At 49.3% G+C, this 51,241-nt stretch overlaps 3 protein-coding genes across 3 annotated transcripts in view; 2 read left to right on the top strand and 1 right to left on the bottom strand.

The window, feature by feature from the left end:
* Positions 1-10,319: 10,319 nt before the first annotated feature.
* LOC311327910 (NACHT, LRR and PYD domains-containing protein 3-like) lies at positions 10,320-15,752 on the top strand (the record flags this gene model as incomplete). Its single annotated transcript, XM_084461018.1, has 6 exons — positions 10,320-10,593; positions 11,498-13,307; positions 13,416-13,583; positions 13,919-14,092; positions 14,300-14,346; positions 15,214-15,752. The coding sequence occupies 6 exons, from the start codon at positions 10,320-10,322 to the stop codon at positions 15,750-15,752; spliced, it is 3,012 nt and encodes a 1,003-aa protein (XP_084317144.1).
* Positions 15,753-23,858: 8,106 nt separating this feature from the next.
* Positions 23,859-36,524, top strand: LOC311327909 (polycomb protein suz12-B-like; the record flags this gene model as incomplete). The annotated part of the gene is made up of 15 exons (XM_084461017.1): positions 23,859-24,024; positions 24,797-24,843; positions 24,960-25,024; positions 26,531-26,599; positions 26,689-26,738; positions 26,869-26,954; positions 27,499-27,757; positions 28,236-28,338; positions 28,791-28,896; positions 29,940-30,215; positions 30,462-30,605; positions 31,966-32,123; positions 33,177-33,372; positions 34,582-34,661; positions 36,065-36,524. The coding sequence occupies 15 exons, from the start codon at positions 23,859-23,861 to the stop codon at positions 36,522-36,524; spliced, it is 2,265 nt and encodes a 754-aa protein (XP_084317143.1).
* Positions 36,525-38,924: 2,400 nt separating this feature from the next.
* Positions 38,925-51,241, bottom strand: part of crlf3 (cytokine receptor-like factor 3) — a gene marked incomplete at its 5' end in the record, with an annotated part of 12,661 nt that continues 344 nt past the window's right edge. The window contains 5 exons of the mRNA XM_084461016.1: positions 38,925-42,480; positions 42,999-43,111; positions 43,261-43,399; positions 44,273-44,495; positions 50,867-51,044. Of these exons, the coding sequence (XP_084317142.1) occupies positions 42,212-42,480; positions 42,999-43,111; positions 43,261-43,399; positions 44,273-44,495; positions 50,867-51,044 (922 nt within the window). The 3' untranslated portion in view covers positions 38,925-42,211. The remainder of the gene's footprint in view (positions 42,481-42,998; positions 43,112-43,260; positions 43,400-44,272; positions 44,496-50,866; positions 51,045-51,241) is intronic.

Here is a 51,241-nt window from a genome sequence, read left to right as displayed (position 1 = left end):
AGAGAGAGAGAGAGAGTGTGTGTGTGTGTGAGAGAGAGTGAAAAGACGACACGCAGAACAGACGTAGGATCGGTCAGCGGACGCATCTTGATTTGAGACTGTGTTTCTTCCCCCTGACCAGAGGACGCCCTGCGTCTGCACCACGGCCCGGCGGGGAACGCCTACATGGAGCAGAGCTTCCACGGCCTCAACCCCATCCTCCACATCCCCGTCAGCCTGGGCCAGGTGGAGGAGGCCGAGGCCAACGCCGCCCTCACCGGCGCCCCGCTGCGCCGCTGGCTGGACCGTCTCCTGGCGGGGGCGTGGTCGGCGGCGGACGTGTGCGCCGGCGGCCCCAGCGCCTGCCCCGTGATGCAGCGGTGCGCCGAGACGGCCTGGAGCGCGCTCAGTCCCGACCACAAGTCCGAGCTGGGCCAGCCGCAGGCCAACGGGCGCATCAGGTAGCGCCGCCCCCGGTGGCGTGGAGGACGAACGGCGGCGACGAGGCGGACGTTTTGAACGTTGGGGTTGGGGTTTCTCGTCGTATTTATTTATTTAACGGCTTGGCGTGCGCAGAGAGGGAGACGGAGGAAGGAGGAGGGGGGAACGGGAGGAAGGAGAAGAACCTCTCTAGCTCCTTCATCCTCCTCTGAGTCTCCTGTCCTCGTGTGTGTGTGTGTGTGTGTGTGTGTGTTGGGTGTCTGAGGTAACTCCTGAGAAGAGTTTGCGTGAGATGCCCTCCATACCTCTTTTTATGTGTGTGTGTGTGTGTGTGTGTGTGTGTCTTTCTGTGCCATGTCTGGTTTAGTATTTCTGTGTGTGTGAGTGTGTGTGTGTGTGTGTGTGTGTGTGTTGTGTGTGAGAGAGAGAGAGAGTGCAAAGTTGGCTATTTATTCAAAAGTTGATATAAATGAGATAGATGGTTTTAGTCAGTGACTAATATTGAAATGCTGTTTTTGCGCAGCGGGCAGTGAGTGAATCTGCTGCCTTTATTTCCAAAGGCCCTTCCTTGTTCCCTCCCTCCTGCTTCCTTGTTCCCTCTCTCCTGCTTCCTTGTTCCCTCCCTCCTGCTTCCTTGTTCCCTCCCTCCTGCTTCCTTGTTCCCTCCCTCCTGGTTCCTTGTTCCCTCTCTCCTGCTTCCTTGTTCCCTCTCTCCTGCTTCCTTGTTCCCTCCCTCCTGCTTCCTTGTTCCCTCCCTCCTGGTTCCTTGTTCCCTCTCTCCTGCTTCCTTGTTCCCTCTCTCCTGCTTCCTTGTTCCCTCTCTCCTGCTTCCTTGTTCCCTCCCTCCTGGTTCCTTGTTCCCTCTCTCCTGCTTCCTTGTTCCCTCTCTCCTGCTTCCTTGTTCCCTCTCTCCTGCTTCCTTGTTCCCTCTCTCCTGCTTCCTTGTTCCCTCCCTCCTGCTTCCTTGTTCCCTCCCTCCTGCTTCCTTGTTCCCTTCCTCCTGCTTCCTTGTTCCCTTCCTCCTGGTTCCTTGTTCCCTCTCTCCTGCTTCCTTGTTCCCTCCCTCCTGCTTCCTTGTTCCCTCCCTCCTGCTTCCTTGTTCCCTTCCTCCTGCTTCCTTGTTCCCTCCCTCCTGGTTCCCTGGTTCCCTCCCTCCTGCTTCCTTGTTCCCTTCCTCCTGGTTCCCTGGTTCCCTCCCTCCTGCTTCCTTGTTCCCTCTCTCCTGCTTCCTTGTTCCCTCCCTCCTGCTTCCTTGTTCCCTCCCTCCTGCTTCCTTGTTCCCTCCCTCCTGGTTCCCTGGTTCCCTCCCTCCTGCTTCCTTGTTCCCTCCCTCCTGCTTCCTTGTTCCCTCCCTCCTGCTTCCTCATCCTGGTTCCCTGGTTCCACCCTCATCCTGGTACCCTGGTTCCACCCTCATCCTGGTTCCGTGCCGTCTGTCTCTGCTGAGCGCTGATCTCAGGTCAGGATCCACCGTCACGCACAGCCAGGGTCCTGACCTCTGACCTTATGATGTCACACTGATCGGACCAACAGGAAGCTGGAGATGTGTGTTATTGTGTGACTAGAACGCTTACAGACACTCTGAACTGTGTTTTGACCTACAGCGCTTGTGTCTGGATGGTGGAAGGGAACGGTACTACAAGTGACTCTGTGGAAAAATAGGACCAAAACAAATTTTTCTGTCATCAGAGAACCTGTTGAGATGCTGGATTGTCTTTGCCTCTTATGTAACAGAAGATGAACAGATTTACATATTTGGATGAACTTCACAGATATTGGGAATCTACATGGTTACTTTCTCGCCTGAAAATAAAATTAAAACATAATAAAGTGGGCAAAATTTTAAGCTTTAAGCTTTAAAATCCCTGCTCTCAATACTTGGCAGGTGAGAGAAGGATTCTGTGAAGCATGAAGGGGCTAGTATAACCTATTAGTATGCATAATACATCAACACTACATAGTTTGTAAGGGCAGCTGTAGTACGTACTAAAAGTAAAAAGTAGAATTATGTGATTCGGAACGCAACCTAGGCGTACTTAGATTTGATTGAAGTGAAGTCAAGGAAGGAAGGAAGGAGAGAAGGTGCATTTTATTCTATTGGAACGAGGCCTTTGTTCTTGCAACTGCCCAAACGAAAATCCCCAAACACACTGAAACCTCAGCTCCATGCTTTCCTCCATAGATACACACTTGGATTTTATTTGTCGTGCTCCCAAAATTAAATGTATTTAATAAGATATTCCACAGAGGTCTTTACATAAAGATATTTTAGTATGAATGATACGATGTAAATATGTTTTTTGTAACGTAACAGTTTTTAAGCGATGTACAGTTTTTAAGATTAAGCTGTGGAAATGTGTTAAAATTAATAGGGAAGGGGTTAATGCAACACTGATCTGTCAGTTATACAAATCGTGACTATTTTAAAAGAGCCTTTGATGACGTTCGATGACGTTGTGACAATGTTGTCAGGACGTAGTGAGAGGTATGACATGCTCTTTTTCTTCTTTTTGTTGCCTTGGCAAGATTGTTGGAACAAGGTTCTCCTCTCTGCTGGAATGTTTCTGCAGAATAACTGTTGCACAAGTGATTGTCAACCTCTGCTGCTTTCTCCTCTCTGTCTCTGTCTCTCTCTTTCTCTCTGTCTCTCTGTCTCTCTCTCTGTCTCTCTCTCTCTCTCTCTCTCTGTCTCTCTCTCTCTCTGTCTCTCTCTCTCTGTCTCTCTCTCCTCTCTGTCTCTTTCTTCTCTCTGTCCCTCTCTCCTCTGTCTCTCTCTCTCTCTCTGTCTCTCTCTCTCTCTCTCTGTCTGTCTCTGTCTGTCTCTCTCTCTCTCTCTGTCTCTCTCTCTCTCTCTCTCTCTCTCTCTCTGAGGAGGTGAGCTGTGCCTTAGCTATCTTCTCTGAACCCTCTCTCAAACATCCAACCCCTTTTATTTCCACAAACCAAAAAATAAATAAGTAAAGTCTTGCTATTGTTGTAAATGCCTTCTGGGGTTTTGACTACATTTTTGGAATAAATAGAAATACAAAATGTCTGTTCAGTGTGTTCTTAATTCATTCAATCTATTTTATTTATATTATTATTACACTGGTGGGTGTTGAACGTAAATACAAAAAATATGTTTTTATTTGTGAGATTGGGATCGTCTCTTTTGGTGATTATGCATGTTTTAGAATCCGCACCCGTTAAGAACTTAAGACACATGGGGTGAGCGTGACACAAGTCCTTTGTGGAAAGTAAACATCATGGATCGGCTAAGATGACGAACTACAATTTAGATGAAACTCCTAGAACAGATTCACCAAAGACAAGAGCATCACAGGAGTGACCGATGATCCGTTTGGAGAACGGCCAGCGCTTCTAACGCGCTTTGATCTGCGTCTCATCTCACCCCTTCTTTCATCCGCAGACAGACAGACACTGTTGACGTGGATCTGCAGAGAGGTGGTTAGTTCTTACATGATATTGACATGTACACACACACGCACACACACACACGCATGCCCACACACACATACTGTACACACCGACACACACACACACACACCGAAATGAGTGGTGTTATTCCCCAGACTGGCAGGTGTGTTTGAAGAGCTCTCCCTCAGAGCTGCGCCCGGCGGCCATGTTTGATCTGAGGAGCCTCAGTGAACCTGCTCACATCAGAGGGCATCAGATTAACCCTTCACCTGCCACCGACGCAAGATACACCCTGACCAGGTGTCACAAGCACACACACACACACACACACACACACACACACAGAAAGAGAAGCGTCCTCACAGTCAATAGTCACAGTATATGTACAGTATGCCTGTGTGTGTGTGTGTGTGTGTGTGTGTGTGTGTGTGTGTGTGTGTGTGTGTGTGTGTGCTGAGTTTCATTCATTGAGTAGAAGGACTCCATGAAATCATCCATGGAGGAGGCTGTTCCCGGGTCTCTCCCCGACGTCCGTCTCTGACCGCTCCTCATGTCACGGTCAGGAGCCAAGATGGCCGCCAGCTGTGCTAACCTTTTCCTCGAGAGGACCCTTCATTTGAGCTTGTGCTGTTTTTTCGACTGTGGTGTTTCTATTGTGGTGCTTCTATTGTGGTGTTTCTATTGTGGTATTTCTATTGTGGTGCTTCTATTGTGGCGTTTCTATTGTGGTGTGAGTATGGATTGTTTGGCGTAGCACTAAGGTACCCGCTGACATGTGAGCAGGCTGTGGTATTGATTAGTGATCCTATTAGCTTGAGCCAGCTGGGATGAAAGATCTCTATCTCAATAAAGGAATGGAGGGATGGTGGTAAAAGATAAAGAGAGAGAGAGGGAGAGAGAGGGAGAGAGAGTGAGAGAGAGAGGGGAGAGAATGAGAGCAAGAGGGGGTAGTGAGGAGAGAAAGAGAGAATTGGACAACAGGGTAATACTAGAGGCTAATACTAGAGAGACTAATACTAGAGAGCCTAATACTAGAGAGGCTAATACTAGAGAGGCTAATACTAGAGAGGCTAATACTAGAGGGGCTAATACTAGAGGCTAATACTAGAGAGGCTAATACTAGAGAGGCTAATACTAGAGAGGCTAATACTAGAGAGGCTAATACTAGAGGGGCTAATACTAGAGAGGCTCATACTAGAGAGGCTCATACTAGAGAGACTAATACTAGAGAGGCTAATACTAGAGAGGCTAATACTAGAGAGGCTAATACTAGAGAGGCTAATACTAGAGAGGCTAATACTAGAGGCTAATACTAGAGAGGCTAATACTAGAGAGGCTAATACTAGAGGGGCTAATACTAGAGAGGCTAATACTAGATGGGCTAATACTAGATGGGCTAATACTAGAGGGGCTAATACTAGAGGGGCTAATACTAGAGAGGCTAATACTAGATGGGCTAATACTAGATGGGCTAATACTAGAGGGGCTAATACTAGAGAGGCTAATACTAGAGAGACTAATACTAGAGAGGCTAATACTAGAGGGGCTAATACTAGAGAGGCTAATACTAGAGGGGCTAATACTAGAGAGGATCATACTAGAGAGGATCATACTAGAGAGGTTAATACTAGAGGGACTATTACGAAACCCTAACCCACTAAATCACCCTCCGAACAAAACGGCCTCTCACTCCCTGGGAAGTACTTGGCTGATCAGTGCTGTGTGTGTGTGTGTGTGTGTGTGTGTGTGTGTGTGTGTGTGTGTGTGTGTGTGCGCGCGTGCGTGCGTGCGTGCGTGCGTGCGTGCGTGGGGGGATGCGTGCGTGTGTGCGTGCGTGCGTGGGGGGATGCGTGCGTGTGTGTGTGTGTGTGTGTGTGGGTGGGTGGGTGTGTGTGTTTGTGTGTGTGTGTGTGTGTGTGCGTGTGTGTGGGTGGGTGTGTGTCTGTGTGCGTGTGTGTGTGTGTGTGTGTGTGTGTGTGTGTCTGTGTGCGTGTGTGTGTGTGTGTGTGTGTCTGTGTGCGTGTGTGTGTGTGCGTGTGTGTGTGTGGGTGGGTGTGTGCTCGATCCACCATGCCAAGCTGACGTCATGGTGCACTAGACCAGGGAGAGCTCGTCCAGATGTTCTGTCCCTGGGGTCCAGAGGTTCTGTCCCTGGTGTCCAGATGTTCTGTCCCTGGGGTCCAGATGTTCTGTCCCTGCTCGTCCAGATGTTCTGTCCCTGGTGTCCAGATGTTCTGTCCCTGGGGTCCAGATGTTCGGTCCCTGGGGTCCAGATGTTCTGTCCCTGGGGTCCAGATGTTCGGTCCCTGGGGTCCAGATGTTCGGTCCCTGGTGTCCAGATGTTCTGTCCCTGGCGTCCAGATGTTCTGTCCCTGCTCGTCCAGATGTTCTGTCCCTGGCGTCCAGATGTGCTGTCCCTGGCGTCGCGCCCACATGACCAGCCTGCGCGGGCGTCATGGAGACCACAGGATCAATAGTCGGAGGAATCAATAAGTACGATGAAAGCAAGCCAGCGGATCGGCAGCGCATTCACTGTCACACACGCGTACGCACGGACGGACGGACACACACACACACACACACACACACACACACAGACACAGCAAAATGTACATGTGTGTTTATGCGGGAGAAAGAGTGACATGGTTGTGTGTGTTTGTGCAAGAGAGAGAAAGAGAAAAAGATCTCTCTCTTCCAGGTAGAGAAACACGATGTTGTGTTCGGAGAAGAGAGACCCAGAACCACCGAGTCACGCTGGGTAACTGCTTGAGAGAGCGAGTCACAGATAAAGACGTCCTAACTTTCGACCTCCATACAACTTCATACTTGTTGATCTATTCATGATCCCATTGATTATTGCTGATGACAGTATTTCTCCCAACCCAGAACGGATTCCTACTGGTCGATGTAATTGTTGTGTTTAGTTCATGTACTTTACTCACAGTCCATTGATTACTTTGTTGTCTGTTTTTTTTTTACACCTATTACTTACTTGATTATTGTTATTTTGAATTTGTTTCATTAATTCTTTAATTAATGAAACATTAATGATTGTTCAAGTATTTTACAGCCAATAAAGCAACGTAAAAAAGATTTTCAATTAAAAATTGAGAGCGTGATGGAGAGAAAGAGAGACAGGGAGAGAGAGAGATAGTATGTATTTGAGTATACATCCTAGTCTGTGGTCATGTTATGTTAAAAGAGATGGATCATTTCCAGTTATGCTGCTGACTCTTCTATGCAGCCAGCATTGCCTATCAGCACCGTGAGGAAAGGAACGCTGCTGCCCTCTAGTGTTTATACAGATAACTGCATTTTAAAGTGCATTAAAAGAGCCAGTTGTTGTCAATGTGTAGCACTGTAGATATTGACAGATAGCCAAGACCACAGTCTAGATTTGTAGGAGCAGTTTATAACAAGTAGTTCTAGATAATAAATGATAATGTTGTTAATGATTAAACATGAAATATTGTAAATGCCATCCAGGCATTATCTGCCATCTTATCTGCTCACACTTGTATTTTAAAGTCCAACGCAGACAAAACAATGTGGTCACTAGTAGGGGAGAGCGGGGCGCGTTGTAGCATTTTATGCCTTAAGCTTATTTATTTAAAAATGATTTCGGTTTTATGATGAATTTTGCTATGCATGTATACCTATATCTGTTGGCTACAAAAGGACATCAAAACGAGGTTTCCAGCACTTACCAGTTTCTTACAGTTTTGCCAAAAGTGGCGGATGTGAAAAGGGTCCAACGCGCCTCATGGGTGAGCCGCGTTGGACCACGTAGTGGGGCGCATTGGACCAATATTGTACATTGCCTTAAAACCCATGCAAATAAAATTATCTTCTTACAACTATATGTTATGTGCTACATACATGTTTTTTTCACTACCTGCATGTATTATTTATACTGTTAGGTATTTATTATGTATAGGCCTAATAATGTCATGTTCTATACGATATTTGCTCATATATTTAGTATTTATTTGATCATAAGCCTATGTATATTCTCACAACAACAAGCCCCTCTCCTGAGTGACACAGAGGGGGTCAGAGTCTTTGGAACTCTGCAGGATCTTGACACACACACACTTGGTGGCTGATTCTGAAATGAAAAATGAGAATTACAGGGTCAAGTCACACACACACACACACACACATACACACACACACACACACACACACACACACACACACACACACACACAACCACAGACAATAATAAAGAAAACGACAGAGTTTGGCTAATGTGGAACACAGACGTTTTGAAATAGCACGCAAACTTGCGTTAGAGAGTTGAGAGAGTTGTGGACCAACTTGAAAGTAGGCTACAATTTTACCAGAGCGTAACATTCTAGTACAACAGAAGGCCAGTAAAATGGATTCAGCCAAAGCTGTTGCCTTTACAAATTTTGACTAAGTTTGTTCTACTTTTATTTCTTAAACGCATTACAAATTAGTTTACTGAACTTAGTTATTTGAGTTTCCGCAAACATTCTTCTCACAAAATAAGTTCATTAACTTAATTTTCCTAAAGCAATGGATTTTCTCACCTTTTTTAAGTAAAGGCATGCAACACATCTTACAGGGGCCCAGTTTTAAATGGAGCTGCCTTTAACTATACTAATAAAAAAAATTTTTTTTAACCAGATCCACATATAAGCTACATACAAAAAGTATTTGAATGTCATGTCTTTGCAGTTTTGAGGAAACTGAAGTTATGACCGAGCTTTGGAGGCTGAGTTTATCAGACATTGTCTTTCTTAAAGGTACCCAACGAAACGTGAATCAAAACAATCCGTTATTTTTTTTTATTTTTGAAATTCCTCGATTATATGGTTCCTTGTAGTCTAATAAACATGTTGAATCACTTGAATGTCTTTCCTACTTTTAATATCTTCGCAAAATGATATTTAGCTAATGTTTTGAAGACAACAAAAATGTGTGAAACGTCACTATTATGTGCTCCGCGTATTGACGCAATGACATAGTACGCGATTTTCGGGGACCACCTTCTCAAATTTGCTCTAGAGCGCAAACTAGTGGTCAAAAACTACATTGGGTACCTTTAATATCCTGACAGAGACGGAGAGGGTCAGTTAGCCATGGAGAAGGAAATGAGCTCCTCCTCCTCCAGTACGCACCTGTGTGAAAGAGGAGAGTGCACAGGTGAAATCATAATTCATAAGTAACGCTGCACCCTACACGTCGCCATTTTGAGAATGACGGACCAGAACTTGACACCCATAGCAGAGACAGGAGCGTAAAGTAAGTATTTTGTATTTAAAATGATTGAAGCTAGCAGAGAACTATTACCCATAATAAAGACGTGGAACATGTTTGTCAGAAGGAGAGAGAGGGATGTGGATGGAATTCAAAATAGTGTTCAATACAGAAGGAACAATTGTGTGAGTAAATAGATGTTTTGACTGCTGTCAAACATTTTGGTGATATTGTTTATTAAGAACATAGAAGTGTTGCCGTGTCCCTTCCTGTAAACCATGACCAGAGAAAGAAGCAGTACTTATCAATCAGGTCAGGTGACTTTTTATCTCAGCTCCCGCTACTGCTAGTGCTACTGTACATGCAGGGAGGGGGAGAACTTTGCAACTTTGAGACACACTCCTAACCCTCTCAACGAGGCGACCGAGCAAGCTCCTGGAGTATGTTTGTCTACCGGCTAAGAACATTTATAAAGCAATACATTACATTAAATTACATTTCAGAGTAAGAGAGGCTAAAAAAGTTATACATCTCATATGGTGTCAGGATTACTGGACTTTGACCAGTTTTATTGTGTCGCCTGTAACTAGTATTACTCAGAGCCACTCCTTACTGGGGAAGGAGCGCAAAAACATCTAGAAGTTTCTTCTTCAGCAGAAAAGATCACACTGTATCTGCTGCTTGACAGATGGGTTCAAGCTCCTTATTGGCATAAGGCTTCCTGCCTTGAAAATGGCCAGGTTAGCTCAGCGCAAGTGAATCCCAGGGAAGCCAAGGGGTTCAGGAGGAGGGGTTGTGAGGCAACGAGGTCACTAAGGTCAAGGAGGATGAGGATGCTAAGGAGTCCAGAGTCCAGAGGTCATTATGAGTCTCTGTACTATGTTTTATTCAGAAACCAGATTAATATTAAAAGAGAACAGTTATATTGAAAGCAGTTATGTTAAAGAAAATTCTCCAAAATAAAGTGGGAGGAATAGGTAAACTTCACAAGTCTCTGTACCGTGTTTTGGTTAGTTGTATAAATAATACAATCTGCTTTAAAACACAATATGCTTAAAGAAGAAGTCTACTTTATTAATCTCCTTGGGGGAACTCACCTCTGCATTTGATCCGTCCTTCCACTAGGAGCAGTCTAGACTGTTCTAGAATCTAGAATTACTAACTATACCTAAACAAGACTGGGTGCCAAACAAGTCTTGACCATTCTCTTTTATGAAAATCTACAGTATCTGTTCTGCTTTCTCTAGTGATCTACAATGGCCACATGTGACAAAAGACAGCTGTTGGCCATTCTGGATGAGCTGGTAGCTGAGGAGCTGAAGAGATTTAAGTGGAACCTGAATCAGGATATGCTGGATGGTTTCTCTCCCATCCCAAACAGCCAGCTGGAGAACGCTGACAGACAGGACACCGTCGATATGATGGTGGCCATCTACGGATTAGAAGGTGCTCTGAAGATCACGGTGAAGATTCTGGTGCTGATAAACCGAAATGATCTTACTGAACAGCTGAAGAGGAAGTGTCAAACAGGTTATTACACAATCATAATTACACAATCATAATTACAATGTATGTCTCAAGGCAAATGGACAACAGTCCAACATTATGTTTATCCAAACTGATGTCTTAAAATGTGTTCACAAGCAGTTGGGGACATCAATTTTAGCATCTTTGCATGTCAACAGTCAAATATCACGTATTCTATTTCGTGTTTCTTATTATTCCCTTGAACCCAGATGGATTACATTGAACAGGTGGCTGGTTCTCTTTGTCTCACTTTGCCCAGGTCCAATGTCTGGTCTTGATCCCCAACTGCACTCATGCCAACCCTCAGAAGCAGGACTACCAGGTTTACCAACCACACACAGCCCACAGCCAGGGGCCACACCAACCACACACAGCCCACAGCCAGGGGCCACACCAACCACACACAGCCCACAGCCAGGGGCCACACCAGTGGTGGTCCCCCCCGCCACCAGCCAACCCCAGTCCCTGTCCTCACAGGAGTGGACACCCAGCACAGCCACAGGTAATCCTCATCACTCAAACCATCACTCACCACTCCACAGAACATGAGTTTTACACGCTGACGTCCTCGACCCAGCATGGTAAATAATCTGAATAATCTGAGTAGAGGGTTGAGGGAGAGATTCAGTAGAATGTGAGTACTTCTGACAATAATAATTATATATGTTTATGTATACATAAAAAATACTATGAAAGTTTTAACTTTGTCTTCAGGGTAGAGGCTGAACAAGATTGTTTTAAATCAATAAATAATTTGTTTTTACAGTATTAAATAGTTATATAAAAGAGGATAAGATAACAAACTGCTGATTTCCTTTCATAATGTCAAGAACATGATTTGATTCTAATTTGATTCCCTTAAACTTGATTGAACAATTGAGTTCTCATGAATTGTTCTGTCCATCAGATGTATGTGCAGCATACAAACGCAAACATCGATTACGACTCAGATCAAAGTACCAGAAGGTATTTGATGGGATGACGAAGCATGGCAAGAAAACCCTTCTGAACAAGATCTACACAGAGCTCTACATCACAGAGGCTGGGAGTGGAGATGTGAATAATGAACATGAGGTGAGACAGATTGAGACAGCAGCCAGTAAACCAACAAGACCAGATTCACAAATCACATGCAATGACATCTTTAGACCTGCACCTGGAGAAGATATCAGAACTGTGCTGACAAAAGGAATTGCAGGCATTGGAAAAACCGTCTCTGTGGAGAAGTTCATTCTCGACTGGGCTGAAGGAAAGGCTAATGAACACATCGACTTCATTTTCCCACTCCCATTTCGGCAACTGAATTTGTTGGACCAGGAGAAGCACAATTTGATCGATGTAGTTCATAAATGCTGCAAAGAAATTGAGAAGGAATTTCTTTGTCAAATTTTCACAAGCGTGCCAAAACCTGACAAGAGAGAATTCACAGTTCTGTTCATCTTGGATGGTCTTGATGAGTTCCGGATGACCCTGAACTACAAGAAGTATGAGAGCTGTGAAGATGTCACAGAGCCAACCTCAATAGATGTGCTGCTTACAAACCTCATCACCAGGAACCTGCTTCCCAATGCCCTCCTCTGGATAACCTCCCGACCTGGAGCTGCCAATCAAATCCCTGAGGATCTTCTTGATTTGGTGACAGAAGTACGAGGGTTCAATGATGAACAGAAGGAGGAGTACTTCAGGAAGAGATGCAAGAATGAGGATCAAGCCAGCAAAATCATCAAACACATCAGGGCATCAAGAAGTCTCTTCATCATGTGCCATGTTCCAATATTCTGTTGGATTATTGCATCAGTTCTTGAAACGATTAGTGGAGAAAAGATGCCCAAAACTCTCACTCAAATCTACACCCACTTCCTGGTTGTCCAACTGAAACAGAAGAATGTGAAGTATCATGGTAAACAAGAGACAGATCCACACTGGGATGAAGAGAACGTTAAGATGATTAAATCGCTGGGAAAACTGGCCTTTCAACAGCTGGAAAAAGGCAACCTGATTTTCTACGAGGAAGACCTGAGAAAGTGTGGTATTGATATCAGTGGAGCCGCTATCCGTTCAGGAGTGTGCACTGAGATGTTCTCAGAGGATGAAGGGGTGTGTCAGGACAAGGTGTACTGCTTTGTCCACCTGACCATCCAGGAGCTTTTTGCTGCTCTGCATGTGTTTCTGTCATTCAACAATGACAAGAAGAATCGAATGGCAACACAGCCCTCCATCTGGGAAAAAACAGCTAGCCTCTTCATAGCTCAACCTGCCATCACGTTCTACAAGCATGCCATAGACAAGGCCTTAGAGAGTCAGAACGGACACCTGGATCTTTTCCTTCGCTTCCTCCTGGGCCTCTCGCTGGAGTCCAATCAGACTAGAATACAAGGTCTACTGAAAAAGAAAAGAAGCAGCTCAAATATCCATGAGGAAACAGTGGAGTACATCAAGGAGAAGATCAGGGACAATCCATCTCCAGAGAGATGCATCAATCTGTTCCACTGTCTGAATGAGCTGAAAGACCATTCTCTAGTGAAGGAGATCCAACATTGCCTGAGGCCCGGACAACTCTTCAGCGAAGACCTCTCACCTGCACAATGGTCAGCTCTGGTCTTTGTGTTGATGACCTCAAATGAGAAGTTAGATGTGTTTGACCTGAAGAAATACTCCAGATCGGAGGAAGGGCTTCTGAGGCTGCTGCCAGTACTTAAAGCCTCAGTAATTGCTCTGTAAGTAGCATATTTTTGTGTGTAGCAAATATTTGCCGTTTCTGCAATTTCAAAGATTCCATTCTGCCAGAAGCTGATGGTGTCTTTTTTTCTCCTGATGTAATTTAGGCTGAATCACTGTTATCTGTCAGAACAATGCTGTGAAGCGCTGGCCTCAGCTCTCATCTCCTCAGATCTGAGAGAGCTGGACCTGAGTGACAATGACCTGCAGGATTCAGGAGTCAAGCTGCTTTCTGCTGCACTGGGGAATCCACAATGTAAACTGGAGACACTGAGGTCTGTATTATAGATCAACAAGTGACAACAAATAGTTCCAATCACACATCACACACTGCATTTGCATGCTTCAGGGACAATATGAAATGGGTCGGGGACCTCAGTAGCTTGTGGAAGATCCATACGCAGCCAACAGAAGAGTATTGCAGGATTCTGGCACGTTTCGGGGGCGCTAACCACACGTTCAGCTGTGTTGCTCATTCCACAAATTAGCATCAGTGTGACTTGCAGATAGTGTGATGTTTGATGAAAGCTAAATAATAAATCTGCCATGTCATTCTTCGTTTTCACCACCTGATGGTAGTAGTGTGTCAATATTGATCATGTTTCTACAGGCTGTCGGGCTGCATGGTCACAGAGGAAGGCTGTGTCTCTCTAGCCTCAGCTATGAGGTCGAACCCCTCCCACCTGAGAGAGCTGGATCTGAGCTACAATCACCCAGGAGACTCGGGAGTGAAGCTGCTCTCTGCTGGACTGGACGATCCACACTGGAGACTGGAGAAGCTCAAGTAAGGAGACTTTTAAAAATCATGTGGAAATAATTTGCCCTCTAACAATGTCTTCACTTTTGGGGGGGGGGGGGATTAGTGCAAGTTGGCGTTCAGGGTGATCACGGCTCTGGGGAAGAAAGTGTCTTTCAGTTGATAGTTGATGTGATAGAAACTTGTGACGTCTAATTGCATCATCCTCATCATTCATCTGCTTTTTCCCTACAGTGTCGATCATGGTGGAGAGTTCAGGATCAAACCTGGACCTAGAAAATGTGAGTATTGACTGCTAGTCTATTATTCATGTCTTAACTGAAGATGACCAACACTTAAAATACACTACCATTCTCTACTTGGGCCTAGTACACAAGGGTCAAACAACACAATACAATTTATCACAACTGTTGTTCAAAGTATAATACCTGTGAGCTGCGGACACTCGGTGAACTTTATTCATAGTGATGGGTACACACTCACACACTGTATACACTCACACACTGTACACACTCACACACTGTACACACTCACACACCATTGTGGGATTAGGACACGGGGTTGCTGTACGGGTCGTCCAATGATCGGAGGGCCAGCGGTTCGAATCCCGGCTCCACCTGATGACATCTCGAATAGGGCTGGGTTCAAAATAATCGATTCTGAATCAAATGAATCCCAAAATCAATATTTTATTTAATGAATGAATGAATAAATGAAGGAATGAATAGTTCATTAATTCATTCAATGATTCATTCATTCATTCATTTTTGGAAATTAGTATCGATACCCAGCCCTAGTATTGATGTGTTGCATAACTTGGCAGTCATGTAATTAAGGTTACAGCTAAAAAAAAAAAAAAACAGGTTTTAGTAACACTAACCGAATCGATATTGAATCGAATCGAATCGAATCAAATCGTGATAATCGATTCTGAACCTTGTGAATCGGAATCTAATCGATTCCTGAAATTCGAATCGATACAGATACTAAACAGCACACATTCACACACTGACTTTGAGTGATTCAGATAAATCAATGAAGCTTGTGAATTAATTTATAAAAGGTGTGGATGAATTCAATAGTGGCAAGACATTTTAATGTGGATGATAATGATTAGTAATAAATGGTGTCTTGATCTCCCCCATCAGTTGGCTGCGATCTCACACTGGACCCGAACACAGCCAGCAGACACACCTCTCTGTCTGAGGACAACAGAACGGTGACACGGAGGAGAGAGGAGCGGCCCTATCCTGACCACCCAGAGAGATTTGAGTACTGTTCACAGGTTCTGTGTAGAGAGGGTCTGTCTGAGCGCTGTTACTGGGAGGCGGAGCTTAGTAGAGGAGGGGTTAAAATAGGAGTGGCCTATAAAGGAATCGGCAGGAAGGGACGCGGTAATGACCGTGTGCTCGGATCCAATGACCAGAGCTGGAGTCTGTACTGTGGTGATGACAGCTACACTGCCTGGCACAATAATAAGAACACGGTCATACCTTTACCTTCCCCCCGGTCCAGCAGAGTAGGAGTGTATCTGGACTGGCCGGCCGGCACTCTGTCCTTCTACAGCGTCTCCTCTGACACACTGACCCACCTGCACACATTCACCTCCACATTCACTGAGCCCCTCTATCCAGCGTTTGCAGTTTTGGACTTTGACTCCTCAGTGACCCTGTGTCCGGTAGAATAGCCTCCTGGGCCCTGGATGAACACCTGAGTCTTCAGGAAGTCACTCCTGTTCAAACACAGCTGGGGACATGACCACACACACACACACACACACACACACACACACACACACACACACTAAGCCTATAGACACACCAGTATTTTTGAAGATTTAATTGTACAGTTTTTTTGCTCTTTGCTGTGTTTGTATAAATATTTGTTTCTGTTGAATATGTACTTGTTAAGCAGATGATGAAACAATGCTGCCCCTGTACTGTTGCACTGAATGTGATTTATAATTAAATAGTCTCCTTACTGACTGAATTAGGATAAATACATGTTTTTTGAGATATCAAGAATGGTGTCGTCTCCTCCCCTCTCCACCTTTCTTACCCTAACTTGTCTTTTTCTCCAGAATCAGATTTTTTTTTTTTTTTGCAGGTATAGGTTTTCACACATACTAGGAATGTGTTCAGGTCAGTTGGTGCATAACACTGGTCGATAGACAACATTAGAGAGAGAGAGAGAGAGGGAGAGAGAGAAAGAGAGAGAGAGAGAGAGGGAGAGAGAGGGAGAGAGAGGGAGAGAGGGAGAGAGAGGGAGAGAGGGAGAGAGAGAGAGGGCGGGAGGGAGAGCGTTTATCCTTCATTTAGCATCCTTGCTAAATGTAAACACACGCTCACTGTAGGTCAATGTCATTGGCAACCTCAAAACACACACTATCAAGAGCCATTTCTGGACCACCATCCATCATCTTAATAAGCAGGCAGTATTCTGGGCAGCCTCCAAATCCTCCAGGGCCCCTAAATTCTTGCTCCGTTATGCCATCCTACTGTATGACCATTCTCACGTTGAAATACATGCGTCTCCTTTGTGTCTTCAGCCTAACATGCACCACTTATAAATGTGACACAAGGAAAGCTCTTTCAAACCTCCATCAGTTTTAAGGACTACAGTACATCTTTGCTTCTGTAAGTCAAGTGTCAATATTGGAGTTAATTTAGCTCATCAATAATCATGCTCTCTCCAGCTGTCTCAAGTCTTCTATTTTAAAAGAGTATTTATGAAGGTGAGAAATGCTTATTGTTTCGCGTGCTTATTGCAAGTGAATCAAGTATTTCTAGGTAAGGTGTGAAAATCATTACCTAACCTGTTTATGAAAACCAAGGACAGATTTAGTCACTGACCTCAGACAAACATTCTAACACACACACACACACACACACACACACACACACACACACACACAGACTCAATTACATTTTCAGTGGTATAGACACATAAATAGCCTACATTTTAATATAGCCGTGATGGTCTGTAGATGCGCTTGTCTTTGTGCTAACATGCTTGTAAACGAGATACTGGCTCCACCATCTCTGCAAGACTGCTCTGAACACAGCCCAACATTAGAGAGGGGGGGTAGAAGACTCCATAACACAGCCCAACATTAGAGAGGGGGTTAGAAGACTCCATAGCACAGCTCATTATTAGAGAGGGGGGTAGAAGACTCCATAACACAGCCCAACATGAGAGAGGGGGGTAGAAGACTCCATAACACAGCCCAACATTAGAGAGGGGGGTAGAAGACTCCATAGCACAGCCCAACATTAGAGAGGGGGGTAGAAGACTCCATAACACAGCCCAACATGAGAGAGGGGGGTAGAAGACTCCATAGCACAGCCCAACATTAGAGAGGGGGGGTAGAAGACTCCATAGCACAGCCCAACATTAGAGAGGGGGGGTAGAAGACTCCATAACACAGCCCAACATGAGAGAGGGGGGTAGAAGACTCCATAGCACAGCCCAACATTAGAGAGGGGGGTAGAAGACTCCATAGCACAGCCCAACATTAGAGAGGGGGGTAGAAGACTCCATAACACAGCCCAACATTAGAGAGGGGGGTAGAAGACTCCATAACACAGCCCAACATTAGAGAGGGGGGTAGAAGACTCCATAACACAGCCCAACATTAGAGAGGGGGGTAGAAGACTCCATAGCACAGCCCAACATTAGAGAGGGGGGTAGAAGACTCCATAACACAGCCCAACATTAGAGAGGGGGTTAGAAGACTCCATAACACAGCCCAACATGAGAGAGGGGGGTAGAAGACTCCATAGCACAGCTGGTAGAAGACTGGAGACCATGTGAACCAGGAAGTGGGACTTTGAAGGCCAGTTGGGAGGAATTCACACAGCTCACCTTGCCAGTAAAGACCCAGACCCTGGCTCACCAGACCACCAACAGCAAAGAGCTAGGATCTACATGAATGCCCACAATTTTGACTTATTTTGTCCATCTTCATCCATCTTCATCCACTTATCCGGGGTCGGGTCGCGGAGGCAGCAGCTCCAGCAGGGGGCCCCAGACATCCCTTTCCATGGCAGCATCAACCAGCTCTGCCTGGGGAATCTTTAGCCGCTCACAGGCCATTTTGTTATTACTGAATGTAATACATTTAAAGTAAAGATAATAATGAAACTACCTTGAATGAACTGCCCACCCTAACCCTAACCCAAACTCTAACTCTAACCCTAACCCTAACCCTAACCCTAACCCAAACCCTAACCCTAACCCTAACCCTAACCCTAACCCTAACCCTAACCCTAACCCTAACCCTAACCCTAACCCTAACCCTAACCCTACAGACACAGCATGGTTGGATGAGATGGCATCAACACATCACATAACCTACTACAGACATTTCCTATTTAGTTTGATTTGTTAATGTGTTAACTCACCTATCTTCTGCGTGGTGTAGGCAACGAGCCCAGGAGCTTTTTTTTAATAATGACATTTTTGAAAATTGACAAAAAAAAAAAGTTTTTCCATCTTTCACTACACCTTCAGAAAACGCGAGATGTATCCATAAAATATAAACTTTTAAAGAGGCATTAACTACATTGGCCACAGATAGCACAACTCCGTGAGTGTACATAAATAGCAAGCCACCTCATGCTCTTTCTTCAAGGAAAATAAAATATACATCCTCACTAATAGCCCAGGCTAGTCAGACGACTCTTCTTGCTGATCTTGTTCAGTCTTCTCACTGATGGAGTTTCTTGTCACGACGTCATTAGAGAAAACCCCCAACTGGTCTCGGACCTGCGCTCACTTCATTCTGTCCCCTGCCGCAGCTGGACCGTTGTGGGGCTTGGCTCTGGACACAAGCCTCCTCCTCCTCCTCCTTGGCTCTGGACACAAGCCTCCTCCTCCTCCTCCTTGGCTCTGGACACAAGCCTCCTCCTCCTCCTCCTTGGCTCTGGACACAAGCCTCCTCCTCCTCCTCCTTGGCTCTGGACACAAGCCTCCTCCTCCTCCTCCTTGGCTCTGGACACAAGCCTCCTCCTCCTCCTCCTTGGCTCTGGACACAAGCCTCCTCCTCCTCCTCCTTGGCTCTGGACACAAGCCTCCTCCTCCTCCTTCTTGGCTCTGGACACAAGCCTCCTCCTCCTCCTCCTTGGCTCTGGACACAAGCCTCCTCCTCCTCCTCCTTGGCTCTGGACACAAGCCTCCTCCTCCTCCTCCTTGGCTCTGGACACAAGCCTCCTCCTCCTCCTCCTTGGCTCTGGACACAAGCCTCCTCCTCCTCCTCCTTGGCTCTGGACACAAGCCTCCTCCTCCTCCTCCTTGGCTCTGGACACAAGCCTCCTCCTCCTCCTCCTCCTTGGCTCTGGACACAAGCCTCCTCCTCCTCCTTCTTGGCTCTGGACACAAGCCTCCTCCTCGAACCCTCCCCAAAATGGAATTTAAGGAGGTGTGATCGAACGTCATGCATGTGCCACAGGAGGTGCACGCCGTGATCAAGAGAGCCGGCCTCCAGCTAAACAAGCACAAGGATTGAGACATTTTGTCTGACAATTTAATGTTATTTATTTTATATAAAGGCTTTTGCGTCATCTAGTGGATGTGTTAGGAAGTGGTGGAAACTAAACATCCTGTTTAGTACTATGAAATGATCTGTATGCTAAAGATGAAAAGTGCAAATAATAATGCATAGTTGTGAGATAGTACTGTCTTATACGCTTTAAAAATTTGCAGCCATTCAGTTTTTAACCAAGGCACGGACGGGGTTCGAACCCGCGATCTTCGGTTTACGAGACCGACGCCTTACCACTTGGCCACCGCGCCTGGTGATATGGCCTTACGTAAAAAACGCATTAAATCCCTCAAATATCAGTAGAGCCCCGCCCGATTTATTTGACGTACGTTTAGCACTACATAGCGACAGCTTTTATATTTGATATGATAGACTAAATCTTTGAATAGAAATTGAAGTTGAATTACACGTCACATCACAGTTGACGGTTTTGCGGGGCCTTTATTTTGAAAATCATCCGCGCTGGTTTCACGTTTTTATAAATATTAATGTATTTTTGGCTGGTACTTCCTCATGCCATGGGAACCTCTTTACTTGTAATGTCATCCGGATGTAGCTATATCAGACCTGGGTGATGCTAGCTTGCACGGTAGCTAGCTCTAGTTTATATTTAGTTTAGCTCTATAAGAAAATCAATGGGACTTAATTGAGACAATTACATTCGGTCATTTTGGTAAGTGAAGTCCAGAATGTAATGCAACTGCTTTTAGCTGCAATTAGCTTGCTAGCAGTATAACTAGTTATCCCGCAGATCAGGTCAGTTAGCTCGAATATTTCGTACAAATTGAGCTTTGTATGATTTTGTATTTCCTTATCGATATAGGCTATTATGTGCAGATAGATAACGTGGCACTGTCTGATACAGCTATGATCATCAGGATGGGGTCACATTTAACAAGTGGCATTTTGTTGTCATCTAGCCTGGCATCGCCTAGTTGTGATCAGGGTTGTGAAATACTCCTCTGCCTGTAGCCCTAGCTGTAATATGACGTGTGTCTCAATTAAAACTTCCCCTCACCCTAACCCGGGTCCGTATCCTTTTCCTAACCCGATCCTACCCCTGACCCCTGCCTCTATCTGGGCCCAGGCACATTTATGCACACACAGACATACACCAATGTTTGCCATGTCTCTCCTATGATGTTATTAGCCTCTTTTACTCTGAAAATGTAATTTAATGTTATTTATTGCTCTATAAATGTTCTTAGCCGGTAGACAAACATACTCCTGGAGCTTGCTCGATCGCCTCGTTGAGAGGGGTCAGGGAAGAATTTTTACAGCTCACTTATCTGGCCCCCGGGTGATTACTGTTTTTTTGCTTCCCTCTGGAATATGTAGGGGTGGGATGTCTGCCCACCTCCCTTGTTCTCTGTAAAGCGCATTGTGTTGCCTCTGGGTATGAAATGCGCTATACAAATAAAGCTTTGATTGATTGATCTAATCCACGCAGTTGGTCAGTGATGAACTGTAACCCACTCTGTCTGTCCTTTGCAGTTTTGAGGTTCCCCCATCATGACGCTCCTGGTAGACGCAGTGTGGGCTGTGTGGAGCATCGGAGCCGGCGTCTACGACTACTTCCACACCAGCGCCATGGAGGAACGGATCCACGCCCTGGAGAATGTGCTGTCCATCCACCAGTGTGTCATAGCGGCTCTGTCCGCAGGCCTGGTCCTGCTCATGACTTACATCCTGTGGAGAAAACACTGAATCCATCTGGACTGTGTCTCAATGCTCCGACTCCCAAACCCTACGGACTGTCCCCATATTTAGAACTAGAGCCAAAACTGCCAAAAGCCTTTCCTGTTGGCTCCAACTGTTCTATAGCAGGTCTGGTCTGGGAAGAGAGGGGTGTTCTCAGAACCTTTGCTGCCAATGTTTCATTATTATACTTTTAAATGTTTTCCAATGTGGTCTTCTGGCTCAATGTATTTATCGCCATGGTCTCTCTCCTTGGGAGGAAAGACGTCTCTGCAGACCGGGAGCTGTTAGCTTGAGAGTCTTAATGTCCATAATTAGGAAGGGTTGCATTCACCACAGGTCTTTGAAATCCCTTCAAACATCCATCCAAAACATAAAGACACCTGTTATCAGATGGCTGTATGAGTTAGTGGGTGGAGGTGAATTGTTGATCTATTAGCCGAAACGATAACCCAAGTCACAAGTAGGCCTAGATTTATTGACAGTATCATACTGTAAGTAAAGGTATGGGTTCAAATAAATGCTCACCTTGCCTTTAACTCAGCAGGCTTGACCATGCAAATGCTGGGGATTAATCTCCACAAGTCACTTTAGACCTGGACACACTGGACATGCTGGACTCAAGGCCTTTTTTGAAACCCATGTGGTGGTCAGTAAGTGTTTACTAACAGCAGTTAATCAACACGGAATACACAGCACAGCCTGTGTTTTGGAGATGGGCTTGTTTGTACGAGTTGGGAGAGTTTGAGTTCAATGACTGTGATCATGTGAGCAGGAGGCCGGCGTTCTGCACAACTCTACTTTTCCATTGATGTGATTACCTTGTTTTTGAACCGATCATGTTGAGTAGAAGGATTGAGGACGTCTAGACGAGTCCATCCACTGCACTAGAATAAGGCGAAAGGGAATGACCTAAAATCTGGACTAATCATGGCTATCCATTTTAGGACTAATGACACTGTTTACTCATTTATTTGATGTATTGACACTGTTTACTTGTTTATTTGTTGTATTGATGTTCTTAACATCATGGGATAGATTCCTTGGCTCAGAGTTAGTGCTGGAATGGAGTAGTGCTTCTAGTCATGGGGTAGGGCCATGAGAAACCATACTAAATGATGTATCATGTTTTCATCATTGTTCACAATGATTGGGTGGATTGAGTCAGCTGACCTTGTTCAGAATGATTGGGTGGATTGAGTCAGCTGACCTTGTTCAGAATGATTGGGTGGATTGAGTCAGCTGACCTTGTTCAGAATGATTGGGTGGATTGAGTCAGCTGACCTTGTTCGGAATGATTGGGTGGATTGAGTCAGCTGACCTTGTTCAGAATGATTGGGTGGATAGCCATGGTATGCCACTGTATGTGCTGCTGTCAATCCAAGTCAATGGATTTCATAAAATGATCAATAAAACCCTACAAGATTCATACTTTGCGGCGAATTTGATGTCAGAACACCAACGGACACCAATTACACCCTCTGTGAGCTTCTTGTCTTTGAAATCGAGAGTTTAACATGTTTTTGAATGATTTTTCAAGGTGCCCACCCACATCCATTGTATGCCCAAAGCGGTGGTAGAGCAATTATCAGCTTTCTTGAAAGTGCTAGTTTTGTCAACGTTTTGATCTGAACCATTGTATATGATCATAAGTAACCTTAAAACAGGGATAAACATGCATTTTCCCTTTACTACTCCTTTAAGCCCGCCCCCTCATCCGACTCGAGCCTGTAGAGCCCGCCTCCAACATCCGCTTGCTTTATTGTTCCTTAACCGCTCCTCGCATCTTCTTTTACAATTTTTGTAATTTACAATTTTTGTAATTTTTTTTACCTACAGTAAAAACATTACAACAACTGTTCTTCTTCCGGTCCAGACCGGATGATTATGCGATGCGGGTTGTCCAATGAAAACTCGCGGGGGCGTGGTTATGGCAGAAGTGGGTTGGGGAAAAAAAATGACGCGCGAGGCGAGACAACACCGAACCAGAAAGGCCCCGGATGGAGACGGAGTTTCATCTATATAGTTATATTATAGTTATATTCATAATGTAACAGTGGTCGTAGTTTTTAATTCATGTGACTCATGTGAAGCATGAGGACCATTGCTTTCCGTCTGGTCACGCGAGAAGACAAAGTCACGCGAGAAGCCAAAGTCACGCTACCGGTACTTTGCATGTCCCCAAGCCGCCACCTGGAGAGTTCCTCCGCGGACCGGGGATTCGTCCATGGGTTCCCCCGGGTTTGACCCCTCTGCTGCGGGAGAGCCGAAGCGGAAGCTCCGGTTAGCATGTTAGCTTGGGACCCGGCTCAGCCTGGGGAGCTCAGAGGAAGTGGGAGTTTCGCGCTTGCCTCGTCATTGTGTTTGAGACGGTGCTTCTGACAAACTTCATGTTTTCTTCTCAAAAGCCACAAGCTACGGAGGCCGACAAGCAAACTGACAACTGTGTTTTTATAGACTACCTCCTAACGTTGGTTGGGTTTCGTGTTCTTTGTTTAAACAAAAGAACCCGAGTTTTCTCCCATATTTCGGATACACGCGTGTCACTCTCAAATGGCCCCCCAGAAGCATGCGTCTTCTGGTCACATCGGTTCCGGCCCGGTGGGTTACGGTACCGGCGGGGTGTACCGGTCCTCTCCGGTCGTGATGGCCGCAGCCAAGAAGCCCAAGACGGAGGACTTACCTCCCGATCATGAGCTGTTCCTGCAGGCCTTCGGGAGTGAGTTGACTTGGTTGTGTTTTTCCTGCAGGTTGACCAAGTGGGTTGGGATTTGAGCCGTGTGGGGATCCGTGGTTGGTTTAGTAGTGTGTGGGTTTAGTGTGACAGTTGACCCAATAACCAGAAATCATTGGCATTGTCATCTGAATTGAAGTCTTTTGTGTCAGAAACGAATGCAAAGCGTATATCTGGTAGTAAGTTACTGGTTATTGTAGCCACGGGTTCAATTATCTAATTAACTTACTGAAATGTAACTTTTGAAGCCCTTGGAAGGGTGCAGTAAAGTAGACTTGAGTTTCACCACATTATTCTACTAAACCCAACCAAGTTCATTTATTCTACTAACACAACCAAGTTCATTTATTCTACTAACCCAACCAAGTTCATTTATTCTGAACCTAATACTCCTGAGCCATGTGCTTCCCTCTCTGAAAATCACATGTGCTGCCTTTGAAGTGTTTTCTCCTGATAACCTTACTGTACTCCTTACTGTACTTCCATGTCACATGTCACAAATCATCCACAATGCATTATGTAAATTGAATATAGGGTAAGAGCTAAAGCTTGTTGTAGCTTGACGAGTTTAATCCTCATCAAAGGTAGTCATTAATTAGCCTATCTAACTGAAAGCATTTGTGGAGGCAGATATTGGTGTTATATATATATATATATATATATATAGAGAAACAAATCTTCAATGTGTCAAAAGCAGGCCAGTTATTTGGTAATTCATCATGTGAAATTACTTCTGCTAATTGTATTCTATTTTCAGAACCAACCCAAATCTACAGGTTTCTTCGCACCAGGAACTTAATAGCAGTAAGTCTTTAATCAACCTTCGAGCATTTAGATCATCTACCTCGGCTAAGGAGAGAAATACAGGAGGAACATTTCTGCTCTTAATCTTGCGACATTGTTCTTTTATTGCTTTTCAGCCTATATTCTTACACAGAACACTCACCTACATGTCCCACAGAAACTCGAGAACAAACGGCAGAAGGTAAGCCCCAGCGGAGCTGTTCACTCAATCATTTCCCATCGTGTCCGTTCAAATGGAAAGGCCTGTATGATGGTGGTCTGCGCTGGCATTCATGAGAAGTTTATTGCTGTAGTAGTAGTAGTTTATCATATTCCAGATCGTTTTATTTGCTTATGACGGACTGCCAAGCTTCTGAAGTCATTTAAAGAGAGGGAGAGAGAGAGGCTGAGGGTTCTTTAGGCAGAGGGGCTGGTGGAACATTACTAGAACCCTGGGACTCGTGTTCTGCTGTTCTCTGAAGGCCCAGAGCCACACAGCGCTCAGACCAGTACAGCCGAGGTGGGGCCTCTAGAGGAAGTGGAGCAGAGAGGGGTGCATCGTGTCAGTTAGGCCTTTTCATACGGGGCCCGGGTGCAGATAAACCACAGGAGCCCGTTCATAAGATACTGTAGGCTAGCAGCTCAGCGGAACAGCTAGCGACGATGGAAAAAGCCTTTAGAAGAACGAGGAGGTGGGCGTTTGACTGAAGTGGATATTATAATTTATAGGTTTGAAGGATGGAGTTTATTTGGTGATGTGGGTGTTTGACAGTGATTTGGATATTATAGATTTGCAGGATGGCTTTTACTTAGTGATGTGGTTGTTTGACTGAAGTAGATATTATAGGTTTGTAGATATTATAGGTTTGTAGATATTAAAGGTTTGTAGATATTATAGGTTTGAAGGATGGAGCTTACATCCAGAGGTTTACTTGCGGGGGTGTATCTTGATACGTTTACGAGCAGAGATACTCAGCTCTTAAGTCCTAAGGCTTTTAGGCAGTGCAGGAATGGAGAGTTTAGTCGTTGCTGTTAGTCACATGCAGATCTCTTCTCTCTGAAATATGACGGGCCTGGTAAACACTGGTGGGATGATTGAGTTGAGCCTCGTTTTACGAGTCAAAATAAAGGTTTGAAATGAAATGAAAAAAGGAGCCGTTCTACACAAAAACACCAGAATGCTTGGAACTAGAGGAATGTTAGCGCTCTAAGGGCCGGCCCTGTTTCTTACCCCTACCCCTCGTTTTCAAATGCCCCTCGCCTTTCGACTTGTCCCTTGTATCCTGTGGATTAGTGTGGTTCTGTGTTTCTGATACGGTTCTGGGTCTCTATCCTGTAGATTAGTGTAGTTCTGTGTTTGTGATACGGGCCTGGGTCTGGTTCTGTGTTTCTGATCCTGGTTCTGGTTCTGTGTTTCTGATCCTGGGTCTGGTTCTGTGTTTCTGATCCTGGTTCTGGTTCTGTGTTTCTGATCCTGGGTCTGGTTCTGTGTTTCTGATCCTGGGTCTGGTTCTGTGGATCTGATCCTGGGTCTGGTTCTGTGTTTCTAATCCTGGGTCTGGTTCTGTGGTTCTGATCCTGGGTCTGGTTCTGTGGATCTGATCCTGGGTCTGGTTCTGTGTTTCTAATCCTGGGTCTGGTTCTGTGGTTCTGATCCTGGGTCTGGTTCTGTGTTTCTGATCCTGGGTCTCTGGGTCTCTGGTTTCAGGAAGTGCTCCAGGGTGGACGACCTGCTGTTCAACGTGGAGAAGATGAAGGGCGAGCAGGAGTCATGCAGGTAAGCCCACCTGGGCCGTGTTGGACGGTTCTGTGTTTCTGTGCTCGTCTGCTTCTAACGGTTCTGTGTTTCTGTGTTCGTCTTCTCAGCCTGGCGTCGCACCTGCAGCTCACCTTCACCGGGTTCTTCCACAAACTCGGTACGGGCTTTATCAACACACACACACACACACACACACACACACACACACACACACACACACAGCTTGTTATTTTCATTCCTAAACGTGTGTCTGAACCCCTCTGTCCTTGTCCTCGTGTCCCACTCAGAGATGCCGTCCCAGGACTGCGAGAACGAGCAGAGCTCCGTGTCTCTGGAGGTGCTGCTGGTCAAAGTGTGCCACAAGAAAAGGAAGGTGTGTGTTTTGGGGGTGTGGGGGTGTGATCAAACTCAGGAGGTCAAAACGGGGGCCCGGGGCCTCTGACCACCCTCCCTGGGGCCCTCTGACCAGCCTCCCTGGGGCCCTCTCACCAGCCTCCCTGGGGCCCTCTCACCAGCCTCCCCGGGGCCCTCTCACCAGCCTCCCCGGGGCCCTCTGACCAGCCTCCCTGGGGCCCTCTCACCAGCCTCCCTGGGGCCCTCTGACCAGCCTCCCCGGGGCCCTCTCACCAGCCTCCCCGGGGCCCTCTCACCAGCCTCCCTGGGGGCCCTCTGACCAGCCTCCCTGGGGCCCTCTGACCAGCCTCCCTGGGGCCCTCTCACCAGCCTCCCTGGGGCCCTCTCACCAGCCTCCCTGGGGCCCTCTGACCAGCCTCCCTGGGGCCCTCTCACCAGCCTCCCTGGGGCTGTTGTAAACCTGTGTCTCTCTCCCCCCCCCCCCCCAGGATGTGAGCTGCCCGGTGCCTCTCTCTCTATGTGTTTCCATGTTGTAAACCTCTCTCTCCCCCCCCCCCTCCCAGGATGTGAGCTGCCCGGTGAAGCAGGTCCCCGCAGGGAAGAAGCAGGTTCCTCTGAACCCGCCCAGCTCCGGGGGGGGTCCGGACGGCAAGCCCCCCTGCTGCCCCTCCCTGGTGGTGTCCAGCAGCGAGTTCGAGCCCAGCGACAGCCACATGGTCAAGTCCTACTCCCTGCTGTTCCGCGTGTCTCGGCCCGGACCGGACCGGCAGCCCGACGGACCGGCGCACGGCCACGCCCACGCCGAGCCCAATGAGAACACAGGTGAGAGGGGACAGAGGCGGAGAGGGAGGGCTTACTATCGGGCTATATGTTTATATCGAGAGTGGGAAAGTCTAATGTAATGGATATAACGTGTTGAAGGTAGTATTCGACTGGCTCACGCTAGAGAGAAGTTTTATTTCCATTCGGAGAAATGGCCGGAGCCTAGACTAGAAAACGATCTCTATTGAAAGGGGCCGTGTCTAGGAGGGGCCCCTGAGATGAGGAGGGGCCCCAAGAGGAAGTATCCTCCAAATATGTGTTAGTTTCCATGTATTGAATGTAGAATTGCTAACTATACTCAACCCATGTTCAAGAACGGTATTGTGTGTGTGATGCACACGTGGGCTCCGTTGTGGCGTGAAAAGACAATTGAGGAGAGTTGAAAGTATTTCATATTCAGGTAGCTAATGCCGTCCATGTACAGAAGAGATGTGAGCGCGTGTGTGTGTGTGTGTGTGTGCGTGTGTGTGTGTGTCAGACGTTGCAGACGAGGCGCCAGACAGGAAGAAGAGAGCCTCGTTGCTCCGGGAGGAGGGACAGACCGTGTTTGTGGCTCAGATGACGGTGTTTGATAAGAACAGGTGACTGATACACTCCACACACACTCTCACACTCCACACACACTCTCACACTCCACACACACTCTCACACTCCACACACACTCTCACACTCCACACACACACTCTCACACTCCACACACACTCTCACACTCCACACACACTCTCACACTCCACACACACTCTCACACTCCACACACACTCTCACACTCCACACACACTCTCACACTCCACACACACTCTCACACTCCACACACACTCTCACACTCCACACACACTCTCACACTCCACACACACTCTCAGCCGGCTCGCCAGCAAGACGGAATATTACTGAGACTAATGTTGCTCTTCCCTCATTCAATGTGTGTGTGTGTGTGTGCGTGTGTGCGTGCGTGTGTGTGTGTGCGTGTGTGTGCGCGCGTGTGTGTGTGTGTGTGTGTGTGTGTGTGTGTGTGTGTGTGTGTGTGTGTGTGTAGGCGTCTGCAGCTGCTGGATGGGGACTATGAGGTGTCCATGCAGGAGATGGAGGAGAGTCCTGTTAACAAGAAGAGGGCCACTTGGGAAACCATCTTGGATGGAAAGGTGTGTTCATGAACCATTACCCACCATCACCCACCATCACCCACTATTACCCACTATTACCCTCCATCATCCTCCATCACCCTCCATCACCCACCATCACCCACCATCACCCACCATTACCCTCCATCACCCACTATTACCCTCCATCACCCACCATTACCCTCCATCACCCACTATTACCACCCATTACCCTCCATCACCCACTATTACCCACTATTACCAACATCACCCACTATTAACCTCCATCACCCACCATCACCCACTATTACCCTCCATCACCCACTATTACCCCCCATTACCCACCATCACCCACCATCACCCACCATCACCCACTATTACCAACCATCACCCACCATCACCCTCCATCACCCTCCATCACCCACTATTACCCACTATTACCCACTATTACCAACCATCACCCTCCATCACCCTCCATCACCCACTATTACCCACTATTACCAACCATCACCCTCCATCACCCTCCATCACCCACCATCACCCACTATTACCCTCCATCACCCACTATCACCCACCATCACCCTCCATCACCCACCATCACCCACTATTACCCTCCATCACACACTATTACCCTCCATCACCCACCATCACCCACTATTACCCTCCATCACACACTATTACCCTCCATCACCCACCATCACCCACTATTACCCTCCATCACCCTCCATCACCCTCCATCACCCTCCATCACCCTCCATCTCCCACCATTACCCTCCATCACCCACTATTACCCTCCATCACCCACCATCACCCTCCATCACCCTCCATCACCCACCATCACCCACCATTACCCACCATTACCAACCATCACCAAATAAGCACATAGTTATAACGTCTATGTGTGTTCTGGATTCATAGGATCACCAGTTCTGTTATTGATACCAATCTGGGCAGGGCTGTGTGTGTCTGGGCTTTCATCTAAATGAAAAGATATAAACATGGATATAAAGACGTTAAAAACACCAGAACGCCTGGATCACCTCATAAAGTCAAATAACAGCCTGGTCCTCTCCGTCGTGTCCCAGCGCCTGCCTCCCTTCCAGACGTTCTCCCAGGGTCCCACGCTGCAGTTCAGGCTGCGCTGGACGGGAGACGCCGCCGACCGCCCCACGGCGCCCGTGGCCAGGCCCCTCGCCACACGCAACTCTGACGCCGCCCCGGCCGCGCCCGGCGACCCCCGACCCGGCGGCGCCAGACCCGCCCACGCCCCGGCGGTCAGGGAGCCCGTCGCCGTCACCGTGCCGACCAGAAGAGCGCACGTCTCCCTGGAGCCACGGCAGAAGCTGCGTATATTCTACCAGGTGAGACACACACACACACTCACACGCACACACACACACACACACTCACACACGCGTGAGCGCGCACACACACACTTCAAGCAATCAAATACATGTTTCTTTCTCTCCTCTCCTCTCCTCTCCTCTCCTCTCCTCTCCTCTCCTCTCCTCTCCTCTCCTCTCCTCTCCTCTCCTCTCCTCTCCTCTCCTCTCCTCTCCTCTCCTCTCCTCTCCTCTCCTCTCCTCTCCTCTCCTCTCCCGGCCCAGTTCCATTACAGTAACCACACGCGTCAGCAGACGGAGGCGCGTGACGACCTGCACTGCCCCTGGTGCACCCTGGGATGCCGGACGCTCTACAGCCTCCTCAAGCACCTGACGCTCTCGCACCCGCGCTTCCTGTTCAGCTACGTGGTGAGAGGCTCGTTCGCCCACGCGTGCACGTCCTTGTCCAAGTGTGTGTGTGTGTGTTGGACCCGTCCTTGTCCAAGTGTGTGTGTGTGTGTTGGACCCGTCCAAGATGGCCCCCGTAGAATCCTGAGGAGCGTGAGGGGGACGTCCTGTAGTCCCACCTGAGGGACGTGTTTCTCCGGAATGTGACCTGACATGACAGTCGTCTTCTTCCGTCTCTCTCGCCCCATCCTCTCCTCCTGCCCCTCCTCTCCTCCTGCCCCTCCTCTCCTCCTGCCCCTCCTCTCCTCCTGCCCCATCCTCTCCTCCTCTCCTCCTGCCTCTCCTCTCCTCCTCTCCTCCTGCCCCTCCTCTCCTCCTGCCCCTCCTCTCCTCCTGCCCCATCCTCTCCTCCTCTCCTCCTGCCTCTCCTCTCCTCCTCTCCTCCTGCTTCTCCTCTCCTCCTCTCCTCCTGCCCCTCCTCTCCTCCTGCCCCTCCTCTCCTCCTGCCCCCTCCTCTCCTCCTGCCCATCCTCTCCTCCTGCCTCTCCTCTCCTCCTGCCCCATCCTCTCCTCCTTCCCCTCCTCTCCTCCTGCCTCTCCTCAACTCCTGCCTCTCCTCTCCTCCTCTCCTCCTGCCCCTCCTCTCCTCCTCTCCTCCTGCCCCTCCTCTCCTCCTGCCCCATCCACTCCTCCTGCCCCTCCTCCTCTCCTCCTGCCCCTCCTCTCCTCCTGCCCCATCCTCTCCTCCTGCCCCTCCTCTCCTCCTGCCCCTCCTCTCCTCCTCTCCTCCTGCCCCTCCTCTCCTCCTGCCCCTCCTCTCCTCCTGCCTCTCCTCTCCTCCTCTCCTCCTGCCCCTCCTCCTGCCCCTCCTCTCCTCCTGCCCCTCCTCTCCTCCTCTCCTCCTGCCCCTCCTCTCCTCCTCTCCTCCTGCCCCTCCTCTCCTCCTCTCCTCCTGCCCCTCCTCTCCTCCTGCCCCTCCTCTCCTCCTGCCCCTCCTCTCCTCCTGCCCCTCCTCTCCTCCTCTTCTCTCCTCCTCTCCTCCTGCCCCTCCTCTCCTCCTCTCCTCCTGCCCCTCCTCTCCTCCTCTCCTCCTGCCCCTCCTCTCCTCCTCTCCTCCTGCCTCTCCTCTCCTCCTCTCCTCCTGCCCCTCCTCTCCTCCTGCCCCATCCTCTCCTCCTCTCCTCCTGCCCCTCCTCTCCTCCTGCCCCTCCTCTCCTCCTCTCCTCCTGCCTCTCCTCTCCTCCTCTCCTCCTGCCTCTCCTCTCCTCCTCTCCTCCTGCCCCTCCTCTCCTCCTGCCCCATCCTCTCCTCCTCTCCTCCTGCCCCTCCTCTCCTCCTGCCCCTCCTCTCCTCCTGCCCCTCCTCTCCTCCTCTCCTCCAGCCCCACCCTAAGGGCGCCCGGATCGAGGTGTCCATCAGCGAGCGTTTTGACGGCGGGTCCCCCGGGACGCCCCAGGACGTCCACCGCCAGCCCGGCTTCGCCTTCAGCAGGAACGGCCCGGTCAAGAGGACCTCCGTCACACACGTCCTCGTCTGCAGGTCCCTAACTCTAACCCTGCAGGTCACACACTAACACACGCGCACGTTAGGGTTATGTACCGAGACACGCACACGTAGAAACCCCCCCCCCAGACCCTAACAGCCCCTCCCTCACCCTAACAGCCCCCTCCCTGCCCCCCCAGACCCTAACCGCCCCCTCCCTGCCCCCCCCAGACCCTAACAGCCCCTCCCTCACCCTAACAGCCCCCTCCCTGCCCCCCCAGACCCTAACAGCCCCCTCCCTGCCCCCTCAGACCCTAACAGCCCCTCCCTCACCCTAACAGCCCCCTCCCTGCCCCCCCAGACCCTAACAGCCCCCTCCCTGCCCCCCCCAGACCCTAACAGCCCCTCCCTGCCCCCCCAGACCCTAACAGCCCCCTCCCTGCCCCCCCCCAGACCCTAACAGCCCCTCCCTGCCCCCCCCAGACCCTAACAGCCCCTCCCTGCCCCCCCAGACCCTAACAGCCCCCTCCCTGCCCCCCCACCCAGACCCTAACAGCCCCCTCCCTGCCCCCCCCAGACCCTAACCGCCCCCTCCCTGCCCCCCCACCCAGACCCTAACAGCCCCTCCCTCACCCTAACAGCCCCCTCCCTGCCCCACCAGACCCTAACAGCCCCTCCCTGCCCCCCCCAGACCCTAACAGCCCCCCCTACCCCCCCAGACCCTAACAGCCCCTCCCTGCCCCCTCAGACCCTAACAGCCCCCTCCCTGCCCCCCCAGACCCTAACAGCCCCCTCCCTGCCCCCTCAGACCCTAACAGCCCCCTCCCTGCCCCCCCAGACCCTAACAGCCCCTCCCTGCCCCCCCAGACCCTAACAGCCCCTCCCTGCCCCCCCCAGACCCTAACAGCCCCCTCCCTGCCCCCCCAGACCCTAACAGCCCCCTCCCTGCCCCCCCCAGACCCTAACAGCCCCTCCCTGACCCCCCCCCCAGACCCTAACAGCCCCCTCCCTGCCCCCCCAGACCCTAACAGCCCCTCCCTGCCCCCCCAGACCCTAACAGCCCCTCCCTGCCCCCCCCAGACCCTAACAGCCCCCTCCCTGCCCCCCCAGGCCCCAGCGGACGAGGCCCAGCCTGTCAGAGTTCCTGGAGGACGAGGGCGAGGCGCAGCATCAGAGCGGCCTGGTCAGCGGACTCAACCGTCTCTGGTTCTACAGCGACAGCTGCGTCCCCCGCCCGCCCCAGGACACGCTGCTGGACAGCGAGGACGAGAGAGACCCGGCCTGGCTCCGGGAGAAGACCGCCACGGTCAGACTCGCACACACACACTCTCACACACACACTCAAACACTCACACACACTCACACACTCTCTCACACACACACTCACACACTCACACACACTCTCTCTCTCTCACACACACACTCACACACTCACACACACTCACACACTCACACTCACACACTCACTCACTCACTCACACTCTCACACACACACACACTCTCACACACTCACACTCTCACACACTCTCACTCACACACTCACTCACTCACTCACACTCACACACACACTCGCACACACTCACTCACACACACACACACACACTCACACTCACACACACACACACACACACTCTCACACACACACTCACACACTCACACTCACACTCACACACACTCTCACACACACACTCACACACTCACACTCACACACTCACACACACACTCACACACACTCACACACACTCACACTCACTCACACTCACTCACACTCACTCACACTCACACACACTCACACACTCACGCACACACTCACGCACACACTCACGCACACACTCACGCACACACTCACGCACACACTCACACACACTCACACACACACACACACACTCACACACTCATGCACACACTCACGCACACACTCACGCACACACTCACACACACTCACACACACACACTCACACACGCACACACACACACACATTCACACACACACACTCTCACACACACACACACTCACACTCACACACTCACACACACACACACTCACACACACACACTCACACACTCACACACACACACACAGACACTCACACACACTCACACACACACTCACACACTCACACACCGTCATCGGCGGTCACTCGGGGGCGAGTATGGCCGTCCTCCTCCTTGGTCCTTCTGGGTCTTCAGGAGGGCGAAGAGGCCGATCCTGGCAGCCGCATACCGTGGTGCATTGTGGGCAGGGATGGGCGGTGAGGGTCGTGGGTCGGGGTCGAACCTTTTTGGTGGAAGCGCTCTCCTTTCTGCGTCTGCGCTCGTCTCGCCCCTGCCTGCAACGTTGGAACATATCCAAGCATCACACACACACACACACACACACACACACACACACACACAGCATAACGGAACAGACATGGTGACCTTGATCCTGGACTGTCCCTCTGGATGGGATCTGACGGGCGCGTTCTGTTCCCTCTGGACGGCGTCTGACGGGCGCGTTCTGTTCCCTCCGCAGCAAATCGAGGAGTTCACGGACGTGAACGAGGGGGAGAAGGAGGTGATGAAGCTGTGGAACCTCCACGTCATGAAGTTCGGGTAGGGAGCTGACCTCTGACCTCTATACAGAAAACTCCGCTCCGCTGGTGGACCTCAAGAGATCGACCCCTAGAGTTTGACACAGCCACTATGACACTAGTTCAAAACAAAAAGATAACAATACTTTATTTCTCAATGAATAGAGTGTTTTGTTTAGGAGCAGTGTGTTAGATCTATGTATCCTCTCCTCCTGCCCCTCCTGCCCCTCCTCTCCTCCTGCCCCTCCTCTCCTCCTGCCTCTCCTGCCCCTCCTCTCCTCCTGCCTCTCCTCTCCTCCTGCCTCTCCTGCCCCTCCTCTCCTCCTGCCTCTCCTGCCCCTCCTCTCCTCCTGCCCCTCCTCTCCTCCTGCCTCTCCTCTCCTCCTGCCTCTCCTCCTCCTGCCTCTCCTCCTGCCCCATCCTCTCCTCCTGCCCCTCCTCTCCTCTCCTCCTGCCCCTCCTCTCCTCCTGCCCCTCCTCTCCTCCTGCCTCTCCTCTCCTCCTGCCTCTCCTCCTCCTGCCTCTCCTCCTGCCCCTCCTCTCCTCCTGCCCCTCCTCTCCTCCTGCCCCTCCTCTCCTCCTGACTCTCCTCCTGCCCCTCCTCTCCTCCTGCCTCTCCTCTCCTCCTGCCTCGCCTCTCCTCCTCTCCTCCTGCCTCTCCTCTCCTCCTGCCTCTCCTCTCCTCCTCTCCTCCTCTCCTCCTCTCCTCCTGCCTCTCCTCTCCTCCTGCCCCTCCTCTCCTCCTGCCTCTCCTCTCCTCCTCTCCTCCTGCCCCTCCTCTCCTCCTGCCCCTCCTCTCCTCCTGCCCCATCCTCTCCTCCTGCCCCATCCTCTCCTCCTGCCTCTCCTCCTGCCTCTCCTCTCCTCCTCTCCTCCTGCCTCGCCTCTCCTCCTCTCCTCCTGCCTCTTCTCTCCTCCTCTCCTCCTGCCCCTCCTCTCCTCCTGCCTCTCCTCTCCTCCTGCCTCGCCTCTCCTGCCTCTCCTCTCCTCCTCTCCTCCTGCCTCGCCTCTCCTCCTCTCCTCCTCTCCTCCTGCCCCTCCTCTCCTCCTGCCCCATCCTCTCCTCCTGCCTCTCCTCTCCTCCTGCCTCTCCTCCTCGCCTCTCCTCCTCTCCTCCTGCCTCGCCTCTCCTCCTCTCCTCCTCCCTCTCCTCCTGCCTCTCCTCTCCTCCTCTCCTCCTCTCCTCCTCTCCTCCTGCCCCTCCTGCCCCTCCTCTCCTCCTGCCTCTCCTCTCCTCCTGCCCCTCCTCTCCTCCTGCCTCTCCTCTCCTCCTGCCTCTCCTCTCCTCCTCTCCTCCTCCCTCTCCTCCTGCCCCTCCTCTCCTCCTGCCTCGCCTCTCCTCCTCTCCTCCTGCCCCTCCTCTCCTCCTGCCCCTCGGGTAGCCGGTCGGTACCCCAGGTCAACCCCGTCTCTCTCCCCCCCCAGGTTCATAGCGGACAGGCAGATGAAGCACGCCTGCCTGCGCTTCGTGGAGCGCTGCGGCGCCCGCCTGGCCCAGAGGAACCTGTGCAGGAACTTCCTGCTGCACCTGGTCAGCATGCACGACTTCAACCTGGTCAGCACGGCCACCATCGACCAGGCCATGGCCCGCCTCCGGCAGATCCAGGCGCAGCAGGCCGGGGGAGGGGTGGGGGAGGAGGAGGGGGAGGAGGAGGAGGGGGAGAGGGAGGAGGAGGAGGAGGAGGAGGCTTGGCGGACGCCGGCCGAGACGGAATCAAAGACAGAGCCCGGCTACGCCGCCGCCGCAAACGACAATGAGGGGAACCGTGGCGACGGTTGCCCAGGGGAGGAGAACGGCGAGGCGAGTGACGATGATGATGATGATGATGATGATGGTTTAGGGGGCATGGAAACGGAGCGGCCCAGCAAAAGGCCGAAACTCTGAGGCTCCGCCTTCTCCTGTCTGGTGGGAGGGACTGTAGCGCCACGCCGGCTGGAGAGACGAGCCAGGGAGAGACCAGCCAGGGAGAGAGACGAGCCAGGGAGAGACGAGCCAGGGAGAGACGAGCCAGGGAGAGACCAGCCAGGGAGAGACCAGCCAGGGAGAGACGAGCCAGGGAGAGACCAGCCAGGGAGAGACGAGCCAGGGAGAGACCAGCCAGGGAGAGACGAGCCAGGGAGAGACGAGCCAGGGAGAGACCAGCCAGGGAGAGACCAGCCAGGGAGAGACCAGCCAGGGAGAGACCAGCCAGGGAGAGACCAGCCAGGGAGAGACGAGCCAGGGAGAGACCAGCCAGGGAGAGACCAGCCAGGGAGAGACCAGCCAGGGAGAGACGAGCCAGGGAGAGACCAGCCAGGGAGAGACTAGAGAGACCAGCCAGGGAGAGACCAGCCAGGGAGAGACCAGCCAGGGAGAGACGAGCCAGGGAGAGACCAGCCAGGGAGAGACCAGCCAGGGAGAGACGAGCCAGGGAGAGACCAGCCAGGGAGAGACCAGCCAGGGAGAGACCAGCCAGGGAGAGACCAGCCAGGTTGTGTTTTCTCATGTCTGCTGTCCTGAGATGAGGGTTCTTGATAAGCAGTCTGCTTCCTGTTCTGGAACGTTCTCCCGTCTCGATGTCTTATTCTCTGTAGAGACCAACTTAAACAGTCTGAGTCTTTGAATGTTTAAGACCGTTTCTCTCGATGTTTCATCTCTAGTCACATCAGATCAGCTGTTTATCACTCAGTCATATCAGATCAGCTGTTTATCACTCAGTCATATCAGATCAGCTGTTTCACTCAGTCATATCAGATCAGCCGTTTATCACTCGGTCATATCAGATCAGCTGTTTATCACTCAGTCATATCAGATCAGCTGTTTATCACTCAGTCACATCAGATCAGCTGTTTATCACTCACTCAGTCATATCAGATCAGCTGTTTATCACTCAGTCATATCAGATCATGCTGTTTATCACTCAGTCATATCAGATCAGCTGTTTATCACTCAGTCATATCAGATCAGCTGTTTATCACTCACTCAGTCATATCAGATCAGCTGTTTATCACTCAGTCATATCAGATCAGCTGTTTATCACTCAGTCATATCAGATCAGCTGTTTATCACTCACTCAGTCACATCAGATCAGCTGTTTATCACTCACTCAGTCATATCAGATCAGCTGTTTATCACTCAGTCATATCAGATCAGCTGTTTATCACTCAGTCATATCAGATCAGCTGTTTATCACTCAGTCACATCAGATCAGCTGTTTATCACTCACTCAGTCATATCAGATCAGCTGTTTATCACTCACTAAGTCATATCAGATCAGCTGTTTATCACTCAGTCCTATCAGATCAGCTGTTTATCACTCAGTCATATCAGATCAGCTGTTTATCACTCAGTCATATCAGATCAGCTGTTTATCACCCAGTCATATCAGATCAGCTGTTTATCACTCAGTCATATCAGATCAGCTGTTTATCACTCAGTCATATCAGATCAGCTGTTTATCACCCAGTCATATCAGATCAGCTGTTTCATATCAGATCAGCTGTTTATCACTCAGTCATATCAGATCAGCTGTTTATCACTCAGTCATATCAGATCAGCTGTTTATCACTCAGTCATATCAGATCAGCTGTTTATCACTCAGTCATATCAGATCAGCTGTTTATCACTCAGTCACATCAGATCAGCTGTTTATCACTCAGTCATATCAGATCAACTTCACAAGGGATCAGAAAAGGAGAAGTGTCATTCTAGCAGGGCCCTGATTGGACGGGTCATTCTAGCAGGGCCCTGATTGGACGGGTCATTCTAGCAGGGCCCTGATTGGACGGATCATTCTAGAAGGACCCTGGATGGATGGGCTCAATTTGCACACGATGTGGAGGAGCCTGAACAAAGAAATATTTTGGGGGGGAATCAAATATTTCATTCAACATCCTAGAAAAACCAACTTGAAGTTGTGAATTTTGTAATAACGGAGTCATAAAAAAAATGTTTTCTATTTTTAAAAAAATAAAGATTTTTTGTACCATTGTCCGCTGAGTTTCCGAATGTAATTAACAGGTTCAGAATACTTTTGTCCAAATTTAAGTGAGGCTTATTTTTACACGATTGGCCCCAATAAAATAAAACATTGTTTTCACTGTTCCCCGGGCTTCTTGGTGCTAATCTCAATTCTTATTATATATGCCTTTAAAATCACTGGTTCATTTGGTGTACAATGAGTCACTGGTGCATTTGGTGTACAATGAAATGACAGGGTTTGTTTTTTTTACCAAGCAATTTATTAGGGTACAAATTTCATGGCATTCATATTATGAATGGAAGAATCAAAACAAGGTAGCGTTATTAAGCCTAGTTCGGAGTTATCAATGATAGTAGATGTGTTTGCACAGGATAGCAATGGACAACTGAGTACCATTAAATGGTGCCAAGTTCAGTTTTCGACCCCATAAATCTTTCACCTCAGCTCCGAACCATCCAATCATGATTCAGGGATGCTCGTCGGCCCCGCCTCCCCAAAGAGCAACCAGCCATCTATGAGTGGGATGAAACTGACCCAAGAGCACTTAGCCTTGGAAAAACATCCTCCTGTTTTACCTAAATCCTCCCATCTGTACATTCGAGGGGGGTGGATGTGGATCAGGTTGGCAATGTTAGGAGTAAACCCATAGAACAGCAATGCTACTTAAGTACGCAGTGGTGCTAGGACCCAGGGGGTGAAATGGGACCAGGCCTAAGGCGACCTTGTGAAGCAAAAATGCAATGACCAGGCCTGGTACCAACATGAGGCTCTGGGTCCTCCGATGTCCCCCTGGGTTGAGAGAACAGGCGAGAGAACAGTAAATATACAGCACTGAACACCTGATGTGGTTTAAACACGGTACAGCTGCTGTCGGCTGGTGACAAGAACATTTCACCACAATCTTTCTGTCAGCAGTCAAACAGGAAGTAAAAAGTAGCAAAAGAAAATGAGACAGTCATAATTATATTATTTGTCACCTAGGAACAGCTTCTGAGAGCAAGTCTGAGAACACAAGAACAGTTATAAGGAATAAGCGTTTCTCGTACTCGTCTGTGAACATTGGCATTACACTTAATACTCGTGACCCATGATCGCTGATCTGACATGACGGGCTTGGTGTAAGCCCCTTAGTGGAACCTTGCCTTCACCTATCCAATGATGTTAGATCTGCGATTACTCCCTCGAAAGGTTGGAAGAGACGATGTGCTTTGACAGTATTCAGTTGATCCAGCACACCGGTCCAGCAGAATGGATCAGGACCATCGGGTCCAGTAGACCCGGATCAGGACCATCGGTCCAGCAGAACGGATCAGAACCAGCACCTTCTAACCCCACACAGTTCCAGACAGCAGCTCAACGTTGGCCTCTCAGGCAAGAGCTCCAACAAGGTAACATGGAAAACACCAGCTTTTCTCCCAACACCACTGTAATGGAGTTTAACTGATCTAGTCAAAAGGATTTACCAAGATTCGCTCAAAAGGTTAAGTCTGGTTTATTGTGAAAACATACGAGCGCAAAGACTTCCTGGACAACGCAACAAGAGTGGTTTATCCAGCGAAGCGCCGCCCCTGGGTCCTGCTCTGCCTTATATTCAAGCAAAACACAGGTACGGTGCTTCCAGGATGTGATTGGCTACTCCATTGTACGTCATAGTAAGGTGACGGATATCAAACAGTGGTCGAGGGATGAAAAGAAAAGCGCGGTACACTTTGAATATAGACAAAGGAACAAAAGGCCTGAGCCAGGACGGGAAGGTTGAGGTGTGAGGCCCTTCCTGTCTTGGTGAGGAAGAAGACAATCTTAAAAGAGAAGTGAGGAAGACAGAGGTTTAGGAGGTGTTTGGAATTACAAAAGAGAGAGAGGAACAAAGGTTTAAGGTGTTTGGATGTAAATTCTATAACACCACTCACCACTAACACCACTCACCAACACAACTCACCACTAACACCACTCACCAACACAACTCACCACTAACACCACTCACCAACACAACTCACCACTAACACAACTCACCAACACAACTCACCACTAACACCACTCACCAACACAACTCACCACTAACACCACTCACCAACACAACTCACCACTAACACCATTCACCAACACAACTCACCAGCAACGCAGTGACCACAGATGACACACCTAAAATACTGTCATGTAAATAAGATTGTCTTGGCAAAAAAAATAGTTTGAATGTAGAAAAGAAAAGGATAATTCAACAAGAGCTCGAGGTGGGGTTGGATTCAGAAAACTTGAAACATTTAAAACAGACAGAGGGTTTTCATGCTGAACTCACATTTCACAGTGGCTGTTTTGTTTTCTTGCAATAAGCTAAACCAGCATGCTTTGCACCCCTTTGATGCCATGGGGCGGAGTGCTAAGGTGTCGTGTCTTTGATCTCTCCACCCGCCACTCACACCCGGGCTGAGACCACACCCTCCTCTTCACAGGCCAGGATGAAGATTTTTTGACCAGGTGCATCGTTCAACACCGCTACTGTTAAAAGAGTCTGTTCATGATGCCAAATTTCCACCAGTATCTATCTAGGAGTGTCCATGGGGATACTCGCAGTGACCAGTTCTCTCATATACCTCTGAGGAAATGCAGGGATCGCTGGCCAACTGAAACCTTTCCCTGTGAGAGAGGAGAGGCCCAGGGTTTGTACAGGACGAACACAACTGTAAACAATGCTCTGGCTCTTGGAGCAAGCCGGGAAAAATAAACTAGAAAACGTGTCATTTGCTAAGTACTTCTGGAACCAGAAACGTGGTTTGGCACCTGCACCCAAACCTCCATGCAAAATGGACGCTTCCTTGTAGATCTGAGACAAGCCGGATAGATGTGAGTAATGCGGTACGAGCCAATGAGAGGAGATTCTGCCATATTGCTGAGACTCAACCGGCTCAGTCAGATCAACAAGACAGCGTAGGTAGGTGTCTAGGAGAGAGTGACAGTAGAGGCATCTAGGGGTAGGAATTAAGAGGTTGGTTTGGAACTGGGCCACATAGGCAGGTTGAAAGCGCACGTCCAGGGGTAGGAATGAAGAGGTTGGTTTGGAACTGGGCCACATAGGCAGGTTGAAAGCGCAAGTCCAGGGGTAGGAATGAAGAGGTTGGTTTGGAACTGGGCCACATAGACGGGTTGAAAGCGCAAGTCCAGGGGTAGGAATGAAGAGGTTGGTTTGGAACTGGGCCACATAGGCAGGTTGAAAGCGCCAGTCCAGGGGTAGGAATGAAGAGGTTGGTTTGGAACTGGGCCACATAGGCAGGTTGAAAGCGCAAGTCCAGGGGTAGGAATGAAGAGGTTGGTTTGGAACTGGGCCACATAGGCAGGTTGAAAGCGCAAGTCCAGGGGTAGGAATGAAGAGGTTGGTTTGGAACTGGGCCACATAGGCAGGTTGAAAGCGCAAGTCCAGGGGTAGGAATGAAGAGGTTGGTTTGGAACTGGGCCACATAGGCAGGTTGAAAGCGCAAGTCCAGGGGTAGGAATTAAGAGGTTGGTTTGGAACTGGGCCACATAGGCAGGTTGAAAGCGCAAGTCCAGCAGTCAGGACGTCTCTCCTGCTAGTCTCTCTGTGTCGTCTGACCGCGCCGCTGTCCAGGGAGAGACCTCAGAACACCAGCAGCTTCCAGCCAGGGTGGGAGAAGGAGCAGCCGAAGAAGAGGCAGTCGACCCCTTGGTCCAGCAGCCAATCAAACACCACTTCCCGGTTCCCTGAACCAATGGTAACCCTCAGCTTGAAGTTGCCCCCGTCGCTCGGGTTGTTGTTGTTGCTGACAGGAAGCAGGTTGACCACCTCCATGTCAAAGGTCACAGCGGAGCCCACGGTGATAGCCGGGAGCTGATTGGTCATTTCTTTACCGTTGACAAACACCGCACCTGGGGAGGAGAGAGGAGGGGAGGAGAGAGGAGGAGAGGAGAGGAGAGGAGAGGAGAGGAGAGGAGAGGAGAGGAGAGGAGAGGAGAGGAGAGGAGAGGAGGGGGAGGATAGGAGAGAGGAGGAGGGGAGAGGAGAGGAGAGGAGAGGAGAGGAGAGGAGAGGAGAGGAGAGGAGAGGAGAGGAGAGGAGAGGAGAGGAGAGGAGGGGGAGGATAGGAGAGGAGAGGAGAGGAGAGGAGAGGAGAGGAGAGGAGAGGAGAGGAGAGGAGAGGGAGGAGAGGAGAGGAGAGGAGAGGAGAGGAGAGGAGAGGAGAGGAGAGGAGAGGAGAGGAGAGGAGAGGAGAGGAGAGGAGAGGAGAGGAGAGGAGACGAGGGGGAGGATAGGAGAGGAGACGAGGGGGAGGATAGGAAGGGAGGAGAGGAGAAGAAATGCATGAATAGATCCATCCCGTTAACGACCCTCAGTGTGTGTGAAGTGTGACCTGTGAGAAACTATGAACCAGGATATGCGTGCGTACCGTTGGTGGAGATGCAGACCGCCTGGTCTCTCTGGAGAGACTCCTCCCCGCTCTCACACTCCACACACACTCCAACGCTGTCCTGCCTGTCCACCTGCCCAGCGGCAGAGATCCTGGACACGACACACACACACACACACACACACACACACACAAGAAATACATGTTCTAATGGAAGTAAATGTAAATGTTAGACAGAGTGAGTGTGTGACAGTGAGTGTGTGTGTGTGTGTGGTGTGTGTGTGTGTGTGTGTGTACTCACTTGAAGGTGAGGGTCTGCCCACAGAAGTAGGTGGGGGCGCAGGAGTAGAGGACGGGCGTGGCGGAGGGGGAGGAGTCATTACGCATGGCGATGTTCCTCCTGCTGCTCAGGATGTAACCCTCACTGGCCGGACGCCACTCTGACACACACACACACACACATTTCATATTACACATTGTGTGTGTGTGTGTGTACCGTGCGGGGCCTGTGTGTGTGTGTGTGTACCGTGCGGGGCCAGTGTGTGTGTGTACCGTGCGGGGCCAGTGTGTGTGTGTGTGTGTGTGTGTGTGTGTGTGTGTGTGTGTGTGTACCGTGCGGGGCCAGGGTGGTGTGTGTGTGTGTGTGTGTGTGTGTGTGTGTACCGTGCGGGGCCAGGGTGGTGTGTGTGTGTGTGTGTGTACCGTGCGGGGCCAGGGTGGTGTGTGTGTGTGTGTGTGTGTGTGTGTGTACCGTGCGGGGCCAGGGTGGTGTGTGTGTGTGTGTGTGTGTGTGTGTGTGTGTGTGTGTACCGTGCGGGGCCAGGGTGGTGTGTGTGTGTGTGTGTGTGTGTGTGTGTGTGTGTGTACCGTGCGGGGCCAGGGTGGTGTGTGTGTGTGTGTGTGTGTGTGTACCGTGCGGGGCCAGGGTGGTGTGTGTGTGTGTGTGTGTGTACCGTGCGGGGCCAGGGTGGTGTGTGTGTGTGTGTGTGTGTGTGTGTGTACCGTGCGGGGCCAGGGTGGTGGTGTGTGTGTGTGTGTGTGTACCGTGCGGGGCCAGCGTGGTGTGTGTGAGTGTGTGTGTGTGTGTACCGTGCGGGGCCAGTGTGGTGTGTGTGTGTGTGTGTGTGTGTACCATGCGGGGCCAGGGTGGTGTGTGTGTGAGTGTGTGTGTGTACCGTGCGGGGCCAGGGTGGTGGTGTGTGTGTGTGTGTGTGTGTGTGTGTACCATGCGGGGCCAGGGTGGTGTGTGTGTGTGTGTGTGTGTGTGTACCGTGCGGGGCCAGGGTGGTGTGTGTGTGTGTGTGTGTGTGTACCGTGCGGGGCCAGGGTGGTGTACCCAGCCTGCGGGACGCTCCAGGGGCTCCACTCCGTCCTCCCCTCCCCGCGGGCGCTGACCCTGAACAGGTGCTGGGTGTGGGGGTCGAGGTGAGGGACCAGGAACTCCGCCTCGCGCCCGATGTAGGCGTCCTCGTAGTGACCGCTCACACCGCGCCGGAACTGGAGACGGTAGTCCTGCGCTGAGAAGTCCTCATCCACCTACACACACACACACACACACACACACACACACACACTGTGATAGTTATTTTAGACTTGTCTAGTCCAAAGATTTACCAAGATACGTTCAAAAGGTTGAGTCTGGTTTATTGAATGAAAACATTACGAGCGCAAGGACTTCCTGACAACGCAGCAAAGGTGGTTCAGTCAGAGAAGTGAGGTCAGTCACTTCTGGCTGTGGCTTATGTACAGTCCAAACAAAAGGTACAGTGTACCAGGATGTGATTGGCTACTGCATTGTACATGAATGGCAGGCGTGGCCAAGAGTAAAAACATGTGACATGAGAAAACAAAGAAAACAAAGCTCTGAATCAGGACGAGGAAGACCAAGGTGGGGCCCCTCCGACCTAAACAAAGAGATGAGGAAGAGCTATGCAGAGTGTGTTCACAATTACAAAAGAGGGAGAGCTGAGGTGTTTTACATGACAAACTGGGGTTTTGCAGGGGACTTGGGGGGAGGTGATAAATTACAAAGACAAAGGCTTAAGGTGGGTTTAAGGTGTTTGGATGTAAATTCCTGGACAATCCCTCATTTGTGCCTGAACAGGCACACAAAAATAAAATCCAAACACAGTGTAAACAGTCAGCTATGCTATACATGTGGAAAGGAAATAATCTCTCCACTAGGTGGAGAAAAAAAAAAAAAAAAAAAAAATCTCTTTTTTTTTTTTTTTTTTTTTTTTTACTTTCTCTCAACGTGCAAAATCACACACCAAAACCCCTTGCTTCAGAAATTTGACAGGAAACAAGATAAAAAAAATGACATGATTATATACTATTTATAGTCTAAGAGTGGACAACCATTCACCAAAAAACAAACTTGATTTAACAAGGCAAAAAAAAGATAAAATGGTTACCAGTGTAAGAGGGGCAAAAAACCTCTTGGTCAATTTAGAGGAAAAACCCAAACTTATTTATCAACTCATGTTTCAACCATTGCAACTCTTGTAAACAAATATGATATTTTCCAGATTATTTCAAAGTTCATTCACTCTTGTGAATAATTGCATGTGATGTCCTATGGAACATAGATTCCATGTGTGCGTCGCTGAATGTTTAATGTAGGTTCCAGTGTGTGCGATCAGAGGTGCAGTCCGATTGCTCATCAGAGGAGAGGAGAGTGTGGCGGTGACTGTCTGTCAAGGTCACTCTTGTTCACAGTGTATCCCAACAGTCATTTAGGTGACACTTCTCTTTTGGGCAATAGAATGTCATTTGGGGAATGCAAGGCGTCTTCTCTTCTAGATCGCAACTTCGATGTCGCGTTGCTTGAAATCAGTTATGTTCAATGTTAGTGTGTGCAGGTGTGTGTGCGTGTGTGGTGCATCTTGTGAGGAGGTGACCAGCAAGGTCATTTTTCCTCCGATTCCTCGTCAGAGGAGAGGACAGTGTGATGGCCCATGGTTTTGGCCTCTGAGCCCTCTGGTTCAGCTGCATTCTGATCTCCTGGTGTTTGCGATCCCCTGGTGGACCGTCCTCTGCTACTTGGACCCGTCGGCAATGGCTTGCATGGGTCCAACGAAGTCCTCTCAGATCGCTGTCTGCGTGATGAGTAGAAACTGGTACGGCCCGAGCCACCTCGGCGAGTTCCAGCTCCTTCGTCTGTGGTCGTGGACTAGGACCCAATCCCCAGGAGAGATGTGATGCAGGAACCCCTCCTTAGCCTCAGGAAATGGCGGTCCTCACTCTGTTGGAGACATCTGTTAACATCTTCCGCCACCCCTGTTTTTGAAACATGATCTGGCCCGTGGGCTAGTTTGAAAGCATAATGAAAACATGAACGAGGTAGTACAGGTTTGTCATTAGGCCCTAGATACAGGTTAGTTTGGTGGTGGAAATGTGCACTTAGTCCTTCATTTCTTTTCTCCGCAGGTGGAGCAGATGCTTGTAGGTCAGAAATGTAGGCTCTTGAATTGAACCCGGTCCATCCCTGTACTGCTCCACGTAGGGTCGGCCCGGGTCGTGCTGCCGGAGGGCTCACCTCGGCGCTCCCGCCTCCAGCACAGGCTGATGAAGTGCTCCGTCTGTGGATCCACAGATGAGAGAGACAAACAGAGACAAAACAGAAGAGCAAAAGAGAGTCCTCTGGTCTGGTCTCCCTGTTCCCTTCTTTGGTCAGGAACGGTTATTCAACAGTCTGTAGGAGATACTCAGAAACATGGTTAAGCGCAAGCTCCTGCTTTGGGGAAAAAATGTTGTTATCTGTCAGGAAAACTTAAACAGGGTGACTGTTCAAATGTCATTTAGAGCCAGTCTTCTGCAGTAGCCTACAGTGACATCAGGGGCAGTGTTAGAATGACTTCAACACGCCCAGTCCCCAGTCATGATCAAGGCAATTGGATTTGGCTCTAGCAGTTCTCTTGCGATTTTATGAAAATAAAATACCCATATTCTCGTCTCAACAAAACAACACCCCCTAAGGGTGAAAGCAAAAATTTCCTGAAGTCAGGATAAAAATAGAGATGGGTCAAAGAAAATGACACTAAAATGAACTGGCTTCATTTACAATTAACTAATCAAAAACCCTCCCTCTTCTGCATTTGAGGACAGAGTATTTGGGCACTGCTCCTGTTTCATACTTATCTGTCGCTCACAGTGAGTTGGTGACATGGCGTTGGTCTGCATCTCACGAAACCCAGATCGCCCATCTGTAGGGAAACAGGCCAGTAACCTCCGGTGTCCTGTGCCCGTCTCCTGGTTCGGCATTCACCCATCACTCCCGGAACGACAGTTGTCTGTAAAAAACCACTCAGAAAAAACACTCAGGCCCGATGAATGTGCCTCAAACTATAAACATGAGATATTTAACATACTCATTTAAAATATATATAAATTGGGTTATGAGATGCTGCATTCAGATTAAGATACTGGCAACCCTTATCTATTCCCCCCACTATTATGCACAACGCTTATGTCTTAAGCTACATATCAGAAAGAGAGACAAAACAAACAGTTAAAACAGACCAACAGCAGGTCCCAAGCAGTCCCCAGGAAGGCATGATCCAGGCTTCTCAAAGACCTGCCGCCCAGGGTCCATAGCACCTGAAAATTAAGACTCAAAACACAGACTGGGTTCAATAGCAGAGGAGAAGGCCTAATGCCAGCTCCTCAAAAAACACATTATCATTATATGAATGAAAATTCATACAGTAGAAATGCATAAAACGAACAGCTTATGGCCATTCATTGACTATTGAAACAAAACTCCTGAATCAAACACCTATTCAACCCTGTCAGACTTTTGAGTTCGCTCTACATCTATTTTATCCTGTTTATTTATCTTAAAAATTAAAACTCTCTATCTTGGCTAGTTTAAAATCACCCTTATGGGTTGTTCAAGGGAAGTCCAGCAGGTGGCGCTCGACTTCAAAATCGGAGGCTCTTCCTTCCGGACCTGTTCGGACAAAATACCTCGTAGAAAGAAGGGGCGTGGCTAATGGCGCAACAAGTCGAGGGGGGGAATCTAATTTTAAATCAGAGTTATTCTGCTGGGGAAATGGCGGAGACTGTTTGCTGAATCTCCTTATCTTTCCTTCCTGACCTAAAAAAAAACTCTCTCGTGCTACTCTCCCAAATCTTAAAAACAGACCAGTCTAGAGAATCAACAGGCTTTTCCCCCAACCCTCTAGCTGAGCCCGAATCTTAGAATTTAACACTAAAATGTCAGATGTGGATGTAAGAAATCGAAAATGCTTTAGCACATAACGAAAATCTGCCAACAAACGCTCGCAGAAATATGCTTCAGTGCAACAATGTCATCAGGCTAGACGTTTGCAGTAGAATTCTTTACATCCTCTAGCATATCTTAATAACTAGTGTTACAGGGACACCTAGTGGTGATCCCAAAATGTTGCATGTATGACCCGGAAGTTGTCTTTGGCAGCGCGGGGAAATTTAAAGAAACAACGTCCCTAATAACAGCCTAGAAACCCCAAAACAGCAATGAAAGGAAACCTTATGGTTAACTCACGGCGGTAAAGAATACAATTTCGAAGAAACAAACATTAAGACACATTAAAATTCGCTTAGTACTCACCCAGTCAGCGAAGTGCTTTGTTCTCTTCTGGCTCAATGGCGGAACACCGCGATAGCGGAGTTTTCCTTATCTCCTAGGCAACCAGCTAGCTAGCCTACTGGGAATCTAGCAGAATTTTAACAGTCTAAAAAGGGTACAAAACAATACTTTACCTGGATCCATGGCGCGCATAACAGACATACAATCAAGAGCCGAGGCTCAAAACAGTGAACACATAAGACGAACAACCCCCCGTGCACATGAAAGAGAGAACGTAGCAGACACACGGGAACGCAAACAAAGAGCGACCAAACGACGACCAAAACCGACTAATATACGACTTAAACACACAAACATGAAACAAAAAGCCCACGTTTACAACAACACTCTCGGCTGCACTAGCAATTTGGTCCAGGCTAAACCATGATGTCTAGATCCTACCAAATATGTACAGCCCCTCTGGTCAAAATCTCTACCAGAAAACGCGGATTGCAAAACTCTCAATTCCGCCCTGTAGCTACATCTCCATTGAGCAAAAACTCTCTCAACGTTCTCTCGGTTAAAACTCTCCCGCGACCGGCCAACAGGAAACCTGTTCTGTGCCAAACTCTCACTTGAACAGCTGTTAAAACTCCCGCGACCGGCCAAAAGGAAACCTGTTCCGTGCCAAACTCTCACTTGAACAGCTGATACCCTCGTAACGAAACAAAGACGAAGTCAAAAGACAATACGATATAAAATCTATTGCTGTTCACATCTCCTTAGATAGTTACTTACTAAATACCCACGCTGGGGTTTTCCGTTTTCAAACAATCCAGACCAACAAGCTGAACCAAATCAAGGCAAATACAACTCAACCCATAAGAGGGTTCGTTTAAACGTACCTGTGCGCTTCAAGAATCCAGTGGAAGAACTGAGGAAATAATCTCACCTTGCGCTCTGGCGCAAGAGAGAAAATTGATTTTCCAACGCCCACTATGGACCGACACGTCTGCCGATCAGTCCCTATCCACTGGAATCCCGAAGCAAACGCAGGCAGTGATCCCATCCCCGTCGCCAAACTGTGATAGTTATTTTAGACTTGTCTAGTCCAAAGATTTACCAAGATACGTTCAAAAGGTTGAGTCTGGTTTATTGAATGAAAACATTACGAGCGCAAGGACTTCCTGACAACGCAGCAAAGGTGGTTCAGTCAGAGAAGTGAGGTCAGTCACTTCTGGCTGTGGCTTATGTACAGTCCAAACAAAAGGTACAGTGTACCAGGATGTGATTGGCTACTGCATTGTACATGAATGGCAGGCGTGGCCAAGAGTAAAAACATGTGACATGAGAAAACAAAGAAAACAAAGCTCTGAATCAGGACGAGGAAGACCAAGGTGGGGCCCCTCCGACCTAAACAAAGAGATGAGGAAGAGCTATGCAGAGTGTGTTCACAATTACAAAAGAGGGAGAGCTGAGGTGTTTTACATGACAAACTGGGGTTTTGCAGGGGACTTGGGGGGAGGTGATAAATTACAAAGACAAAGGCTTAAGGTGGGTTTAAGGTGTTTGGATGTAAATTCCTGGACAACACACACACAAGTGTGTGCACACGGACATGTTGAGATGAGAAATGGAGGAACACACTGATGACAGGATACTGAACCAGCTTGGGTGTTGTCTTCTGTCTACATGTATTTGTGTGTGTGTGTGTGTGTGTGTGTGTGTGTGTGTGTGTGTGTGTGTGTGTGTGTGTGTGTGTGTGAGTGTGTGTGAGTGTGTGGTTGTGTGTGTGTGAGTGTGTGTGAGTGTGTGTGTGTGTGTGTGTGTGTGTGTGTGTGTGTGTGTGTGTATGTGTGTGTGTGTGTGTGTATGTGTGTGTGTGTGTGTGTGTGTGTGTGTGTGTGTGTGTGTGAGTGTGTGTGTGTGTGTGTGTGTATGTGAGTGTGTGTGTGTGTGTGAGTGTGTGAGTGTGTGTGTGTGTGTGTATGTGAGTGTGTGTGTGTGTGTGTGTGTGTGTGTGTGTGTGAGTGTGTGTGTGTGTGTGAGTGTGTGTGTGTGGTTGTGAGTGTGTGTGAGTGTGTGTGTGTGTGTGTGTGTGTGTGTGTGGTTGTGTGTGTGTGTGTGTGTGTGTGTGTGTGTGTGTGTGTGTGTGTGTGAGTGTGTGTGAGTGTGTGGTTGTGTGTGTGTGTGTGTGTGTGTGTGGTTGTGTGTGTGTGTGTGTGAGTGTGTGTGTGTGTGTGTGTGTGTGTGTGTGTGTGAGTGTGTGTGTGTGAGTGTGTGTGTGAGTGTGTGTGTGTGAGTGTGTGTGAGTGTGTGTGTGTGAGTGTGTGTGTGTGTGTGTGTGTGTGCTCACCTTGCCCCAGCGCACCATGACCCCGCCCGGTCTCTCCTGCAGCTCGTCTATCTGGACGGGGGGGTGGGCGGCAACGGACGCGTGGTGGGCGGAGCTTGCTCTGACGGCGTGGAGCAGAGAGTCGTCCAGCTGGGCCGACACACACGGTACATCCACCAGCGCCGGCACCTCTGGGAGGCTGGACACACACACACACACACACACACGCACGCACGCACACGCACGCACATACACACACGCACGCACAGCTGACTGATCAGGGAAAAGCAGGGGGTTGTGGCTCAGTTATATGCTGTCTGCGCCCCCCCTATCTCTCTCTCTCTCTCTCTCCCTCATCCATCTCTCTCTCTCTCTCTCTCTCACCCATCTATCTCT

Source organism: Borostomias antarcticus, assembly GCF_949987555.1.
Source record: "Borostomias antarcticus genome assembly, chromosome: 35".
NCBI classification, from domain to species: domain Eukaryota; kingdom Metazoa; phylum Chordata; class Actinopteri; order Stomiiformes; family Stomiidae; genus Borostomias; species Borostomias antarcticus.
The sequence above is the reverse complement of the archived record's forward strand: the minus strand, read 5'-3'. Positions and strand labels throughout refer to the sequence as shown.